At 51.3% G+C, this 70,732-nt stretch overlaps 4 protein-coding genes and 1 non-coding gene across 5 annotated transcripts; 3 read left to right on the forward strand and 2 right to left on the reverse strand.

Annotated features, from left to right (window-relative positions):
- Window positions 1-16,717: 16,717 nt before the first annotated feature.
- LOC124689176 (thiosulfate sulfurtransferase 16, chloroplastic-like) lies at window positions 16,718-17,432 on the reverse strand. The gene is made up of 4 exons (XM_047222743.1): window positions 17,243-17,432; window positions 17,066-17,136; window positions 16,883-16,936; window positions 16,718-16,792 (listed from the first exon to the last, which is right to left on the reverse strand). The coding sequence occupies exons 1-4, from the start codon at window positions 17,430-17,432 to the stop codon at window positions 16,718-16,720; spliced, it is 390 nt and encodes a 129-aa protein (XP_047078699.1).
- Window positions 17,433-18,138: 706 nt separating this feature from the next.
- On the forward strand, window positions 18,139-18,336 carry LOC124693965. Its single transcript, XR_007000403.1, has one exon. It is a non-coding gene; the product is annotated as a U2 spliceosomal RNA (small nuclear RNA).
- Window positions 18,337-20,245: 1,909 nt separating this feature from the next.
- LOC124685929 (pathogenesis-related thaumatin-like protein 3.5) lies at window positions 20,246-21,509 on the reverse strand. Its single transcript, XM_047219953.1, has 3 exons — window positions 21,449-21,509; window positions 20,688-21,357; window positions 20,246-20,586 (listed from the first exon to the last, which is right to left on the reverse strand). The coding sequence occupies exons 1-3, from the start codon at window positions 21,507-21,509 to the stop codon at window positions 20,454-20,456; spliced, it is 864 nt and encodes a 287-aa protein (XP_047075909.1). The 3' UTR covers window positions 20,246-20,453.
- Window positions 21,510-36,429: 14,920 nt separating this feature from the next.
- LOC124689177 lies at window positions 36,430-38,586 on the forward strand. Its single transcript, XM_047222744.1, has 2 exons — window positions 36,430-37,490; window positions 37,602-38,586. The coding sequence occupies exons 1-2, from the start codon at window positions 36,430-36,432 to the stop codon at window positions 38,584-38,586; spliced, it is 2,046 nt and encodes a 681-aa protein (XP_047078700.1).
- Window positions 38,587-66,109: 27,523 nt separating this feature from the next.
- Window positions 66,110-68,218, forward strand: LOC124689178 (receptor-like protein 2). The gene has a single exon (XM_047222745.1). The coding sequence runs from the start codon at window positions 66,110-66,112 to the stop codon at window positions 68,216-68,218; it is 2,109 nt and encodes a 702-aa protein (XP_047078701.1).
- The last annotated feature ends 2,514 nt before the right edge of the window (window positions 68,219-70,732 follow it).

Genomic DNA, 70,732 nt, shown 5'->3' on the forward strand with positions numbered 1-70,732 from the left:
AAAAAAAATGTCTCACAAAAGGGTAAAGCTTCTGTTTGATAGGTTTGTGTGGACGCGTTTGCTAGCCTAACACTATACATCGGTACGATATCGGAATGACTAAATTGGTCGTACCAGACCTCCATATCACACACCGCGAAACTCTAAGCAACGCTAAGGTAGGCCCGACAAAAACACGCGAATCAATCATTGAGTCATGCCAAGGCAATACAAATGCGGCCACGCGCGTGACCATGTCAGCTACGGCCGGGGAGGCAGGAAAGTACCGTCGCCTTCCCTCTTTGTGTCACCTCTCTGCTTGGGACCTGTTGTTGCCTAATCGATAATATCTCGGAGGAGGGATCCTCACGAGGGGGAGAAAAAGTAGGGGCCATAGGGCGGAATGCACACGGGACGATGGTACGCGAGTTACCCAGCTTCGGAACACCTGCACGATGACAGGGCCTACTGCTGCTTGTCTGAAATTATCTGGGCGCTTGCGCGTTGTTACAATGGTTGTGGTTGTGCCTCTAGGGCTCCCAGGATCCGGCTTATAAAGGCGCACGGATCTAGGGTTTACATGGAGAGTCCTAGCCGAAATACAAGTTGCCTAACTACGGTACAATATCTTGCCGTGTACGTCAAGGATCCGCCTTCCTCATGATCGTGCTGGATCCGGATACTTTATGGGCCTCCACGGATCCGGCCTCCTTCGTAGGTCGGTTGGGATCCGGCTCCATGTTCTCGAGGTCGGACTTCATCCTTCATGATCAACGGCAATCGGGCCGCCCGGATGGGCCCCATGCCACCATCACCGTCACGTGGGCCACCGGGCTTGCCGGATCCGAGCCATGTCGTTGATATACCCATAAAGTATACCCACAACAGTAGCCCCCGAAGTTCTCCGAGATTCATCATTCTTCAGTCTTCAAATAACTCGGAACCGAAGAGAATCTTGAAGAGCTTCCAAACTTTCTTATTTCCGACATCATCTTCTCGGAAATCATATGTCCTTCAATAATGATAATGTAACGGAGTTTCCATCTTTCCCGCGCACAACCTCCTAATTTCCCGCAACAAATTTTCGGATGTGAATCTTCGACTAGGAAATTTCGGGAGCGCACGGTTAAGTTACCTCCACGTCATTTTACCGCTTTTAACCTAAGACACGCGTCATTTATCCAACGGTGAGACCGTTCAGTTTCCGCCGTCGGATGCGAAACGCGAATCTCCGCGCGAGGTCTATAAATACCCCCACGCGCGGTAACTTCCCATTCTTTTCACCTCCTCACCACTTCATCTTCTTCTCGCGCCGCGCCGCCCATCAGATCTCAACTCCGGCGAGCTCCGCCACAGAGAACTTCGCGCACCGTCGCCTCAAGCTTCCCCTCGCGCCAAGATCGTTTCGGTTGATCGGGAAATTTCTCCCGCCGCCGTTTCGTGGTCGCGCGGGTCACTTCGTAGCAAGTTCGGCGACCTTCGTCCTCACCGGAGCATCGCCGGTCCGCCGCGCCATCGACGGTACGTGCACCGGACTTGTAGAAGAAGAAGTAGACTAGAGTAGTTTCCGGTTACTCAAATACTTTGCATGGGTGCAGCGGAAGCATGCCAATCGATTCACACTTGTCTTGGTAGTTCTCCGAATAGCCCGGATCCCAGTTCACTAGAGCCAATCTGTCCGGATCCCATAGCATATCTACCACCATATGTTTCCGACATTAGACTTGCTCAACCATTCTCCGCCTCTTCCAGTACCAAACTAGGCCGGATTTCAACCGCTCAAGAACTCGAAGAAGAACTCCAAGGTCAAGCTAGAATGGCAGCCAAGGTCCAGGAGACGGAAAACAAGAAGGCATCCAAGGCTCGGATCCGCGTAGGAGAGCGGGGTCAATGGTGGCCATGCGAAACTACTGACACGGAGCTTAGAGAGCTTCAAAACGAGGGTATGATCTCCGCTCACTGGAGCTTCATACGCGACACCGTCGTCCCCAAGCCCGGAGCCGGAGAAGTTGTCATGACCAAAGCTTGGGTGGAACGCGGATTATCGCTCCCCTGTTCGGAATTCTTCCTCTCCATCCTCAACACGTACGGGCTTCAACCCCACTAACTTCTTTTGGGCTTCTGCTTATGCATAAGCCGGCTTATAGAAAACGGTGGGGAAAAACTGTGGTGGGAAGAAGCTCTTAGAAACTAGTTACTCCTATTCTTTTAGGCTTATGCAAACTTGGCTTATTTGATGTGTTGAGTGAGAAATGTCTGTAACACCCCTAAATTAGATATGTGTCCTAATTATGCTAGTTTTTGGGCTTAGCAAAAAATTTAACATCAAAATTTTGCATATGTTATCTTGTAAAACTCAGCAATATTTTTTGTTCCAGATGTGACAGGCCCTGAAACAGTTGTACGTACAAAAAAAATTCAGCAAGCACAAGAGCAATTGCTTGGAGCAGCGGGTGGTGTCAAGCATAGCGGACGAGCTAGGTAGATCCGGCAAGCGCGACCACGCAAGCGGGCAGGCATACGCGAGCTATAGCCTGGTGAATTGGATCGGACGCATTCGTGTTCCGGCTGTGCCAGGAGAGTTTCTAGGCGCGTCAGGCGGAGGCAGAGCAGGTCAGATCGGTCTTCAGCAGCGTGCCCGACGGCCGGCTTGGGTCGGAGGCTGCGGGCGGCACGAATGAATGGATGGAGAAGGATGCGGGGAACTTGTGGACGGGCGGGCGCCGGAGTATTCGGCCGGCATCGGGGAGGATTTGGCTGGCAACATGAACCCTAGCCGCCACATTTGTTTCTCGCGGGGGGAAGTGGACGGGGCGAACGTGATGTCGATCGGGTTGGGCTGGCTCGGGTTGACTTGGTGGACTGCGGTGGCAGTTTGGTGTAATTAACGGGAACAATGGTGGTAGGAAGTTGTACCGATTCGGTTATTCACGGAGAAGCTCGGGAAGCTGTGGAGAAACTGGTCGAGAGCAGTTTCTGACTATACACACGATTTGGGTTCTGCGGTGGAAATAAGCCAGCCCGAAACTAGACACTTCTTTTGGGCTTCAGCGGTCCACAACCTGGAAGCTGGCCTAGAAGCTGAAAAGAAGTGACCTCTGCCCCAACTCATAGCTTCCGCTCTCCAACTTCGCGACACTTTGCGAAGGGCATCTCGGAATTCGACCAGATGTCAAGTTATGGCAGTTTTTCTTCCGAGTGAAGAAGGAAACGAAGGACAAAGCCATGCTGAACTGCGGGAGCATGACGTTCATGCTCCGACCTGGCCGCATGTATCCACCTCACGACTCGCACGAATCCGTCCGGTACTGGAACGCCGGATGGTTCTACGAGAAGAACGTTTCAGTTCCGGAGATCCATGACGGTCTGCCCAAATTCAACAACGAGCCTCCGGAAGAACTTGCGAGCTGGAGCTTCGTCCCTTCGCTCGCCCTAACTCCTAACTTGGAGAAGGCAGCGCGGAGAATCTCCTGGCTAGTCCATGACGGGCTAACCGGAACTCAGCTGACACTCAGCTGGTTCACCCGACGGATCCGGCCATTACGGTACAATGCACGGTTAATCTGCGCATATACCGGGGCGGACGACCAGCTCCGAGCTACCCGCCACGACCTTCCGGCTGATTCTCTCAAGAGGAGATTCAAGACGCTCGTGAAGATAGGCCGGGGTCAACCGATCCCGGAATTGATCAAGGATATTTATACAAACAACCAATGTCCTCCGGTAAGCTCTCATCCCTTCGTTGCTTCAAACTTCACAAGTTTTCGGATGTTGACTAACATATAATAGCTTTCCCTCCAGCTCGATACTTTGGCGGAGGAAAACTTTCGCACCATACTTCGTGTCCCCGTCAGTGGCGACACGGCGGAGGAGGTTCCGGATGACGAAGAGGAGGAAGAGGAGCAGGCACCCCGCAAGGCAGCCCCCCGACCTTCGAAGCGTCCCCGCGCCAAAGCTTCCGGCTCTGAAGCCGGAGCCAGCGGCGAGGCCTCCGCCAAGAAGCCCAAGACCATCAAGCCCCCTCCGCTAGACTCAAGGAAAGCGGAGCGGGAACGTTTGAAGATGCTTGCCACAGCAGGCAAACGCTCGCGCCCCATCATCCCCGGCGCCCCGTAAGTTTCCGAGTATGGCACGTATCTACTTTGATGCAATTGTTTCTTATGCGATCTTCTTTTATTTGTTCGCAGAATTCCGACTACCGCTGCCACCCGAACCACCAGCCAAGAGCCCATCACAAAATATATGAAAAAGTCTCCGGCTGTTGGTCCTCCGACTCCAGCTCCGCCAAGCACTTCCCACATCTGCTCCACCGCCGTCTCCTCCTCGGGCGGAACAATCTCCCCCTCCGCCGCAAACACTCCACCGGAAGTAATTCCGGTCGGCGGCGAAAAAGTGGGCGGAGAGGATCCTAAGGCCAAAAGCCCTGCCCGAGAAGAAACGAAGTTCAAGGCCAAGGAGAGGTCGAGGTTACTTCCTCCGAGAAGGTCGGAGCCGGCTGCGGCGACATCGTCGTTTTTCCGAAAAACTTTGGAGATCCGGCTGACCTCACTTCCACCCCCAAGGCATATGCTACCAAGTTTTTCAACAAGTCGACCGAGGCGGAGAAGTGGGAACTTGAACAAGACCTGCTCAACGCCATGCTGAACAACGCACAGGGGAAACCGGATGCCGCGACGTCGGAGATCCAAGAGTTTAAGAAGGACGTCGGCCAGTTCTTCGACAAACTTATCTGCAAGCAAAAGGTACTCCCCAGTAGCCCCCAAACATGTAGGCGGAAACTAGATACTAGTTATCGCTTAGATGCTTTAGAGTAAAGCCACTTTTGGAAAGATTTTTAAATTGTCGCAGTAGCCCCCAAGCATGATGTCGGAGGGATTCCGGCAATGATGCTTCAAAGGACCCTACTATAGTAGGCGGAATTTTTACTCCTGCTCTGATCGTTTTTTATAGGAACAGCAGGCGCTGCACTATGAGCTACACAAGAATATTGCCCTTCAGCGCCGCGTTACCTTGGGTCAAGCGGAAAATATCCAGACCCTTAAGAATGAAAACGCAGAACTGAACAAACAACTGGCGGATGCCCAAGGTTGGTTTCCGCCCTCTCTTGTTATGAATTCACATTCCGACTTTGAACTTGTGTTTGACTTGAATCCTTATAGGCGCATCCTCTTCCTTGGCTACGACCTCCTCCGAACTTGAGAACCTGCGCTCCTCGTACCAAGAATTGGAAACGAAACTGATGGAAGCGGAGCAAAAGAAGGAGCAGGCCGAGAAGCAGCTGGCGGAGAGAAACTCCGAATTCATCAAGGAAAAGGGCGAATTCGTGCTAAAGAAAAATGTTGATAGCGAGACCATCAAGCGGCAGCAAAAAGAACTCAATGGACTCCGGAAATACATGGAGACCGCGGAGCGCCATTGGGACTTGCTGACCGAAAACATCCTGGGTACTTGTAACCGGAATTGCTTATCTTGATGTATATTTTTTATTCTCAACTTTTATACTTATTCTTGTATCTTGTGCAGAGCCGCTTGGATACCCGGAAAGACGTCGGAATCAATTTCCCCGGGATGATCTCCTTACTCTCGCTGGCGATGATTGCAAGGATCTCATCTCCGCCTCACGGAAGATATGCCACAATTTGTCGCTGAAGAAGAGCCGCACCTTCGGTCTGCGCAAACTGGTCAAGAAAATGGACATTCTTCGGAGCCGGTGACGGATCCGCAAGCTTCATCGGCCCGAGCGCGGCTGCCATGACTTTGACTATGTGCTTGGCGCATAACCCGGAGATGGATCTTGACCGGGTAACTACGGTGTTCCCCGACGGCGGATGTCGGTGCGCTTCTAGACGCGGTAAGTGGCTATGACACCCGCATCGCGCGGAGGATCCGTCACGAAGAATTCTACGACAAGGTGGTTCTTCCTGCGGACGAGCCCCTTGAGCCGAACTTCAAAAGAGCGCGACGCGGAAGCCCGACTCGCGGAATCCGGAACTCGGTTTACCTGGACCAGCTCCAAGGATGCTCCCCAAGAGGAACCCAAGTCCAGTGCTGCAACTTCCGAAGAAGAAGAAGAGAGTGAGGAAGATGTATCGTCTCCGGTCGAGGACGCCAAGGAGAAAGATCCAGAGGGCGATGCTTCTCCGTCCAAGGCGGAGTGAAAACTTATGTCCTGCGGGAAAAAATAATGCATCATTTTGGCCCCAGCGAGGGTTTGTAATATAACTTAAATTCTTAAGTAGTTAGGGACGAAACAAGTATGCATGCATGGGCGGAAAATACTTATCCTGCTATCCGTTTTAAGATTATTTGCATGTGTTGTTTCTTGAAAGCAAGTGCTGGTTTTTATAATTTCCGGCTTGCCCACTTGACCTTCCACGAGCCGGAAAACCCGTGCCGGAAACGCTCGCCAGCGGCGACGAAGCCCAATGGCAATCCGTCAATGACCGCGGAAACAAGCCCCCAGCCCAAGTGCCAGAAGTCGCTACCAGGAATCCATGGGTTTGCAACAGAAAAAATTTCCGCCAAAAAACTTAAGCTTACGTCCTAAAGGACGATTTTGAAAATCACAACTTTCATACACGCCTAGGCGGAAAGATCCAGCTCTGCGGTTTTAGTCGGAAAAAACGTACACGATCCAGAAATGAAAAATTAAAGGAGGTAAAAGACTCTAAGAGTGAACCAAAAGCTTTATTTCATTGATCATGTATTCATAGATATTACAAGGTATGTAATGCGTAAAGCGCTAAGTGTGGAAAGGACGTAGCTGTGCTATGTTCCAGGGACGATCTGTTTCATCATATATGTCACCCGGATCCTCTCGTTTTCGTTTCGGTGCCGGTTAGCGAGTCTATCCTTCAGTTCCCGGAAATCAACGAGATAATAGGATCCGTTGTGTAGTACTTTGCTGACGACAAAAAGTCCTTCCCATGGAGATTGCAACTTGTGATCTTTCACCTGGCGAAGGCGGAGGACTAAGTCTCCGATCATGAACGAGCGGTTCCGAACTCGACGGCTATGGTAGCGTCGGAGCTTCTGCTGATAAATGGTGGAGCGTTGGTCGGCTAAATTCCGAGCTTCTTCGATCGAGGTCCACGGATAGTCGTCGAGCCTCGTCGGCGGTTTCTTCATTGTAGGCGGAAACTCGCGGTGAATCATGGATGATGTCGGTGGGGAGCACAGCTTCGGATCCATATACCAGGAAGAAAGGAGTAAATCTTGTTGACCTGTTAGGGGTAGTTCGTAAACTCCACAGAACAGAGTCTAGCTCATCAGCCCAAGCTCCGGCTGCGCGACGCAGCGGTTCTTCAAGGCGAGGTTTGATTCCGGCTAGTATAAGGCCATTGGCTCGTTCGACTCGACCGTTAGATTGTGGATGGGCCACGGATGCAAGGTCAAGCCGGATCCCAACTTCATCGCGAGTAATCCTTGAGTTCCCCTTGCGCAAAGTTTGTGCCATTGTACGTGATTATGCTTGTGTGGGATGCCGAATCTCGTCACGAGGTCTGCAAACAAATTTTAGTGCCGTAGCACCATCGGCTTTTCTCACCGGCTTTGCCTCGATCCACTTACTTGAACTTGTCAATAGCGACCGGGAGGTATTCATGACCACCGGGAGATGATTTCTTTAACTTACCAACCATATCGAGCCCCCGGACCGCGAACGGCCGGGTGATAGGGATGGTCCTCGGCTCTTGGGCTGGAGCGTTTGGTTGAGTAGCGTAGTACCGACAACCCCGGCAAGTTTTTACCGAGCTTCTCGAGCATCTTCTTTAGTCGTTAACCAGGTAAAATCCTAACCGAAAAGCTTTTGCAACGAGGGACTCGGGGCGGCATGGTGCCCGCAATCCCCTGCATGGATCTCTCCGAGGATTTCAATGCCATCTTGACTAGAGACGCATTTGAGAAATACCCCGTTTGCACTTCGTTTGTAGAGTCTGTCCATCAACAATTGTTTAGGATCTTGCTCGTCGATGATCCGTCGTGCGTGGACCTCGTCCTCCGGCAACTTTCGATCAATGAGATAATCCGAAACGGCCGAGTCCAGGCCGGAATGATTGCCATCACTTCCTTAGCCGGAGAAACCGCCGGATCGGGATTTTCGGGTTTGCGCCCTTTACGGAGGGTACCCGAAGATGCTCCGAGGAAAATGCCGGGCGGAATTGGTTTCTGCCGGATCCGAGCTTGGACGGCATGTCTGCTCGCCGTGTTATCGTCTCTTCCGACGTACTTGACTTCGTATCCGAGGAAGCACTTGGCGATCTCGTCAACTTCGTCTCTGTAAGCCGCCATGACGGAGTTTCGGCGTTCCGGGTTCCGGCTACTTGTTGTGCCACCGGGTCGGAATCTCCGCGGCATATGATGTGCTTGATCCCAATTTCTTTAGCGATGCGCGGACCGTGTAGTAGAGCCTCGTATTCCGCCATATTGTTGGTAGCTTCGAAGTGAATGCACGAACGTACTTGCAGTTCTTCTCCGGTAGGTGACTTCGGGGTAACTCCGGCCCCCGAGCCTTGATGTTGCTTGGATCCGTCAAAGTGCATGACCCGGGCTTCGGGTTCCGGCACGGGTGTGCCCTCCGGTGCTTCAGTCCAATCTGCGATGAAATCCGCTAGAACTTGAGACTTGATTGCGGTTCGGGCTTCGTAGTTGATGTCAAAGGCGAGATAATTCAATGCCCCATTTTGCTACGCGCCCTGTTGCGTCGGAGTTGTTGATGATCGTTGCCAGGGGAGCCTTGCTCACCACTGTCACTGGGTGCTCCTGGAAGTAGTGTCTCAGCTTCCGGCTGCCTAGGAAAACTCCGTATGCCAGCTTTTGAAAGTGAGGGTACCTCTGCTTGGATTCCGTCAAGACTTCGCTAATGTAATAGACGGGCCTTTGGACTCCGTGCTCATATCCTTCTTCCTTTCGCACCACCACGATTACGAGGCTGATAACTTTGTTGGTAGCCGCCATGTAGAGGAGCATAGGCTCTGACTCAGCTGGAGCTGCCAGTATCGGTGGGGAGGAGAGTATGTTCTTCAACTCTCGAAGTGCTTCGTCTGCTCGCCTCATCCCGGACAAATTTGTCCGTTTTCTTCAGCAGCTTGTATAGAGGTAAGGCTTTCTCGCCAAGACGGCTAACAAATCTACGATTGCCGCAACGCAACCGGTTAATCGTTGCACATCTTTGAGACAAGTTGGTCTTTTGATGTTCGGGATAGCCTTGATTTTTTCCGGGTTAACTTCGATGCCCCTGTGAGAAACAATGAAGCCAAGGAGTTTTCCTCGCTGGTACGCCAAAGACGCACTTCAGTCGGATTTAACATCATCTTGTACCGTCGGAGATTATCAAAGGTTTCCTTAAGGTCGCTCGAGCAGGTCGGATCCCTTTCGGGTCATGACCGCGATGTCGTCGACGTAGGCGTGCACGTTTCGGCCAATCTGGTCCTTCGAGCACCGCCGCATCGTACGTTGGTATGTGGCACCTGCGTTTTTCAAGCCAAAAGGCATGGTAACATAGCGAGTATGTGCCAAAGGGTGTGATGAAAGAGGTCGCCTTTTGGTCGGACTCCTTCATCGGGATCCGATGATACCCGGAATATGCGTCAAGAAAACACGAAGTTCCGCCCCTGCCGCCGAATCAATGACTTGGTCAATGCGCGGCAAGGGGAACGGATCCTTCGGACAATGGTTATTCAAGCCGGAGTAATCGATGCATATTCTTAGTATTTCGGAATTCTTTGTGGGTACAAGGACGGGCTTTGCGACCCAATCAGTGTGAATAACTTCTACTACAAAACCTGCCTCTAGTAACTTTGCTAATTCCATTCCTATGGCGCGACGCTTCTTGTCTCCAAAGCGTCGCATAGCTTGCTTCACCGGTTTTGCTCCCGGATTTATATTGAGGTAGTGCTCGGCGAGTTCCCTTGGTACTCCGGACATGTCAGAAGGTTGCCATCCGAAGATATCCATGTTAGCTCTGAGGAACTCGACGAGCGCGCTTTCCTATTTGGGGTCCATGTTGGCTCCGATCGAAACCTGCTTGGAGTTGTCACCTTCAACAAGGTCATGCTTCTTGGTTTCTATCGCGGCCTTGAACGAGGTCTTCGTTCGGAGATGCTGCTTCTTGGTGGTCCGCATCTCGGTCGGATCCACCGCGGCTCTATAGCCTTGCGGCTCCTCTCCGGATATGACGGATTCTGCAAAGGCGGCCTCGCCTTCCTCGCAGTCCCTAGCTTTCTTGTAGTCTCCGGACACGGTGATCATACCGTTAGGGCCCGGCATCTTGAGCTTGTTGTAGATGTAGCATGCCCTGGCGTGGAAATTGTGGTAGGTGGGCCTGCCGAAGATCACGTGGTAGGAGCTTTTGAAGGGCACTACTTCAAACGTGATCATCTCTTCGCAGTAGTTGTTCACATTGCCGAAGGCTACGGGAAGTTTGATGCTGCCCGGAGAGTTTGCCTTCTTACCGGAACCACACCATGAAATTCGGTGGTGCTCGTGTTTGAGCTGTTCCTTGGTGAGGTTCATCTTCTCCGGGGTCTCCGGGTACATGATGTTCGGGCTAGCTCCTCCATCCATAAGGCACTTGGAGAAGTCATACCCGTCTATGCGGGGACTTACAACCGGAGCGTAGCACTCTTTGGGGATGACGGCCGGGTGATCCGACACTGTCAAAAGTACGAGCTTTCTCCGACCACTTGACATACTGCGGCACAGCCGGAACTGTGGCGTTCAAGATCCGGAGCGCCGATTTTTTCGCGCGGACAGTTGGGGTTCCGAGGAAGGTGTGGTAAGTTCCGACACTCTTCTTACCAAAGGGGTTGGACTTGTTGGCTGCGGTACCCTCCTTGGGTTCCGGCGAAGCGTCATCCTCATCCATGGCCTCGGAACTGTCCTCCTCTTTGTCCTTGTTCTTGCCCTTGCCTCCTTTGCCGCGCGGGCGGTGCTTCCGGGCTCGCTTGTATCCTCGCCTCCGGGTCGTTCTTCGGATCGTTGACCCACTTGCGGTTGCGATTGGTATGGGTGGATTTGCCCGTAGCCGGATCCGGATGGGCCGGGCATGGCATATCCCCGTATTCTTCGTACGTTTGGGGGGCGCGGGATCCGGCTGCGGTGACCTCGTCAGCGCGCTTCTGGCCCCTGCCTGCTCCGCCTCCACGTCCGCGGCCTCTTCCACCTCCTGAACCTCCGCGTTGGAACGTCATGGCGACCATGTCGGATCCTCCGCCCTTCTGGTCTTCAGGGGGTTCTTCCGCTTATTGCTGTTGCTGACGCCGTTATCACGGTTTTCTTTTGTTGGTGCAGGGGTATGGCTGTAGCTGCGAGATCTCCGCCTGCGTCGTCATCGGCGGCAGTGTGATCACTGGCGATGTTTATCATCTCGTCAAGAGTGAGCTTGTTTGCGTTCACCAGACAGGTAAGCTTGTGGCGCAGCAGCCCCCCGCGCTGCAAACCACCAATGAAGGCGTGCATCGCTGTGCGGTTATCTACGTTTTCGCACTCGTTTCTGGTTGCCAACCATCGGGTGAGGAAGCTCCTGGATGTTTCACCCTTCTTCTGAATGCAAGCTTGGAGGTCGCTGGTGGTGGCCGGTCTCTTGTAGGTGCCCCTGAAGTGGTTCTCGAAAGCCTTTTTCGGGTCCAACCGACAAAAGATAGTGTTTTCCTCAAGGTCACCGAGCCAAACACGAGCTCGGACCAATAAGGTACAAGCTGGAGCATGCGGCGAGCTATATTCGGGGTTCCTCCGGCGAAGGTTACTTGCATTGTAGTAATCCTCAATCCGAGTATCCGGCCTCTCGCTGCCATCATAATGCTTCGGGTTCCTGGTAGCTTAAGGTTCAAGCTTCTTGGCTTTGGTTCCTCTCGGATCATCTGGCCAAAGCACCTTGGACCAATGTAGTCGGATCTGTACTCGTTGAGGCGCTCCCGGGCATCGCGGGGACCGCCGCCGGGTGATTTTGAGCGGGAACGGGATCTCCGGCCTCTGCCTCCGCCTCCACCTCCGCCTCCACTGGGTGGTGGCGAGGGAGATCTTCGAGGGGGCCTGTAAGATGATCTTCCGCCTTCGGACTCTCGGCGTGGTTCCCGCGGCTGGCTCCGGCTTCGGTGGCTCCTTTCCTCTTGGTGGTGGTCGCCTCCGTCGTTCCGGCTCCTGCGTGGCTCAGGTGCGCGCTCTTCGTTCCGGCTCCTCCTTGGTTCCGGCTCGCGTCCTTGGCTTCTGCGAGGCTCAGGCTCGCGGTCTTGATTCCGACGAGGCTCAGGCTCGCGAGTCTTGGTTCCGGCTTCTGCGTGGTTCCGGCGTACGCTCCTCGCTCCTCGTCCCTAGGAGGCGGCATGTTGTCGCGGATGTTGATTCCACCTGGCCCATGGGGCCTGGTGTTTCCGGCAGGACTGCGACGTCGAGGAGGTAGCGGAGGACGCGAAGCTCGGGGTGGCGGTGACGGAACACGATACTTGTCTCTGCCAGTATACATCGGGTCCTTTCCTTTTGCCGGGTTTCTCGGGGTCGAATCCGAGGTCACCGGGATTGGATTCGCATGTTCTCTGACCTTCCTTCTGCGCTCAGTGGATCCGGTGCACGATGCTCCATCACGGTTCTGACTTGCTATGGCGTCCTTCTGCGCGGTGGATATGCAATGTTCCGGATTGGATTCTAACCTGCGCGAAGTGTCTGCCTTGCTCTGTCGTCGCATTGCCGAGGCAACGAGCTTCCGGACGTAGTTGATGTCAATCTCCTCGTCCTTCTTTTCGAGAGCTCCGCAGCCTTCTTCATGTTATCCTTTGGAGTTGCGAGCGGCTGTTGTTCTGTGGGTGTTGCAAAGGTAATCTTGCGGGGAGGGATGGCTTCTCGAGCGATCCTATCAGCCTCCGCCTGCGCAGAGGCTACCCTTTCCTCCCACTCCTTTCGGAGTCTCTTGACTGTCGCCAGCATTTCGTCGACTTCGCGATCCTTTTTTAGGGAGTGGTCCACAAAGTTTGCAGCTAAGGTTCTTTCTTCCAGCATTGCGGCTGCGGTCCTGGCGAACTTCTGAGCTGTTGCCAGCATCTCCTGCCGTTTGGCTTCTAAGGCCTTCGGGTCTGCAGCCTCCTCGGGAGTTATTGGTTTGTTGAGAATATCAGACTGCGCGACTAAATCCATGCGCGCTTGCTCGACCATCTCTTCTGGTGACAGGACATCCTTTTGTGGTCGTGCCCGATCTAAGGGAGACCTTAAATTGGATGGTCCTGGGTCGGAAGTGGAGTCTTCATCTTCCGTTTCCTGCTGATCCAGCGGTGCCACGGTTGCTAGAACCTGCATCGGCTGGGCGGATTCTACGTCAGCTTGCTCACCGCCTCCGAGTTCCTCGAGCTTGCGGTTGAATTCTTCTGTATTCATGGATGAGACGCCGTCAGCTTCTTCCCCGATCTCGAGCTCCTTCGTCAAGCGATTATATTCTTCCGTGCCTATTGAGGAGGCATCGTCGGAAGTTGGGCTCAAGTTACCGAGGATTGATTCCTCGGGGTTTCCGGCTTCCTCTTGCCCCGGAGCGTCGCTGTCTCCGACTGCTTCTTGCAGATCCGGAGCGACGTTGTTTCCGGGTGCCTCAACCTGCAAAGGATCGGCCTCGTCCTGGTGGAGGGCGTCTCTCGCGGTATGGGCCAAGAAGTGCACAAAGTGACACCTTTGCTTCTCTAACACTCGGGAGACCCGGGCGGATCCGCATTGGTCTTCCACCGTTTTCTCCTGCTCAGGGGCGGATTGGGTGGGCTTTGATTTTTCCTGATCTAAGGCGGAACTTTCCTTAAGAAGCTCCTGCGACTCAGATCGGATCTTCGCGACGACGTCCAACTCAGCGGTGGACGCGTCGGCGTTACTTACCAGTGTGTTTCCGTCGGAATCGACGGTCTCGCCGATGAAGATGTGGATGCCGCCGATTGGGACGATGGAGAGCTTGACGGGGTTTGTCCTAGCCGGAATCCGGACTCGTCCGGAGGGACGATCGGAAAATTCCCGGCGTAGAGTACGTGCCCCACGGCCGATCGAGTCGTCGTAGCTTCCCATGGCGGAGCCCTCCCGGTTCCGGCCTCCGGACGCCTCGAGGCCCCACGGTGGGCGCCAGCCGCCGTTGCCTAATCGACAATACCTCGGAGGAGGGATCCTCACGAGGGGAGAAGAAGTAGGGGCCATAGGGCGGAATGCACACGGGACGGTGGTACGCGAGTTACCCAGCCTTCGAACACCTACACGATGACGGGGCCTACTCGCCGCTTGTCCGGAATTATCCGGGCGCTTGCGCGTTGTTACAATGGTTGTGGTTGTGCCTCTAGGGCTCCCGAGGATCCGGCTTATAAAGGCGCACGGATCTAGGGTTTACATGGAGAGTCCTAGCCGGAATACAAGTTGCCTAACTACGGTACAATATCTTGCCGTGTACGTCAAGGATCCGCCTTCCTCATGATCGTGCTGGATCCGGATACTTTATGGGCCTCCACGGATCCGGCCTCCTTCGTAGGTCGGTTGGGATCCGGCTCCATGTTCCTGGGCTGGACTTCATCCTTCATGATCAACAGCAACTGGGCCGCCCGATGGGCCCCATGCCACCATCACCGTCTGTGGGCCACCCGGGCTTGCCGGATCCAGGCCATGTCGTTGATATACCCATAAAGTATACCCACAACAGGACCCTTACCCAAAATTCCCTTTTTCTCTCATTCGGCACCTGTGGTGGCGGTAGGCGCTGAGACGCGGATCTACGTTCCCCGATGATTTGTCCAATCCGACAACGTACTTGGACAGCGGCAGGTAGCTTGGATGCGGGCAGGCGGCTCAGACGCGGATCACACTCACTCATCACCTCGGCTTGTACTCCCTCCTAAACTATGACAAGGGTAAACGAGTCTCCTCGCTGCCCCCTTCTTCATCCCGTCTCGATGTAGATGGTTTCTGATGCTAGAACCGGTTGATTAGGTTTGTGATTGGATTAGTCCAATCCACATCCATGCCATGTGCCTACAATGGAATACTCAAACATGGTAGGAAGACGATGACATGATGATGGAAGATGGCTTGGCGATGATGGTGGTGCAAACGAGGAAGAAGTATGCCCTTGAAAAGGAAGATCGTTGTGGAGATGGCTCTCTACTTCACCGGTAGTCCCCATCCAAGATGAAGGATTTTTCATCAATATGCATGCATACATTGAAGAGAGGAGGCAAAAGGAGATCCGAGGTGACCTCATCCTCCACTAGCGCCCTAGGAGGCCACAACGTGTGGGTCCACCTCTAGGTCCCCTAGATGGGCCTATGGGACTTCCCTTTATCATGTTGGTCATCCGCTTCTAGAAAGTTCATGGCATATTTTAATTTTATTTTATTTCCCTCGCTATCTGCACAAAAAAGATATAAACAATATTTGTGCTAATAACAATGTAGTTTCGATAGTCTTATTTCATTTTCGTTAAGAATCTAGACAAAAAGAAACCTAAGAAAAGCGATTGAAAAAAGTGGATACGTTTGAGACGCATCACACGCCGCCAACAAGAAGAACACCGTTGTCGAAGTTGAGGAGCTGCACATCATTGTCGTGGTGAGCAACTGTCTTGAAGCAAAAGATGGTCACGTCTCCTCAACTTCACTGTAATGCCACCTCCGATGACGCGGATCCACCCATCATTATTGTAGGGAGATGCTATCTCCATGCCAAAGATGGACGAATAGTCCCAAAGCATCAACAACATCGCCCCTCGTTCTAGGCCATCTCTATAGACACGTTTGCGTCATGCCGCACCTTTGCGCTGCCTTTGACGCTTCCTGCACTTGTGCACAATTGACGTATGTGTCAGCTAGGGAAATGGAATAGGAGGATGCACTGTGATGACAAAGTGGATCTAACGACTAGGGTTGGCGGCAGAGGCATCAAAATAAGTCTGCGAGAGATATTTGTGTGCCACTTTTAAGAAGTGCCCTTTTCTGTTCTCTATAGGTCATTGCATCAACTTAGTGTCTTTTTGGCCCAAATGATTTCCGTATCAACTTTGGAGGATTGTTATGATTTGGGTTTTTCCTACTAGGTCATTTGATTTTGATTCATAGTATAGATTCGTACTGGATTTCTTTTCCCTAAGGACTCATTTGTACTACATTTCATAGAAATTTTATCATCCACTTAAACCTCTTTAAAAACTTTATCATCCATTTCATAGAAACTTTGTTTTTCATGTGGTGCAATCAAAAAATCAAAATCATTTAGGATTTAAATGGACATGATGTTGTAATCATGTATTTGCCTCTTCCACTGTTTTTCGAATCTGGTAAAACAAAGAGGCCTTACCCTTGGAACTAGATATGTAGTCCCAACAAGCACCATGTAGGAATTCCATGAATGTGCAACATATTACTTGAATGAGATTACTTTAGGGTGTTGACAAATTAAACAGTCAACGAATGCACCCTCTTGAAACAAATGTATTAAGTACGTCTAGCTAGCGAGGGATCCTTGAATCCAAGGAGGTGAGGAGTACAAGGTCCAGATCCCGCTCAATTAAGCAAAACAGGGCCAAAGGTACAATGCGTGAAACATCTTCGGTCCATCCCCATTAACACCCGGACGACTGTAACTCCACAATCTTCAGTTACATCAAGACGAACAGGAATTACACACTTAAATATAAGGTAAATTTCTCATCGATCCCAAGTTTAACTTATTCCTCTTGACCACCATGCATGAATATCATTCCAAGCTCACTTAAAATGTAGTGATGCCATTGGCGATTTTACTGCTGATCTGGTGATGCGCTCTGGAGATATGCAACGTAGCCACCTTGCAGGCTCCTCGCGTTCTCGTACCCCTGCACATACGGACGCCCAAATCATAAGCAAGCTCGTCGTGATGATCAACAATTGACGGGGAAAAGAAGGATGGGCAGGCCTTGAATTACCGCGTTTACGAGGTCCACAGTCGCGAGCTTGGATCGCACTCCCGTTTGGCAACCCTAAGAGAGCACAAGCACACAAAAACCAATCACATCTGCCGACGCTACATCAGTTGAGCTTTCGCAGAAACAGAATATCATGTCCCTCGTTTCAAAGATGAGAGTTAACTAACTATAGTACGTACTTACCACGATCAAGTGCTGTTCCTTCCCGTAGAGCGCGGCTACTTCCTCCACAAATCGCGGGTTCTTCTCCTTCCCTAGAGATATCCAGATAAAAATCATCAGGAGAAGAGTACTAACTAGAAGATCTTTTGCCGACCAAGGCAAAGGAATTAACTAGGAGAGCTATGCTGAATTGCTGACCCTGGGTAGTGACGGCGAGGTAGTAAGGGACGTTGCGGGCGCCATCGGCGTGCTCCTTGTCGAATTCCTCCGGCAACCTCACATCGACGTAGGCGTGGCCGCCGCTCTCAGAGCTCAGGAGCGCGTGCGCCAGGCCGGCGTCGATGGTGGGCGTAGCGCTGACCTGATCCACCTTGCCGGCAGACGCCATTGACGATCGATTATATTGATTGATTGATCGATGTCTGACTTGCCTCAGCTTGCTGATGCAGTTGATTGCCTGAACTTGTTCCTCAGCATCCGTGTTACTGTATTATATAGCACGTTGGGAGGGCATGAGCCGATCCAGCTTCCAAAAGTCTTCGGCCGGCTTGCTTAATTACCACCCTACTCCACTTTATATATGGTTATGTGTCGTCATGCATTGCGTATTATCTATCGAACGACGATAGATTATTGGTAGATGGTACATACAGAAACGGAACAATGTCAATGTCGAAACAACCTACTGGCATTCTGGCAAAGGCACCAGCAATGTTAATGCGTGTAGGCAGGTTGGATCCATGGTTCTCACTACCTTTGAACGAGATCTCAATCCAAGTTCACTGAATGTCAGTCGTTCTCATAAACAACGAAATAGACAACTGGAGGTTTTTTCTAGTAGTACAAGCATTTTTTTTATAGAAAGAACAACAGCAAACTCAATGGGAAAATGGAGCAAACCGTTACTGGGCCGTCCAGGCATATGGGCTGCTATCTCCTTGTTAGGCTTCGGAGCGCCCAGACGGCAAAGGAAAGCTCATCGTTCCAGTAGCGCTGCGCTGCTCCTCGTTCGTTTAGTCCCACCTCGCCCGCGGAGAGAAGAGCGTGTTGGTGGATGGAGCTATAAAAGGAGGAGGCGGGCGACAAAACAAAGCATACCTTTCTCGGCCTTTTGGCTAAGATCAAGTGTAGTATCTGTTCTTATCAGTTTAATATATGATATGTGGGCCATGTGTCCACAACGATATTAAATTTATTTTTTGTGGGGGAGGGGCCACCACAGTAGCTTGCTGCTGGGCCTCTCAAGTGTCGCCCGGGCGTTGCACTACTGCCCGGTGCCTGGCACACCCCAACCAAATCAAACTGAAATTTTGGTGCTTGCGATCAGTACTCTGTTAGCATACAGAACCAGTACGGACAAAAAGTGTTGACAAACGTAGGTTGTAAGGGCATATCCAACCGGGCGACCCATCCCGCGTCCGGATGGGTCCAAACGGCCGCGGCGTCCGGAACGACGCAAATCCGGCCCAAATCTTGGCCGGGTTTGCGTGGCCGCGGATGGCACGCGGCGTCCTCGCGTGTCCGCCTGGCTGGCCCACCTGGCGGTGCCCCGGTCCCTATTAAATGTGGACGGGGAAGGGACTGCCCCTATCCGGTCCCCACTTTCCACTCCGGCCGCACGCTTGAGCTCGAAGCTTCCGCGCCGCCATGGCCCCGAGCGCGAGTTCTCGCCATCCGCGAACGACCACGAGGCGGCGCGCGGCCGGCCGGTCGGCCGCCGGCGCCGCGCCGCTCGCCATGGGGCCGCCGGCGACGCCCGGACGCGAGCGGATCTACGTCACCGTAGCGGTGGCGCGGATGTTCCGGGACGCCGGCGTCCCAATGCCGTGGGGACGTGCACCTCCCCACGGCCGGCACCCGAGCCCGGATCGGGTTCCGGTGCCGCCCATCCCGGCTCCGGCCGCGCCGCGTCGCGGAGATCCGGAGGCGCCGCGCGCGGCCGCCGGCGGACCTCCAGCGAGGACCCCGCGTACGGCGACGCAAGTCCCAACTGGGACTTGTGGTTCGAGGTGGAGCACGATGCGCGCCGGCGCACATGCTTCACATCCGCGACGGCGCGGCCGCGCGCGCAGCCGCGCACACCGGCAACGCGGGCAGGCCGCCGCCCCGGCGGCCTCTACATCGGCGAGCAGCCCCAGCCCCAGGCCCCGCACCAGCCCCAGGAGGAGGAGGAGAATGACCCGGAGCTGCAGGCGGCGCTCGCGGCGTCCCGCGAGCAGCAGGACCTCGACGAGCTGGCCAATTGGCCGCACCTCGCCGAGACGCTGCGCACCTCCGTGCTGGAGGAGGCGGCCGGGAAGGCCCGGGAGGACGCCCGGGCGAGGCGTGGGCCTTCCTCGTGCCGGCGCGCCGTCGGGGAGGAGGCAGCGCGTCGGCCGGCGCTCCGGAGGAGGAGGAGCGCCGGGCCGCGCGCCCGGCGGAGGAGGAGCGCCGGCCACGGTCCGGCCGCGCAGCCGCAGCGGAGGAGCGGCTCCGGCAGGAGTCCGCGCGGAGGGCACGACTGCGCGAGCCGGCGAGCCCGCCGAACCCGCACTCCGCCCGGAAAGGGCGCAGTGGGAGCCCTGGCCGGAGTCCCCGGTGCCCTCCGGCGTTTCGAGCCGGAACAGCGCGTCGCCGCCGGGGGCGTCGTCGTCATCGACGCCGACGACGACGAGTACTACTGGGGGTAGTACTGCCGGCGGCCACCATGCTCGCAAACCCTGACTAGGGTTTCTTTTTTTTTAGTTTAAAGCCCATATAGGGCTTTCTTTTGTGTAAAAATTGCCCAAAATAGGGCTAAGTTTAACTAACCAGTACTTTATATTTATTTTGTGCTGTTTTTATTTTTTATTTTCATTTATGTTTTTTTTATTACATATGCGTTGCGTCCGCGCGTTGGGCGCCGCGTGCGACCCAAACGGACACGCGGACGCGGGGCGCTGTCCGGGTGTCCGTTCGGCCACCCAAACGGCCCAAAACGGACGGCCCAGCGCGTCCGTTTGGGTCGCCCGGTTGGAGATGCCCTAAAGGCCTTGACACGGGAATAATTACATAGCAACATCATAGACACTGTCAGTTGAAAGACTTCACAGAAACTTTGTGTACCCCAACCAAAACTAACTGAAGTTTTCGTGCTGCTTATCATCATTAGGTAGCAAGTAGACAGAGGAGTTGTCAATGGTTGAACAGAGAGTGAGATTGGAACTTCTCTTCATGCAGGAACAATCGACATCGTCAGTTTTAAAAGTTTACAGAAACCGTGTGTATGCTGCGGCAATGCCTCTGCTTACACTACAGAACAGGCGTTTGAAATTGCAGTTAAAAAAATATCACATCTCCAAAGAAATTCTGTTGTCGAAATGTCAAAGATACCACAAATCCGTTTGGAACAAGTGTAACTCAGTTTTGTTTCCCTTGGTCCTCTCCTCCATCACGCCGAAAACTGCAGTGCCACAGAGCCGAAGAGGAGCACCAGCGTCAGGGCTGCAGACATGGCCGGCAGCCGTCGGCTGGAGCCATTGCACACGAGCTTGTTGTTGTGGTACGAGCACACCGATTGCTTTCTGAAACACAAAAGAAAAGAAAATGCATTGGTAAAAGAAGCCCACAGTACGAACTATAAAAATCACAGGAAAAAATGGTGCAGACACGAAAATGTTGTCACCTGTTGGAGCAGAATGTGACGACGTAGTCGGCGCCGGAGCACTGGAAGAGGCTGCTGGGATCGTCGTACGCGTAGCTGTAGGCCGTCGGGCACGCCTCCTTGAACTTCTTGGAGTAGGTGGTGGGCGGGCAGGTCGACGGCCCGGCGAACTTGCCGCGGCAGCAGTACTGGTCGGTGTTGAACACGTCGCAGGCGCTGCGGCACGCCACCGTCTTCCCGCCGGCGCCCTTCACGGAGAGCTCGGCCGGGCACGTCTCCCGGAGGTCGCCGTCGCAGCCGGCCGCCGAGCAGTTGCCCGGGCTGCGACCGTTCACGGGGTTCACGGTGATGGGCAGGTTGAAGCCGTCGACGAGGGACACGTCGTAGAAGTCGGGCGTGGCGAGCGTGAACTCGGCAAGGCTCGCCGGTGGGTCGCCAGAGGCCCCGGAGCACTTGAGGTTGGGGCCGCAGGAGCCCGTCCCGCACTTGCCGGTGCCGGACCCGTCGAAGGCGCAGTCGGTGCGGCCCCAGATGCGGCCCGACCACGCAGGGGGCGCCGTGAACACGATGGACTGCCCGGACTTGAGCTCGAACCCGCCGCCCCCGAAGCTGTCGCTCGGCGACGGCGTCACCGCCGGCCAGATCGTCGTCCCGCACTTGTTGATGATCGTGAACTGCCTGGCCCTTGCACCTGCACCACACAAATGTGCGTGCCGCAGCGGCAGTGTGAGGCGACATCCAAGATTGCAGTGACAAATGTACGAGAGAAACAAATTGCATACCTGATAAGAAGCAGACGAGGAGCAGAGAGAGCACCATGGCGGCCCTCGGCGAGCAACCCATCATCATGTTTCACTGCTCCCAGCACAAAATCAAGAATGCACAGGACCTCGAAGCGCAAATGGACGTTTCGCGCGCGGGTATAAATATGGCGGGGAAGCAAGCATCGATGCGGCAGAGGGGTTGCGATGCCCGCCAGTTTGAAATTAATAAACAATGGAGGAGAAGTACAGCGAGAATCAAGAAAGGAACACGAATACGTGCGGGGGAGGAAGATCGAGGTGGCGGAGGACGAAGACCCTCTCTTGCTTCGCCGGCGGGGATGGGATCCATGGAGGCCCTAGCTAGCCATATAGCTGGCAGAGTACAGCACTGTAGCAGGTACAGACTAATACCTTGCTCTGTTCTTCAGAGGTAAAAGTTTCAGAAGTTCTAGGAAAAAAGTGGCAGGCACTGTAATCCTTCATTCCTTTCTTCTGCTTCTTGCTCTCCTTTTTATCTGCTCTGCTGGCCTCCTCCTCCTGCTGCTGCTGTATTCCTTGCTCAGATTCCTTGGTTAGCTCATCTCTTGATGCTACACGCATGCAATCTGGGAAACCTGGTCTGTGGTCTGTAAAGTCAATGAGCTTCGCCGACGCGTGTCCAAATCTTTTTCTATAGGAGTGTCCAAAAAGATGAAAAGGAGTCAGACCCAGCTTTGGGCCGTATGGTATTGTTTGGGCCTGAAGCCTACAGTTTTGGGGCCCTCTTTTCACAAAAGTCAAACAGACAACACGAGTTCTCCTAAAAGGAACAGCAACAACAACATGAGTAACGATTTTTTTCTAAATATTGATTTGGATGGAGTGCATCCCCATTCGGCTCATAATGCTCATGACAAAAGCTAAGCTCCTGGAAAGATCTTGGGTGCCTGATTTCATAAAAAATTATTGCATATTGACACCGCGTCTTGTTCTTTAGAGAAATAACATCATTGCAATCCAAGACGACTTGGATACTAGGAAGGAATATACGGAATCGCCAGAATAGGGACACGGTTGAATCCGACTCGGCAGTCAATGCGGTGAGAGAGGAGGCCCCCCACCCCCAATGAAGAGTAACAAAATACTGTACGATTTTTTTCACAACGTAAGAAACTTGTGTACCCAAGTACCAAAAAATTCCAAAAAGAATTCCGCACATAGACAATTGATGCACGTATGCGTGTTCAAATTTTGAAACTTGCATCTATTCTTTGGTGATCTGTAAAAAGATCACAAAAATAGGTAGGTTCCATACTAACTTTCATAAACAATACTTCCTACATACCGGTCTATTGGGCTTCTAGTAAAATCAGGAAAATACCATAAATTTTGGCTCAATTAGAATTTAATGGCGCGTTTAATTAGGCATTTCCCTCAAAACACTCCCATCTGCACCTTCTCCCTTTTAATAACGCACGTACTCCCATCCGTTTTCCATGCCATTCATTTTCCCTAGTGTGAAATGCTTGTGCATGCAGAGTGAATTTGGTCAAGCATGCCGATGTGATTGGGAAGGGGATTCCGTGCTCCTGGGCATCAGTGCTCTCACCAGGTGGCTATGCGTGATTTGTTGCTTTGGACCTTGAAATCTGTGCCAGAATGTATTTCTATAGAATACAAGCAGCTGGAATATAGAAATATACAAGGGAATACGTAGGCTAGCCTAGAGACACTAGAACTGCAGCAGGTAGGTGGGACGCTGGGACCATCGTGCCAGCTCTTATGGCACATTTCTAGTTGATATGCGGGTGGGCCACACTTAGAGCATGTCTAACAGGCCCCGTATAATCCGTCCACCCCGTAAAATTCCGGCGAGATACGGGGCAGGCGCGGTTTGGGCCGTCTAGCAGGCCCCGTATTCGGGCCGGCCCGTATCGGCGGAATACGGGGCCCAGGAAATCCGCCCCGCCGCCCCCTACTTATACCGGGCGAAGGTGCGAGTGAGGGGTTAACCCCTCACTCGCAACCCTAGCTCCGCCGTGCGCCGCCGCCGCCTCCATCCTGCTCCGGCGAGCAATTCCTCCCTCCCCCGCGCCGCATTCCACCCCAGCCCCGGCATGGACGCCCGCCGCCGCACTAGCGCCTCGCCGCCGAGCGGATCGAAGCGATCCCGCTCGCCGGACAACGTGGAGGATGCGTGGCGCTTGCAATGCAAGCGCTCCACCGCGGGGAGCCGCCGTGCGGCTCTCAAGTACCGCCGTGCCCCCTCGTTCGTCCCGCCGAAGCTCCGCGAGTTCGCGCGGGGCGGCCGCTGGTACAACGAGGACCCGCCGCTCAATCCGATGAGCGGCGCCAAGTTCGACGAGTGGCGCGCCGAGTGGGAGCGCAAACGGTGGGCGAAGGAGGCATGGAACGCGAGCGTCGGGAGCACCAGCGGAGGATGACCTCCGCTCGCCGGCGAGGAGGAGGACGAGGACGAGGACCCCGCCTTCAAAAAGGCGATTGAAGAGTCCCTGAAGGACGCCGCCGTGAAGGAGGCGGAGTTGCGGGCGGCGGAGGCGGAGGCCGACGGCTACATCATCGACCTCTCCGAGTAGAAGTCGCGATCCATGATCGCGCATTTTGTATGTAGATACGTCGATCCGTATGTATGATCGACGAACTATGAATGAACAAGTTTCGCGGGTTTTTAAAAATTTGCGAATTTACGGGGTGAGATACGAATTCTGCTAGACGGAACGGTGTTTCTAGCCGCATTTTTTTTACGAGGCGAAATACGGGGCAGAAAAGTAAGGGGCATGCTAGACATGCTCTTATTAGTGTGTAAACGTGATGAGCCATCCAGCTTATTCGAACGCACGTATGCGCCGCCGCATGACGAAACTCAAGCACACCTCTTCTTGCTCATCCATAGGCTATTGGAGCGGTTCAAGCCGAGATGATGCAGCGCGGTAACACGTAAATTCCTGTTAGAGCAACTCTAGGAGAACACTTAAATCGGGCCAAACCTATATCTTTTTGGTTGATTTACAGTTTCGCTAGGTTTGCGTGGGAGATTAGCTCCCTATTCGCGGCCTGGCCCGTAAACATTTTACTGGGTCCGTGAAATCGTTGGCTCAGCCAGTATAAATAGAGGTCGCTGCAGCGGGTATGAGTTAGAAAAATATTACTTCTCCTCCGCCGCACCACTACACCGCCGCAGCCGCATGCACACTCCGGCGAGGAATTCCGTCGCATCCGCCGCACCTATGCACCCACTCCGTATCGGCGGCACGCTCTCCACCACCATCCGACAACGAGGCGACCTCGGACGAGGAGGAGGCACCCGCGAAGGGGTTTGACGACGGCGACTACTGGCATGGGCGCCGAACAGTCGGGATTGTCTCGGTGTCTTCCAGCCTGAACAAGAGACGAAGATCACTCGTTTCTCTAGCGCCGACACCGGGCTGTTCCACCGCATCGGCTGGCGAGTGTGATGGCATGGGTGAGACGTCGATCAGATGCTCGTCCCGCATGGCTACCATCTTCCTTGCGACGATGTTTGCCGGGGAGAGTTCTTCTCCGCGCAGTACTGGTCAGGCTCGGGCTCATCCGGAAGAGGGGCACACCAACGTTCCTCACCGCATCCGCGACCACGACGCGCCGACAAACATCGTCATCCGCGACGCGCCGCGTGGGTCTTCTTCGGTGCTGGCACCCCTTTGCCTGAAGGAAGGGGGAGCACTCGCTGCCGCGTGGGCGCATGTACCTCCGGCTTTATTCCACCGCCACCGAAGGAGAATCGATGGTGGGAGATCAAGCTTGAGATCCAGGCATCGCATTGCGCGCCGAATGACCCGAAAGACACGTCGGGCCAGGCGGTGCTGTTGAACCGTGTGTTCAACACGGTACCGCATGACCGACAATCGGTTTGCGGAGTGGTGGTCGGCGACGAACAATGGCAATGTCGTCGACCTCATGGATGAAACCGACACCATCTCCGGCTCCAAAGGAGGAGTACTACGACAGCCTCAACGAGGCATTTGTCTCCTCCGACGACGACCACGGCGGCGGTGGTGCGGAGAGCAAGGCCTACTGCACTTTGAATAATTTAGTTTTTAAATAATGTTTAGTTTAAATTTTGCAAGCTTTTGTTTTAATTTCAATTAATTTCGGTGTCTAGTTAATTTCATGAAGTTTTCAACAAAAAAAAGTGGGCGGCCATATGGGGGCGCCGGTCCTAGCCGGGCTAACCATGTCTAGGTATAGTTTTGTGCGAAACATTAAACTTCTCCTTAAATAATAAAAAATGAGGATATTTTGCCATAATTCAATTAAAAAATTGTTAATGTATATATGTGCATTTGGAAATTGCAAAGATTTGGATGTAGAACTCTGTTAGGTAAATTTTATTCCCAGACTTGATGGATTTTAAGAAAAATCGGTTATACTAAGTACGGAACAATTATTTATTTTCAGTAATAGCAAACAGTGAGAAAACTGAAAATGTACCACAGTTTGCGGGGAAGCAATGATTAAAAATCAACGTCTCATTTTCTTTTGTAAAACGCCAGGAGTTGCGGTGTTCACACTACAAGCCGGTTTGGAATTTCCAACCACAAGGAAGCTGAGCCAGAGCAAAGGCAAACCTGCTGCTGCGGTTAGCTCGTCCAGCACAGAAGTCAGCACACATCACAGTGTCAGGCTGTCAGCATAGTTGCAGCGTACAATGTTCCCGCATTAAATGAACCGCCCAGTGAAATACAGAGTGGCTGCTGCTATACAGACGCATACTATCTTCATACCGATAACCATACAGACAGATGGATGGACCGATTGAAAAAACCAACGGCACAGGAGATCTCCACGTGGCATGAGCACTGGTGCTCATGTTCTAAAAGGACTTTCCGATGTGATTGGGCATATTTGTTGGTAAGGCCATGTGAAAGGGTCATTCAGCTCCTCCTAATTAATCTCCCTAACACTACCTCACGTCTCTTGTTCTTTCTCTCGCCCAATCGGTGAGTTCCTTGGTCGCAGTGCTTGACATATCAAGCCCAATAAACCGGTATAGAGGGAGTAACTTAAGAAATAAACTTAATTTCCACAGATCTCAAACCAAGAATGAGTGGTTGGGCTTATTCAAGCTCTAAAAGAGAAGACCTCATTGCATGCAAGAGCTTCCAGGCTTGTCGGGGGCCGTGAGTCCCGCGTACACTACAACTGATCCTCAAATGTACTTATATTTTCATCCTCCAGGGACAGTAATCTTTGCTGCCATGGCTCCATGATCACCCTAGCACCTCCAGGAACATTAATCTTTGCTTGTCATAATTGGGTGGTACTAATTGATTCTTCTCCTTCGTCGAACTAGCTCTTTCTATTCATCCCACTGGGTGCCACCCCCTTCGGGCCGATATCCAACTCTTCAAGATATTGTTTACAAAATATACCACCGACATTGGACTTGAACACGTGATCCTAAGTGGCTCTACGACGTGCCTACCAGATGGACCATAGTGCATAAATACTGCCGTTAAGTAATTAAGGTGGCATAGTCATCAAAGAGAAGGAAATAATGAAATAATTAATTAGTTATTGCTGGTGTTCGGCAGTTCATCCGAGAATTCATATCTTAGCCTGGAAGTCAAGTATTCATAACAAAAAATGTTTGCAGAGAATTGTGTGCAATGTTCATGCCAGTTTAGTGTGCCGTATTCACATTTCACAAGGTCACGAGCTTACATAGTGCCATCCACTTGTTGTTTTTCTCAATCAGAGCTTTACTGTATTAGCCATAAGTACATTGATTTTTAACCATCGATCTATAAGCGATGAGCAAATCAATGTGATAATGTAAAATTAGAACAAATCTATATCGTAAAAGGAATACTACTCCCTCCGTTCCATAATAAGTGCCCTGAGTACACTAATAAAACAACAACACTTTTTATGGATCAGTTGATGCGGGGTGGCCTTCGGACACCTCCCCACCAAGACCAACAAGTCCCCCAAGCGGACCAATGACAAGGGCTCGAGTTAAAGCTCTACACGACAAGGTGAACTCGCTCCTCACTTCCCTCGACCTAGATACCCCATTGGATGGAATGCTACCTCATGCCGAAACCCTTTGTGTCATTAGGTACGTGGAGCATCAAGACCACGGAGAGGACAGTACGTCATGGTCAAGGGAAGGAGAGGAGCAGCTGATCGAGAAGATGTACACGGAGCTGGACCCGAAGTCGCCCCAAGAACGCAAGGAAGAGACGAAGAGCGGCCGGTCCAGAATCCGGTCTGACCGGCCTCCTGACCGGGCCACCCGGCCCAGAATCCGGTCGACCGGCCGCCTGACCGGGCCACCCGGTCCACAACCGGGCCACCAACCGGTGCCATCCGGACGCCATCCAGGGACCCTGGAACCTCGCCCGGTCACCGCCCGGTCCAGGATCCGGTCACCGACCGGACTGCCCGGTCCCAGGTCCGGTCCGACCGGCCTCCTCGACCGGACCGCGCGACTGAAGACTACTTTCGGCCCGAAACGTTTTCCCTTGTACCTTTTCGGCCCGTGTCGCCTTGTACCGCTATATAAGCACCCTGGACGCCCCTTTTTCCCCTTAGACTTGTTTAGAACTCAAACCTAACTTTGAGCTTAGTCTCCCTTGGGTATCATCCTCTCGTAATCAAGGCCACCCTTGTGGATGTATGAATTTGGTAGTGAGAGATTCTAGTGGATTCACTCTCTCTCCCACTCCTTGATTCGTCCTCCTCACCGGTCTCTCCTCTCGGAATTCTACCTCGAGTCTCTTCCGGGCGGATTCTATTGGCACGGTCCATCGAGCCGTGAGGGTAAGCATCGATTGTATCGGGTTGGTGTGCGTGGATCTTCGTGTGTTCTTCGCGTTCTTCGTGTTCTTCCGCCTCTCCCCCTCTTTCCCCCTTGATTCCTTGGGTCATTCGCGAGATCGGGCCACAATCGGGGTCTTAGACCACATCATATGGTATCAGCAGCCTTTGGTTTCCGCGGATTTGACCCTCCACCCACCCAATTTCGTTTCTAGAAAATTTTCCAAAAAATAGCCCTAAATTGCCTTTGGACGGATCTGTGATTTGGTTGAGTTTTGAGTGGTTTTGCTCCGTGGATCTGGTGTTGTTGTGCTTGATCTACTAGTTCCCCAACTTTTAGCCTCCATTTCCACCGTTTCCCTTCGTTTTGGTCGATTTGGTTTTGGTTTGGGGAAGAACAGGAGAGAGAAAGCTCCAAATCGTGCAGCCCGGTTGAGAACCCGGTCAACCGGCCCCCAGACCGGACCGTCCGGCGCAGAACCCGGCCAACCGGCCGCAAACCGGACAGCCGGCCCAGAGACCGGTCCGACCGGCCGCCAGACCGGACACGCCGGCGCCAACTCCGGTCCAACCGGACCAGCGACCGGGCTCCTCGTCTTCGACATCGACTAACACCACCGCCGACCACCACCACCACCATCATCTCCACCATCGCAGGTATAACTTGCAGTAACCCTTGTAGCCCTCTTCTTTTTGCGATCTATCCCACGAGCGAAGCTTTTCGAGTGTTGCGAAACATCGCATGAGGTCCCGACCGTGAGGGTGTGCGTTGAGTGAGTAAAGCTCGTAAGTAGAGCTCGTGAGTGGCCAGCAAAAGAGTAAGAGCATAGTGTGCTAGTGAAAAAAAAAAAAAGAGAAAAGCAAAGTGCAAAGTGCCACCGATACAAAAAGAGTGAAAAGCTTTTAAGCAAGCAAGAGAGATAGAGAAGAGAGACCTCGTGCGAATCTTGGTGTTTCTACTCTATGCAACCTAGCTTCGATCTCTTCTTGCGTTAGTGTGACATTGAGCACCCTTGTTTTGGGTTTTTCCTTTTTCCGCTCGTTCCTTGGTTGCACTAACCCCGCTCATCCCGTGTGTGAGTTCCACATTTTTCCGTGTTTATAGTGATCTCCACTTTGACACTTGATTTTTGGACCTTACCCACTCTTAACAACATACTCGATTTTGGATTTCGTCTTTTGGCTTTCCACCATCCACTCCTAACACCATATTTGCTAGCTTTTGCGTGTGCCTTTGTGTGTGTCCCGATACAATTGGTCTTACTTTCGGCTTGGTTGATTGCCTCAATACTATCTTACCACGGTAAGAGTGCGAGGTAGTCTCCTTCCACTAACATCCACAACATAGTTCTTGTCTTGTGATCATGGATAGGCACGGAGACCAAGCAAAGGAGGATGAGGTCCTACACCCCTCCGAGAGGTTGGCCACCCAACACAACCTATGGGTGCAACGCCAAGAGTTCAAGGACCAACTCCACTTGTTCGAGACACGCATCGATGAACAATATGAAGAAGTGGCTCACAACTTCGGCCAAGTGAACCAAGATATGATTCTTCTTCGCGAAGCTACGGACAACTTGCATGACCAAGTGACGGCCAATGATGCAAACATGGAGCGGCGCATGGATAGCCTCGAGCGCGCCATCAACAACTTGGGACGCCGACATCGACATCGCTCTACTTCCTCATCGTCATCGACCTCCTCACATGATGACTACTCCCATGATCACCATTCGTCATCAAGCTCTGACTCAAGGCATGGAGATCATCATCGCTCTCGTCGACCGCACGCTCGTCATGATGATTCTCGCTCAAACTCAAGGCGCGGAGAGTTCCATCGCCATGCTCGTCCTCATGAGCGTCCTCAACAAGACCAACCTCTTCACCAAGATCGTCATCAAGCGGCTCGCCATGCCCACCATGGGCATGACGACCAACCCCAAGACAACGTCCTCCACAACATGGACCCGGTACCTCATCGTCAAGCCCATGTGGGATGCTCAAGACCAAGGTCATCAAGATCCACCAAGGCGTGACCTCCGGAACCATCCTCGCCATGACCAAAGGGGCCGAGGACAACCTCAACATGATCAAGATGAGAGAGCCAACATTGGACAACGTCAACAACCTCGTCAAGATCCGCAACAACATCCTCAACATGAGCCAAGTGAAGCTAGTGTTCACCTCCAACGCCAACCCAATGCTATGGTTGGTCGTGGAAGACCTCCTCTACCACCTCAAGCCGCAAGAGATGAAGGCATCCGTCCTCGCCGCCGCAACTTGGAAGATGAAGAGAACATGTATGGGAAACTCAAGTTCAACATGCCCAAGTTCAAGGGTGAAGACAATGCCGAGGCCTACCTCTCATGGGCACTCAAGGTTGACAAGATCTTCCGCATCCACAACTACTCCGGTGCCAAGAAAGTAGCCATGGCCTCCCTCGAGTTTGAAGATTATGCCAACACTTGGTGGGAACAAGTTGTCACTCTTAGGGAAGAAAAGGGTGATCCTCCAATTGATACTTGGGAAGACATGAAGGAGGAAATGCAAGCCCGCTTTGTCCCTACACACTACAAGACCGATCTCTTCAACAAGCTACAAAAGTTGAATCAAGGCACCAAGACCGTTGAGGAATTCTTCAAGGAGATGGAGTTGACTATGATGCGAGCAAACATCCAAGAGTCCGAGAACCAAACCATTGTGAGGTTCTTCAATGGCCTCAACTACCCCATCAAGAGGATTGTGGAGTTCCAACAATACTCCAACATGGTTGAGTTGGTTCACCAAGCTTCCAAGGCCGAGCGTCAAGTGAATGAGGACATCAAGTACTCGAAGTCCAAGCAATACTTCGCCTCCAAGCTTGCTACATCAACTCCTACAACAAGTGCCAAGCCAACAACATCCTCTACACCTTCCAAGCAACCTTCCATACAAAGTCGCATGAAGCAAACGGTGTCTTCCACTGCCTCCTCCAAGGCCTCTACGGGACCCTCCAATGTCACTTGCTTCAAGTGTGGTACTCAAGGCCACAAATCCTTTGAGTGCAAGAACACCAAGGTCATGATCACTATGGAAAATGGTGACATAGAGACGCTAAGTGAAGGTGAATATGAAGCCCTAGTGCAAGCCGCCGTTGCTAATGAGGAAGACTATGATGAAGAAAGTGGAGAAGACCCTCTCTTATGCACACATGATCCAAGCCCCTCTCTTGTGGTCACTCGAGTGCTCACCACTCAACCCCAAGCTATGGAAGACCAAAGATGCAACATCTTCCAAACGCGTGCCGGCATTAGTGGCAAGTCAATCAAGGTCATCATCGATGGTGGGAGTTGCCACAACTTGGCAAGCACCGAGCTATGTGAGAAGCTCAACCTCACGCTTCGCAAACATCCTCATCCATACCATGTCCAATGGTTGAGTGACAAGGGCAATGTCAAGATTCAACACACCGTCACCGTCAACTTCAAGATAGGACCCTATGAAGACACCGTCGAGTGTGACGTGGTGCCTATGACCGTGTGCCACATGTTGCTTGGCCGCCCATGGCAATTTGACAAGAAGGCCATACATGATGGTTACTCCAATGCATACACCTTCAAGGTCAAGGAGAAGAAGTTCGAGCTTCGCCCAATGACTCCTACCCAAATCATCGCCGACAATGCGAAGGCTTTAGCGAGGGCACAACACAACACCCACCATAGTGAGTTGAGAGGAGAGGGAGCTACCCACCAAAAAGAGAGTGAGCGCCACCACCCACATATGAGTGAGAGAAAGAGTGTCCTCCTAGCCACCAAAAGCGAGTGGAGAGAAGTGAAAGACAACCCATCCACCACCATACACTATGTGCTCATTTGCAAGGGCCTCTCGTCGGAGACTAATGACTTAACCAACATTCCTTCGTCTTTGTTGTCTCTTTTGAAGGAGTTCCAAGACGTCTTCCCCGACGAGCTACCTCATGGACTACCACCGCTTCGGGGCATCGAGCATCGCATCGACCTCATACCCGGCGCTCCCCTACCAAACCGCGCCGCCTACGGCACCAACCCCGAAGATACCAAGGAGATACAACGACAAATACAAGACCTCCTCGCTAAAGGGTATGTCCGAGAAAGCCTTAGCCCTTGTGCCGTTCCCGTCATTCTTGTGCCTAAACCGGATGAGACGCAACGGATGTGTATGGATTGCCGACCTATCAATGCCATTACCGTCCGTTATCGCCATCCCATTCCGCGTTTAGATGACATGCTTGATGAATTGAGTGGTGCCACAATTTTCTCTAAGATTGATTTGCGTAGTGGCTACCACCAAATTCGCATGGCAATTGGTGATGAATGGAAGACGGCATTCAAGACCAAGCTTGGTCTCTATGAATGGCTCGTCATGCCTTTTGGTCTTTCCAATGCTCCTTCGACTTTCATGCGTCTTATGAATCACATTTTGCGACCTCTCATTGGCAAGAGCGTGGTTGTTTACTTTGATGATATCCTCATCTATAGCAAAAATCTCGAGGACCATGTTCAACATGTGAGAGAAGTCTTATGCATCTTGCGCCACGAGAAGCTCTTTGCCAACCTACCAAAGTGCCATTTCGCTCAAAACAAATTGGTTTTTCTTGGTTTTGTGGTTTCCGCCAACGGGATTGAAGTTGATTCTTCCAAAGTTGAGGCCATCCAAAATTGGCCCACTCACACAAATGTTGGCCAAGTTAGAAGCTTCCATGGACTTGCCGGATTTTACCGCCGCTTTGTGAAAGATTTCAGCACCATTGCTTGCCCTTTAAACGAGCTTACAAAAAAGAATGTTCCGTTTGTTTGGGGCAAAGCACAACAAAAAGCTTTTGATGAATTGAAAAAGAGACTCACCGAGGCACCACTACTTGCTCTTCCCGATTTTGCTAAAACATTTGAGATAGAATGCGACGCAAGTGGCCTTGGAATCGGTGGTGTTCTCATGCAAAATGGAAAACCCGTGGCATACTATAGCGAGAAGTTGGATGGCGCACGCCTCAACTATCCTATATATGACAAGGAGCTTTATGCTTTGGTTCGTGTTCTTGAAGTTTGGCAACATTACCTTTGGCCAAAAGAGTTTGTTATCCATTCGGATCATGAGTCCTTGAAGTATTTGAAAAGTCAACACAATTTGAACAAGAGACATGCTAGGTGGGTTGAGTTCATCGAGTCCTTCCCTTATGTAATCAAATACAAAAAGGGCAAGGAAAATGTGGTTGCGGATGCACTTTCCCGCAAGATTACTCTTCTACTCACCCGCTTGGAGTTTCACATTTTGGGTCTTGAGGAGATCAAAGAACTTTACCCTTCCGACGCTTTCTTTGGTCCAATCTTTGCCAAGTGTTCCGTTGACCGCGGATTTGATGATTTCTATTTGCATGATGGCTACTTGTTTAAAGCTAACAAGATTTGCATTCCCGAGTCTTCTCTTCGTAAGTTGCTTTTGCAAGAGTCACATGGAGGTGGTCTCATGGGTCACTTTGGACGAGAGAAGACATATGCCATGCTCTCAACCCACTACTATTGGCCAAGAATGTACCGCGACGTGGAACGCCTTTGCCGCCGGTGTACAACATGCTTACAAGCTAAGTCTACCTCCAATCCCTATGGTCTTTACATGCCTTTACCCATTCCATATGCACCTTGGTCGGACATAAGCATGGACTTTGTACTTGGCTTACCACGCACAAAACATGGTCATGACTCAATATTTGTGGTAGTGGATAGGTTCTCTAAAATGGCTCATTTCATACCATGTCATAAGAGCGATGATGCTTCACACATTGCTTCGTTGTTTTTCAGGGAAGTGGTTCGCCTACATGGAATACCGGCAAGCATCGTGTCGGATCGAGACGTCAAGTTTATGAGTTACCTATGGAAGTCGCTCATGGCGAAGTTTGGAGTGAAGCTCTTGTTCTCATCGTCCTCGCACCCGCAAACCGATGGGCAAACCGAAGTGGTCAATCGAAGCCTCTCCACACTCCTCCGCACACTTGTGAAGACAAATTTGAAGTCATGGGAAGATTGCCTACCCCACGCGGAGTTCGCCTACAATCGAGCCAAGCACTCCACAACCTCAAGGAGCCCCTTCATGATCGTCTACGGATTCGAACCTCCAACAGCACTCGACATCCTCCCACTACCTCTTCATGAAAGAACGAACATGGACTTCGACGAGCGTACCACCGCCATGAAGAAACTACATGAAGAGACAAGAGCAACCATACAAGAGCATGTTCTTCGCCAAGCTAACCGCCTCAACGCCAAGAAAAAGGAACGCGTGTTTGAAGAAGGAGACCTCGTTTGGATCCACCTAAGGAAAGAAAGGTTTCCGCAAGAACGCAACTCCAAGCTCAAGCCAAGAGGAGATGGTCCTTTCAAGGTCCTCAAGCGCATCAACAACAACGCCTACGTCATCGACATACCAACATCCAAGTACTTGGTGAGCAACACTTTCAACATCTCGGATCTCTCACCCTATCATGGAGATGAGGAGGAACAAGAGTCGAGGACGACTCTCTCCCAAGGGGGAGATGATGCGGGGTGGCCTTCGGACACCTCCCCACCAAGACCAACAAGTCCCCCAAGCGGACCAATGACAAGGGCTCGAGTTAAAGCTCTACACGACAAGGTGAACTCGCTCCTCACTTCCCTCGACCTAGATACCCCATTGGATGGAATGCTACCTCATGCCGAAACCCTTTGTGTCATTAGGTACGTGGAGCATCAAGACCACGGAGAGGACAGTACGTCATGGTCAAGGGAAGGAGAGGAGCAGCTGATCGAGAAGATGAACACAGAGCTGGACCCGAAGTCGCCCCAAGAACGCAAGGAAGAGACGATGAGCGGCCAGCCCAGAACCCGGTCTGACCGGCCTCCTGACCGGGCCACCCGGCTCAGAATCCGGTCGACCGGCCGCCTGACCGGGCCACCCGGTCCCCAACCGGGCCTCCAACCGGTGCCATCCGGACGACTTCCCGGGGCTCCAGAACCTCGCCCGGTTACTGCCCGGTCCAGGATCCGGTCACCGACCGGACGACCCGGTCCCAGGTCCGGTCCAACCGGCCTCCTGACCGGACTGCGCGACTGAAGACTACTTTCGGCCCGAAACGTTTTCCTTTGTGCCTTTTCGGCCCGTGTCGCCTTGTACCGCTATATAAGCACCCTGGACGCCCCTTTTTCCCCTTAGACTTGTTTAGAACTCAAACCTAACTTTGAGCTTAGTCTCCCTTGGGTATCATCCCTCTGTAATCAAGGCCACCCTTGTGGATGTATGAATTTGGTAGTGAGAGATTCTAGTGGATTCACTCTCTCTCCCACTCCTTGATTCGTCCTCCTCACCGGTCTCTCCTCTCGGAATTCTACCTCGAGTCTCTTCCGGGCGGATTCTATTGGCACGGTCCATCGAGCTGTGAGGGTAAGCATCGATTGTATCGGGTTGGTGTGCGTGGATCTTCGTGTGTTCTTCGCGTTCTTCGTGTTCTTCCGCCTCTCCCCCTCTTTCCCCCTTGATTCCTTGGGTCATTCGCGAGATCGGGCCACAATCGGGGTCTTAGACCACATCATCAGTGGAAGTACTATTCTTTACACTAAGGAAAATTTTCCTACATAACATCGTTATTTTCCCGCAAACACACCACCCGATTACATTTTTGACGGATATCATGACAAATTTGTGATATATTTAACAGAATACACCGCATGGTCAACTGAGCTAACGAACCGATGAACTAGCTCGGTTCCGTTGCTGTCAGAATCATCTTGGCACTGCTCCATCCATCAACCTGCACAGTGCACAATTTCAAGTCGCCATGCCATGCTGGATACCACGCAAGTACAGTCACAGGTGCATCAGGAGATAAAGAAAAACAACTTGGGAATACTACGTTATAGACATAGTGCAGAACAACTATCATTAATTTTGCAAATATTTTGAATGTCAATTCGAACTGTCTAACCGTTTAGAAAACCTGATGTAGACTTACAGTTTGACGATACTCAGTATATATACGGGAGAAATTAAACCTCATATATAATATCCGCTCTTTCCGTACGTACAGGAGTCTACCATTCTTGGAAAGTCTTAGGGTAGAGTCCAATCAAATCAATATACGGTGTGCGTGCGTTAATTTCTCCCGAGCGGTTCTTGTGCTACATTCTCATCGACCGATCTACAACCAGCCAGCAATGGCATCCGCGCTGCAGAGGACGGCGTCGACGCACAGGTCGGCGGTTATCCGAGGCGCGCACGAGTTCCAGATCGTCGGCTACAGAGCCCGTAAGTCACTCGCCCGCGTCACAGACTCCTCCTCCAAGGACGCTGCCGCACCTTTTTACGCCGGCGGCGTTCCTTGCACCATCAAGTCTAAACCCTTCCAGGTCGGCGGCTACACCTGGCATCTCGTCTGCACCTTCTACGACAAAGGTGACCGTCACCTTAAATCCGTCACCCTCGAGATGCTCAGCGCCTTCATCGTCGCCTCAGACGTCATCGCTACGGCAAGCCTCCGCATTGACGACCCCCTTGGCCGGTGGCCGCCCGCCGTGTGGAAAAGTGACACCGCCAACACCTTCTCCTGGAAAGCTCAGGGCAGGAGCTGGAAGCTATCGCTCCCAGATGCGTTCTGCGGGCACGAGGACCGCTACGTGAGCACCGACGACCGCCTCACCATCCTCTGCACCGTTGAGGTCTTCAAGGAGAACGCCGCCACCGCCGCCGAACCCACCAAGTGCTTCGTCTCCCCGGTGCCCCCGCCGACCATCGCCGGCGAATTTCGCAAGCTTCTGCTTCTTTTGGAGACGAGGTGCCTGGAGACATCAGACGTGACGTTTATCATCGAGGGCACTCAGATCATGGCCCACCGGCTCGTGCTCGCCATGCGGTCTCCCGTCTTTGCGGCGGAACTCTTGGGGCACATGAGGGAGAGCACCACTCGCCATGTCACGATCCATGACATGAGCGCCCCCACTTTCAGGGCCATGCTCCGCTTTATCTACACCGACGAGTTTCCCATAAACAGCAGTGATTCCATGGTGCGTGACCTTCTGGTCGCTGCAGATCGGTATGATCTTGGGAGGCTTAGGCTCATGTGCGAGAACATACTGGTAGAGAGAATCAACATCATGACTGTCATATCGATTTTGCTGCTAGTGCGAGGTCGCGGAAGCTGCCATCAGCTTGAGGATTCCTGCATCGAGTACATCGCGTCTGATCCTGATGTTTACGCTGCGGTGAGGGCGACGGAGGGGTACAAAGAGCTGAAGGAAACATGCAGCTCCTTCATAATTGAGGTCACTGAGAGAATTGCCACTCACAACATGGCCCGCCGCACTAGCTCCCCTTCTTCCTCCAAAGGTAGCCGCCCCCCACCAGAGAAGAGCATGTCCATCTTTAACTCGTCCGTGGTGGTCCGCGGCACACATGAGTTCAGGATCCCTAATTTTAGCTCTGTTCAGAGGAGCCATGGTACTGACCAAGCAATCCCTTCCGACACATTCAAGGTAGGAGGTTACGACTGGACGATGCATGTTTATCCATCGGGGTTTTCCACGGTGGGTGGTGGGAACTCAGGAAAGTACATATCTGTCTTCCTCAGTTTAGGGACTGACCCTGGAACCGCCAGTGTCAAGTTGTACAGGAGGTTCAGGATTGATGACCCTACTGGCAAAGCAACGTCGACAATACTTGCCTCAGAGGTAATTTATACCAAGGCGTCTAGAAGTTGGGGGACTCAAAACTTTATCACCGTGAAATCTGCAAAGTCACGGTACATGGGACATGATGGCTCTCTTACCATTCACTGCGACATTGACCTGACCAAGGAGGCATGGACTACTAGTACTAAAGCTACCGCCATTGCAGCACCCAGAATCATTGTGCCGCCATCCAACATTGCCTCACACCTCGAGCAACTATTCGTTAGCGGGCAATGGTCCGATGTGACGTTCCACGTCGAGGGGAGCCAGATCCACGCGCATTGGCTCATCATCGCCGTGCGGTCGCCTGACCTGTTTTTCGCGGTGGTGCCATCGACGACCAAGAGGGGGATGGTGCCAAAGAGGGTCATACGGATTATCAACATGAAGGCCGCTGTGCTCAGGGCCGTGATCCACTTCGTCTACACCGAAGAACTGCCTCCTGTGAATGACGCAGTGGTGGCTGGAGAAATGCTCGCAGCTGCTCGCCGGTTCCACCTGGAGAGGATGACGGCCATGTGCGAGAACTTGGTCTCTCGGCTCGTCACAAAAGACAACGCTCTGAGCATGCTGGAGCTGGCGTGGCGTCACCGCTGCAAGGAGCTCAAGCTATATTGCACCGAGTTCATCTCGCATGCAATGAAGTGATGGGAACTTCTTCTTCTTTTTCCATCTTGGACTTAATTTTTAGATTAAAGAAATGTTTCATCTTGAACTCGCTAGCTTATTCCCTGGTTTATAGATTGTAATTTTACCAACAGCTTCTTTGTGAACCCGCCATCAGATTTTTTTCTTCTTTCCATCTTATAATTTTTACCGCTCAGTCCCTGTTTTTTTCTTTGCGATCAGATTGCAATTTTATCAACAACTTCGTTTCTAGATTAGTCCATGTTTCTATGCTTAACAACATTTTCACACACAAACAAAAAAGGCAGGAAAATTTACTGTAGTTGTCTTGAAATGCTGTTTTGTAGCTAATCTTTGCTTCGTAGCTCTATCCACTGTCAATTCAGTATTTTCTTTTCAGGACCATTTGTTCGGTAAAACATAATTCCAGGACACCGGTTCAGCATTCAGACATATATATATATATATATATATATATGGCTTTGTTCATACATTCTTCTTCTCCCAATGGGTTTGATAGGTTGAACACCTATATAAGGAGCTCCTAGAAACAACCATCACATTCATATTACTTGTCATATATTGATATGGATGTATCTGGACACATTTTAGTTCTAGTTATATTTATATTAAGTAATATTGATCGGAGGAACTATTTATCATGAACTGTATGGCAAGAGTGTTTTTGGTGCAGAGTCTCCATTTTGTTGTAAAATAAACAAGCAAGGCTTATGGTGAAGCTGTCTGACGGACGCAAAAAAACAAGAAGGATGGACAGACGCACAAAAAATAAAAAGAAGAAGGATGTTGCGATTTTTTTTTTAATGACAGCAGGAGAGCTGCTGTTTCATTGCATTAGTGGAAAAGTTTTACATGGGAAAGAGGAAGATCACAAAGCATGACCAACCTGTAAAACAAGGTTACAAGAAAATCAACCCAGGCCGAATAGGGCCCCACCGTACTGGTCAACTAGTGGAATAGGCACCCCGGCCAACTTCCATGCATCCACTTCATCCTTCAAGCGAGCTATCATTGCCACCATGGGTAGCTTTTTCTTCTCGAAAATGCGTCTATTTCCCTCCTTTCAAATCTCCCAACAAACAAGATTGGAAACTGGGAAAATTATTTTTGTTTGGGCCTTGGGATGTCGGCTCACCATGTCCCTGTACCATTCTTGTATGGAAAGATCCTTTCCAATCCATCTCACAGGCTTGAAAGGCTCCAACCCAAAATGCACCGCCATGTGCTCCCAAATCTTGACAGTAAAAGGACACTCCGTGAAAAGATGGGCAGCTGTTTCCAAATGTCTTCGACATAGAGGGCAAAAGTACTCATTCTCCAATTGTCTTTGGAGTAACTTATCAGCCGTGAGCACGCGGTCAAGCATCAACGTCCAAATGAAGAACTTGCACCTCGCAGGCGTCCACCCTTTCCAAATTAGCCTCTTCAAGTCAATACCAACTGCCCCAAAAAATTGCAGCAATGCTGATCGAGCAGTGTAAACTTGCATGCCTCCAAATTTCCAAACACCATCAGGTTGATGTTGCGAATTATTGATGTGAGGAATTTACCATATAGTGAGATAAGGATTAAATCTCGATCAATAGAAAATAAAAAAGTCATATTGTCATGTGGGGCCAGATTTATAGGCGCAAGGGCCCTGCGCCGCGCCACAGTAGTTCTATCCTAGTTTAATTATAGAATCCTTCTAGATTTAGATTTAGGTAAGAGTCTGAGTCTTAAGTTGGAAAGGTTTAGTCCCGAAGAAGGTTACTGTAACATCCCAAGAATCCAATAAAGAGATAAAGAGAGAGTTTCCAAAACCCCAAATTTGAGAACCAACAAAAACTTTTTCACAACACAAGTGCTATGCATATAGATCACCTTGTTAATTATTTGAGTGTGCATTTTGCCATGATGCTTGCTGGTGTGATTACATTTACATTCAAACCCTAACCATGATCTCTTGATCATCCAACTACAAGGAAAAAGAAAGAAGAAAAGAAAATATTAAATTCACCTCAACACCCACATATGGCTTATGTCATTTTTGCAAATTATTAACCAAGATCACTTTGGCTTGCACCATTGTTTGGGATATGGTTACTAAACACTTTTAAACACCTTTGAACTCAAAGAAACTCAAATCAAATGAAAATAAAATGCAAATTCCAAGTTACATGCAATATGGTCACATGTGACATTTATAACCAGATGCCCACTTTGAGCCCTGTTATTTCAAGATTTCTAAACTAAACTTTGCCCAACCTTTGCACCTCATCCAAGAAAACATAAAAGTGAACAACTTTGCTCAAGCAACCCTATGCAAACTCCTTCTGGATTCAAAGATATCATCAAGCAAAGTTGGAACCAGATTACAAAATGAAGATCATATGCAATTTGAGATTTTGCATATCAACACCATTTTGACCACCACCACCTCCATTCTACTTCTCATGCTATATCTTTACACTCCACCAAAACTCACTTCAAAATTTGAAAGTATTTCTCTTGCGGCCATTTCAACAAACAGGTTGTGAGCACAAATCTGATTTGCACATACATTGCAAAACCCAGCAGGTTTTACCATGAACCATCAAGCCTATGTCTGTCCTCACCAAGCATTGCCAAGCAGAGAAGACAAGGTTTGGTTGCAAGCAATCATCAAATTCTTGACCAATGTCACCATGCCGTGGCATGGCATGAGCTCACCATGCCAACTCTCCCTCTGGCCTTCCCCAGCGTGCACCACCTTGCCATCTAGCCTCTACACATCTCCCTGAGCCTGCTCGACACAGCCCTCGACAAAATCGTGCACCATAGCGGCCAGGAACGTGACGCCCAGACGCGCCCAGTGACGTGCACGCGCGCGCCAGAGCGTGCACGGCGAACGCCACGGGCACGCCAGAACGCGACGACGCGAGGACGCGCCCGTTGACCCCTGCCTCTCCTCTCTGCGCCAAACGCTCCACGACGACACCGTGAGCCGCCCAGACACGGCCATTTGCCCGCGGGAACGCCGTGCACCTCGCCCACGCCGACGACGTCCGCCACGGACCTGCAAGCTCCCGTCACCCTCTCGTCCTCGTCTCGCCCTCGTTTTCACCGCAATCAGGCCCAGCATGACCGCACTGACGTCGGCCACACACGAGCGTCATCACCAGGCCACCAGCTCGCCTGTAGCAACGTCGTCGACGACGACTTCGTCCCCGCACCACGGCCACCTCCCGCAACTATAAAAGGAGACCTCCCCGTGCCCAACTCTCCACACAAATCTTGCTCCCCTCTCCCTTCTCAAGCTCCTCGTCCACTCCCCTTGCTCGATTCACCACCGTAGACAAGCAATTTGACCGCCGGAGCCCGCGGAGGTGCTGAGAAGGGCGCCGCCGTTGCAGAGCACCTCAGGCGACGCCAGTGCTACCAGGCGCCTCGCCGTCATCGACAACCTCCCCACGCTTACTGCCCACCCTCGCTGGAGCCTCGGTGAGCCCGTCGACCCCCTACCTGAGCTGCCGGTGCCTTCCCCTCTCGCCGGAGACGACGACGCTCGTCGTCCGTTCGATCGCCGTCTAATCGTGCGGCTTAGATCTCGCGTACCGTTTCGCTCTGTTAAACACACTGACGCGTGGACCCCACGCTGTCAGGCGGCCCGCTGCGCCAGACGCAGTACTGGGCCGGCCCATTTCCTTCCTCCTCTGCTTAGCCCGTTAGCGTTTCCCGCCTAAGCCCACCATTCAAATATGAATTTTCGAAAATTGGTTAATTATTCTCAGATGCTGTTTTCAAAATTAAATAGGAGAAAATTTACCAAACCAAATTTGACAAATTTTATATATTTGGAAACCTTGTTAAATTATCTACAAAACTACACAGGCCCCAACTCTAGATTAGTTGTAGAATAAATGTGACAAAAATAACAAGGCAGGGCCTTTTTCAACTTCAAATAATTATTAAAAATTATATAAAAATGCTTTTAAGATAATTCGAACTCTCAAAAATCATATGTCACATTATCTACCAGAATATATAAAAATATGACATAGTTATTTGAATGATCATGGTCTAGTTTAAAGATTGGCTCTATGGCTATTTCTAGATCATTTAAATTGGGCAAGATAATTTATTAAAATGTATGAGGGTTTCCCTCTCATTTAAATCTTGTCTCAACTAATTCAACATGAGGTAGATACCATGGTTAGTTAAATCTCATATTGAATTAGTTGATGATATTAAATCATTACTATGGGTTATTAAAATGCATGAGGTGCATCACCTCATTTAAATTATTTTCCCAAGTAATACTTATGAAGAATTATTTGAGGAGATTAAATCTTAACAAGATTCAATGAGAGGAAATTATTTCTCTCAAGAATTAAATAGAAACACTAAGTAATATTTGTAATGAGAGGAAATTATTTTTCTTAAGAATACAACAAAGCCAACTCATATAATAAGCATGTTGTGATGTTAGCTTAGCTTGTGTGACTCATGGGTGTGCATAGCCTAGTGCTTAAGCTTGTGTGGTGATGGTGTGTATCGTATTCGTTTTTAGACGCTAGTACCGAAGAATACCCAGAAGAGGAGGAGGTCTACTTCCAAGGAGAAGAAGACCACTTTGATCAGTACGCCAACCAAGGCAAGCTAATACCCTTGCTATAGTGCAAAGCTCTTCAAGAGCAAGGCACCACCACATTTTACTTCATGCTTAATGCTTTCATCCCAAGTTTTACTTTACCAAGCTTTACTGGTTTTGTTTTACCAAAGTTTACTTTTTGATTCATGGTTCACTTGGTTTAGAATAGAACAAGAGCATCAAAATTAGCCTAGAGCAATGAAAGCTAGATAGCACCCCTCATGACTAGATGCTAGTGCTAATACTGTTGCCTGCCAAAACCCACCGGCGAGCAGTGGTTAAGCAACACGAAGAGCCGGGAAGCTTCCAAGGCGGCAGCGGGCCTTGGTCCCTCGACGTCGTCCCGCAAATGCTCCGGCACACGACCTGGCGGCTGCAAGGGCGTGCCACCCGACCTATACCCGGCCGGGAAGGTGTTGGATTGCTTCGATTAGTTCCACGCATGGCGGACACGTAAACATTAAATACGAGCCCTATCGGCTCTCGGGTTGCCTCAGCGGATCGGCTCAAAGAGCCGATCGCCCCATGGTTCGTGTTGGATTTTCAATGACATGGGGATCCTGCTTGATCATAGCAAAGCTAAGCCAATCTACGACAGTCTAGGGTTTTCACCGTATGATCGGAACATCCTACGCGTAGTTGAGCCTAATAGACACGAAAGATAATGGAAAACTAACCCTAAAAGAGGCCTAAAAACCAACATTAAGTTAATTCCCGGAACATCCCTCTTAGGACTAACAAACCATACCTAACGCACTACCGGATCGTTCAACCCGTTTGCAAGGCCTAACCATACGGATATTAAACTAATCCTTGAAGAACAAGGAGCAACTATAACAGATCGGATCTACTAAGTAACGAACAAGCAAGATGCTGCCCTTACACCTAGATAGGTGTAAGGGCAGCAAGATATTGAGAGACGGCACAGCTAAGCAGATATGCGCAAGAAAAGCATCTATGCGAGCCCCAAAACATCTACGATAAACAGTGCTACTCGCCATCAACAACGCTTCAGCACGAGCAACACAAGGTAAACGAATAAACGTTGTGCTGCCTAGATCGCAAGATGCGATCTAGGCAGCATGATGCTTACCCGGGAGAAACCCTTGAAAGAAGGGGTGGCGATGCGCCTGATTTGTGTTTGTTGCGAACGTGATTGTCCTCCTTTTCTGATAACCCTAGATACATATTTATAGTCCAAGGGACTTTCTAATCTGGACGTGCACCTAACCGTGCACGAGTTAAACTCTATCTTTTAATCGAAACTAAGATACAATCTACTATATTACAGATACACGGGCAATTAAGCCCAAATTCCTCGCGCAAGGCCGCTTCAAAGATGCTCCACGTGTGTATCTTTCAAGCCCATCTTCACTTACGGCCCATCTCCTGATTTGGCCAAAATCTGGTGATAACACATGCCCCCTGGTTTTGGTAATGATAATTTCAAAACCATTCATTTTTCCTTCGAGGGGTCATGTCGTGGCGAGACGAGAACCGTCGCAGTATTCTTCATCATGACGCCTTGCCTTCTCAATTTATCTGCACGATTTGACAGTTTTGGCAATTCCTAATCAATCGGCTCTTCCTTTGTTCTTTCTCTTCTGAGAAACAGCTTCGAGTTAACTTGGCCGATAGTCAAAGTTAAACAACCCGGCCCCCAAAAGAGCCGACGGTATCGCATCGGCCCCAAAAGAGCAAGGCCAACCCAATTGCCCCTCCAAACGGTAACCTGCGACCTCCGTCTGAGAAGCAAACTCAGATCCCCAAAATTACCGCCCCAGCAACTCCACGAACCTCAGATCTCAACCGCGCCGTCCCAACTCCGCAGCACCTCAAATGGCGGAATCATCCAACGCCAACGCCATGGTCTCCGGGTCCGAAGGTAATACCCCACCGCTTCTTCGCCATTTGGATCAATATCGAGATTGAATAGAAGAACACCTGAATTAATGTTCTATTCCATTATTAATTTTAGGTCTCCGACATCTGCTGCCGCATCCTTCTCTCCCAAATTCCATGTGTCTTGGCCCTCGTTCTTCCGAGAGTCCCGCTCACTTAATCTCATGCGAGGCCAATAGAATCCCCTTTGTGAACCAGGATTTAGATCTGACTTCTTGGGCCGACTGCCTGCGAGCCTGGCCTAATCCTCCTGAAGGTTGGGTGGCATGGTACAATCGAGTGTCCAGAACCCATTATGCCACCTGGGAAACGATAGGGATAGCCGATGCCCTGTTATTATCATTGTCTCCTCTTGAAAAGAATGAGAACATTCTGAAAACCATCGGCTACTTTTGGTCTGATGCACTGAACTGCTTCATGTTCGGTCATGGTCCCATGACGCCAACTCTACTGGATGTAGTCATGATTACAGGCCTGGACATTGCATCCCCAAGCCCCTCTGCCTTCAAGTTGCCAAAGGTCCCCTTCACCCTCTCCTCCAAAACAGAGTGTACAAGGTCAGGGCGCCTACCTCAAGCGTTATATGAAAACCAAAGGCCACCGTAACCGAGAGAGAACACACGGCCTTCTTGAACTTCGGGCCGGAGCACTTCATATTCGTGGCCCCTCACTCGCCCCAATCAAGAATTACCTTTCCCCGGCCTACGAACTCGCTAAAGGCACCCAACTTGGCCTTGGCAAGCCGTTCCTTGGGGAGGTCTATCGATCTCTCCAATCGATGTCGATCAAACTGTTCTCTCAAAAGACAAGTAAAACAGGAGGTCCCCGGTTGTTTATTCAATTATGGGCTCGACTGTACTTTCGAGCCAAATCCCAAACTTCCCACCTTTGGCCACCTGCACCTTCCCAGATGCTAATGGGAGGGAGATCCGATGCACTAGTTATGGTCAAGCTCTGTATGGCCTCCCAGGCAGCAGGCTAATCCCTAAGGAAGCAGCAGAGTGGTTCAAGGTTTTCTTCCAAGGCTTGAGCAACCCCCTGTTCTTTCCCTACACCGAATCAGAAAACTTTGAGAATCCAGTCTCCTTCCGGTTGGATAGCTTTGCCGATGACACTAGCACCCGACACTTGTTTTCTATCATGATCCGCCCTTGTTTTCTCCCAGTGGGCATGAGTACCTCTAACCGGATCATCAAGCCCGGCTACGAGTCTTACCAACCGGTGGTAGTAGCTCGGCAACTTGGTCTCGGGCAAGTGCCCCCTCACTTCTTTCTTCATCACCTGACAGCAAGCAGAGCTGAACTGCCTGACATCCTTACTGGCCAAAGGTGCTACACCTTCTTTGACGCTCTGGCAATCCCAATCCCCCACAACCTCTGCTTCACCACCACTACCGATGGTTTCGAGATTTGGTGGTCCATGTGGAAGACCCATGCCTTCAGAAGAGCTCTAGGACCGTCGCTGAAGCAGCTTGATGCCGAATATGACATTCCTATTCATCAGGTACCATTGCATATATATTTCTTGCGACCGTTCATAATGGTTGTCTGAAACCCTGGCTCTATCTCTTGGCAGGAACAAGATGGCCCAGAGCCCACGCAAACCGACGGTTCTCCCTTCACATTTCTTCCACCAGCCCCGGTGGTGCTCTTCTGCCGAAGCTCGCTACCCCTGAAGCAAGTCATAATGCAGGGCCAGCCGATTTCACCAAAATCGGCTTCCAAGAGTAAAGCATCCTCAGGGCCAATTGCCCCCCGAGCCTCCACCCAAGCGAGGAAGGCGGTGAGGAAAGTAGCTGCCAGGAAGACCCTGAAGCGCAAAGCTCCTGTCCAAGAAAACTTGCACGTAAGCTAACCCATGCCTTGATTACATTTATCCATCCTCCCAGTCCTTCACAACATGCTTATACTTCTTTTCACAGACTTCCACCGAAGAGAACTCCAGCGAAGATGCACAGTCTAGACAAAGAGACACGAACCCGGGCAATCCCGAGCGATCCACCACACAGAGCCAGACGGACTCGCCTACGTCGGTTTCTAGGCAAAGGTCGACTCCCGAACCTGCTGCTACCCCAGCTCCGACCAAAACAGGGTCACGCGTGAAACGTCGCTGTGTCAAAAGGGCTCGCAAAGACTCACAAGTTTCCTCGCCAAGCCAGGAGGTTTCAAATGTAATTACCTCACCAGTCCATGCCTCATGTCACCCCATTGCTACTTGGGTCAACTCACCATCTCCTTTACAGACTAATGAAACTTCTAGCGGGGACGTTGAAGAGGTCTTGATGCCATCTGCCACACTAGATCTGGCTGCCTCGACGGGAGTAGCTGACCAAGTGGCTAACCTAGCCAAGCCTCCGGAAAAGCCGATTGTCACAACATCGGCCGCTCCTCTTACTTTGGGAGAGGTACACTCCACTCCCTTGGCTCTACCTTTTCCTCGTGTCTGTATACTCATACCGCTCTTGTTCGTCTGTCAGGGATGTGATCTTTCAAGCTTGCTGACGTTCGATCCTGAATCCATCGAGCCAGCTACTTCCAAGGCAGGTGAAGAGACAAGCCCTGGCACAGTCCATGGTCCGCTCCAGCGTCTCAAGACTTTGCTATCCTCCTCAGTTGAGACCCTGGTTGAAAACCCCGAGGCAGTCACGGGCATCCTTGAGGAAATCCAGCCTCATCTCCCAGTGACACTACAGGTGAAGCTCTGGCCAGCCGTGACCCTGTCGGCTTTCAGGTCAAGAGTGCAGTCGACGCGTCAAAGAATTATCCTTCGTCATGCCCATCTCCCAATGAGAGCCGATATTGCAGAGAAGTGTCGACGGCTCAATGAGAAAAAGGCTGCTCTAGACGCCAAGACTGACACTTCTGCCAATAGCGCTGAACTCGAGACTCTGCGAAAGGAACTGGAGAAGCTTGAAGAGAGAGTTAGGATGACCAAGCAGCTTATCCAAGAGCAGGAAACCCTCATTGCCCGCTCTCGAGAGGAAGCGCAAGGCCTCACAGCCGATCTGAAAACCGATCTAGCCGAAATTCGTGCCCCGAGCGATCGGCTGGTGACGAGCAAAGACGAGGACGACGAGGCTGAGATTGCCGAAGTGGATCGTATCCGTGCTGACGCCCTTCACGCTCTCGACGAATTTCTTCAGAAGAACCTCTCTGTGTAGACTAATGTTGTACTGAACTTGCACCTTTGCTTGCAACAGTTTGTACTTCTTGAGTCGATGGCTTGCAACAGTTTGTACGCTCTCGACGAATTTTTGCATTTTCGTTTTTTTTTCTATATTATTAGCCGATCGATTCATGAATCGGCTTCCCCTGGGTACATACTTAATGGTCTTGTACCTTCTCTGTGTGTATGCCCCCCGAGCCGAATCCTTCAAGTGATTGAAGATATCGGCTTTCCAGCCAATTCAAGCTTGTCTCACCACTCATGTGTTGAGATTCCGAAAATCTATGGCGACGCGCCACCGGCCATCCTTTTTCTCCACAGGTACGACATTGGAAATCCATTCGAGCGTACTCGCATGGCTCCGATGAACCCGGCGTCTAACATCTTCTGGGTCTCTTTCTCGACTTCCACCAAGATTTCGGCCTTCATTTGTCGGGCGCGCTGCTGGAACGGCCGAGATCCTTTCTTCAGAGGGAGCCGATGCTCGATAATGCTCCTGTCTAACCCAGGCATTTCTGTGTTATCCCATGCGAAACAATCTGGGTATTCCTTCAACAAGGCTATCAACTGGCTCTTCAGCTGCGGATCCAACTTTTTGCTGACAAATGTTGGTCGTGGCTTATCCCCAGGGCCAATGTCAATCTCTTCCAATTCATCAGCCGATGTAAACCCATATCCCAGTTTTCCGTCGCCTGCTAAATCCATGTCGCGCACCGGCAGAAGGCATGTTGAGGTTGGCTTTAGCCGATCGCTAGAATCGGCCTCCTTTTCCATCGTAATGCTTACTGAGGATTCACCACTTTTCATTGTTTGGGCCCGATCGTGTGGATCGGCCTCCTCTTCACCTTTGCCGCGGGAGCGACTGCTCTCGGGCTTATCCTCGTCATGGCGATCTGCAAGCCCCTGCCATATTGATGTCAAACGAGAAACCCGGCTCGCGTCCTATGCGGTGGATCGAGATCGACCATGTTGACCTCCGGAAACGGCTGCGTGTCAACCCTCATGGCAAACTGACCGAAAAGTAATCGGCCTTGTTCTATCGCCATTTGAATCTGTCCGCGTAATACTTTGCAGTCGTTGGTGGTATGGGTGAACGTGTGATGCCATTTGCAGTATGGCCTGCCGTTCATCTCTTGTGGCGTGGGGATTTTGTGGCCTTCGGGTAACTTCAGCTGTTTCTCCTTCGAAGACAAATCAAAAATTCGCTCCGTTTTGCTCAAATCGAAGTCGAGCCCCTTCACCGGCCCTGGTTGCTTCACCCACTTGCAGGACACGGGTTTTGCCCCCGAGTCCACTCGGCTACGAGCGACCTCCCGATCTCCCGCAGAATCTTCATCTTCGTCCGTCTCGATCGGGGCGACGCGCTTGTATTTGTCCCGGTACAATTCTGGATGTCGTTGTTCATATGCTCGTCAACTTCGCACCATGTGCGCCGGTGAATTGTACTACGCTTGGAAGGTCACATCTCCGAGCGGCGTTGATAATCCTGCTACCGCCGGCTCGATCGCTTCCTTCTCGGATAGGCGAACCGAATAACATCGGTTCTCGACGGTCTCGAATCTCTGGATGTACTCGGATACCGTCTCTCCTCGTCTCCGCCGAACTTGGGTCGGATCGGCAAGGCTAGCTTCCGTAGTTTCCGAATGGTATTGTACATGGAACCGCTCTTCCAGCTGCTTCCACGTCCTAACCGAGTACGGTAGCAACGAGGTGTACCACCCAAAGGCTGGACCCGTGAGAGACCGTGAGAAGAACCTCACACGTAGCTCGTCCGAAGCCGAGACCATGCCCAATCGTGCCAAGTATCGGCTCACGTGCTCGATCGAGCTGGTTCCTTCTGATCCACTAAATTTTGTGAAGTCAGGGAGCCGATACTTAGGTGGCAGCGGGATCAGGTCGTAGTCGTTGGTATACGGCTTGGAATAGCCGATCATTCTCTTCTTCGGCAGGATGCCGAACTGGTCTCTCATGATGGCGGTGATCTCATCCACCGTAGGAGGCTGCGTAGTTGATCGTTCATGACTTGTACCGGTGGCATATTTAGTTAGCCACGCTCGTTTCTTAGCATCCGCTCCCGAACCGCTTCTGCTCCACGACTCCTCCTGCCGTGGCGATCCTTCCTCGTCGTAACTCTGGGTCATCCGAGTTGTTGCGATGCGGCACGTATGTGCACACGTATCCATGTGGAATTTCCTTGGGCGGATCATACATGAATTGGTAGTCGCCTGGATCACCTCCAACCTTGTAGACGACGTACGCCGGTGAACCTTGTTGTCGTGGAGCCGCAAACGTGTGTTGCGGTGGTGGCCTTGTATAGAGCGGTATCTCTCCTTGATGAGTTCCTAGAGCAGGACTCGACGGAGAGTACTTGTGCTTCGTGACTTCTTGCACCACATTGAGCGCGATACGCTCCAGAGTATTCACCAAGCTCTCAGCATGCCGATGAAGAGAGTGAGCAACGGCATAGTTGACTTCCTGTCGCAGGGTTCTGGTACGTTCGTCCGAAGGGAGAGATAGATCTAGTCCATCTAGCGCGCCTTCGGGTTGGAACCCTTTGAACTTGATCCCGTGCGAACGGGTTTTCTCAAAAGCGCCGATGAGATCGGCTTCCAAGATGGCCTTGAGCTCATCATATCTCTTCTTATGCTCAGGAGGCAGATCTTCATACTTGACTGGTTCCGCCATCTGAGACGCAGATGTCGACGTGGTTGCTGCGGAAGATTGTCCCGATGTCCCACCGGGCGTGCCAGAATGTGTTGCCTGCCAAAACCCACCGGCGAGCAGTGGTTAAGCAACACGAAGAGCCGGGAGGCTTCCAAGGCGGCAGCGGGCCCCGGTCCCTCGACGTCGTCCCGCAAATGCTCCGGCACACGACCCGGCGGCCGCAAGGGCGTGCCACCGACCTATACCTGGCCGGGAAGGTGTTGGATTGCTTCGATTAGTTCCCTGCATGGCAGACACGTAAACATTAAATACGAGCCCTATCGGCTCTCAGGTTGCCATGCAGATCGGCTCAAAGAGCCGATCGCCCCATGGTTCGTGTTGGATTTTCAATGACATGGGGATCCTGCTTGATCATAGCAAAGCTAAGCCAATCTACGACAGTCTAGGGTTTTCACCGTATGATCGGAACATCCTACGCGTAGTTGAGCCTAATAGACACGAAAGATAATGGAAAACTAACCCTAAAAGAGGCCTAAAAACCAACATTAAGTTAATTCCCGGAACATCCCTCTTAGGACTAACAAACCATATCTAACGCACTACCGGATCGTTCAACCCGTTTGCAAGGCCTAACCATACGGATATTAAACTAATCCTTGAAGAACAAGGAGCAACTATAACAGATCGGATCTACTAAGTAACGAACAAGCAAGATGCTGCCCTTACACCTAGATAGGTGTAAGGGCAGCTAGATATTGAGGGACGGCACAACTAAGCAGATATGCGCAAGAAAAACATCTATGCGAGCCCCAAAACATCTACGATAAACAGTGCTACTCGCCATCAACAACGCTTCAGCACGAGCAACACAAGGTAAACGAATAAACGTTGTGCTTCCTAGATCGCAAGATGCGATCTAGGCAGCATGATGCTTACCCGGGAGAAACCCTTGAAAGAAGGGGTGGCGATGCGCCTGATTTGTGTTTGTTGTGAACGTGATTGTCCTCCTTTTTTGATAACCCTAGATACATATTTATAGTCCAAGGAACTTTCTAATCTGGACGTGCACCTAACCGTGCACGAGTTAAACTCTATCTTTTAATCTAAACTAAGATACAATCTACTATATTACAGATACACGGGCAATTAAGCCCAAATTCCTCGCGCAAGGCCGCTTCAAAGATGCTCCACGTGTGTATCTTTCAAGCCCATCTTCACTTACGGCCCATCTCCTGATTTGGCCAAAATCTGGTGATAACAAATACATAAAAGTGACTACTCTAGATGGGAACATTGTGAAGTGGAATGACATTGAATGATTTTGAAGGTGAATATGACATGAATGATTTGATGAACTTGATGAAAACTGATGGTTGCGTTCGGATGCGATACCATTCCAATATACAAGTACCCCCATAATACCTGATTATGGGTAGGGTCTAACTAGAAGTTTATATATTTTAGTATGGGTTCCCTCTAAACAAGCATCATAGGGGTTATGCCGAGGCTGCCTCCGTACTGGTGAAATGATGTGAAATGATGTGAATGAGGTGAACTGTCCGGCCCAAGCCTCGTGCGGTTCCTGAGTCGACGGTTTGTCTTCACTGGGAGGCCAAGCTCATGGGGAGAGGTGCCTATACTAGGATATGTAAGTGAAAGGTTAGGATTGATGATCCGCGTACTGAGTTACGATTATTCAGGGTTATCCCTGACGGATGTAATCAAATGTTGTGGCACAAGTGTGCAACCTCTGCAGAGTGTAAATCTATTCGAATAGCCGTGTCCACGGTTACGGACAATTGGAAAGGCCATATTGTTTCGTCATCAGATTTTGTCTTGAAATGACAGTTGAATTTGAAATGTGACTTGAATTTGAATCACAACAGAGTGGTGGGAACGACACTAATGTTCCCCCTTGAGTTAGTTAGTATATGACTAGTCTTTTATGAAATGTTTATGAACTAAAACTGGCTTTATGCAAATAACCCTAGAGCTTAGTCTTCACTTAATAAAATGGATAGTAACTACAATAGTATTAGTTTGCGAGTACTTTACAAAGTACTCACGGCTGTGTCCCTGGCTATTCAAATGGCCAGACTATGAAGAGGAGCAGCAGTATGAGGATGACGGTCAGCAGGACGTCTACAACAACTAGGAGTTCTTCTAACGTCAAACGTTGGCCTGTGGAATTAGATAGTCCACTATTACTACTACGCTTCCGCTTTGTAATATTTGTGATGTTCGTTGATCTCTAGATCAACTATGGTTGTAATATTGGATCATGTGATCTACTTTTGTAAGACAATTATGGTTTGTAATGAATGATGACTTATGATATCAACTGTTATGTCTCGCAACAACAATATTCCTGGGATTGCGATGAATGACATAATAGGCACCTAGACTTAAAAATCCGGGTGTTGACAGTTACCCTGCCAACACCCAATTAGAATTAGAGTTGGAGTCTGTTACCTTAATTGTAATTGGCTTTTTATAGCCACCCCTATGCGATCAACAAGGAGAAGCAGAAAATAATCTATCTTCTCACCTCGTATTCTTGCGCCTCAGCGCCCCTCCTCACCTCCTTCTTCAACCATAGGTCAACAAGAGGTTCTCCCTCGTCCTCCAACCTCCCACGAATATAACCTCCGGTCCAATCCACCCCCCAGCCTGTGACAACTTGGTATCAGATTCATCTTCGATCCTGGCGGCTGCCATGTCCACTCCGCCCCTTCCACAAACCCTAGAAGAACTCGCCACCAAACAACAGGAGGACCATGACGCCGTGGTCGCGACTCTCACCAGCTTCTCCGATGAAAATCAAACCGCGAGGGCTGAACGAGCCAAGGACCGCGCCACCCTCAAGACCCTCGCTGAGATGCCCCAAAAGCTCCAGGCCAGCTCGCTGATACGTCCCAGCAACAGCGCGCACAGAATCTGGCCCTCCTCCAGCTTGAAGGGAAGGGCACACCTCAACTTGGTGGCCTCGGGCTCATGCCGCCACCTGCGGCGCATCCGGAGCCGGGGACTTGGCCGCCGTGTCCGATCCATCCGATCGTGCACCGCGACTCTACAAAATCGACTTTCCTCTCTTTGACGGGGCAAGCGACCCACGTCCATGGTTGACACGCTGCAACCTGTTCTTCGTTGGTCAGCGGACGCAGGATTCCAATAAGACGTGGCTCGCCTCCTACCACCTCACCGACATCGCCGCCTTATGGTACAACCATCTCGAGGCAAAGATGGGACAGCGGCCTTCCTGGAGAGAGTTTCAAACACTCATCTCTAACCACTTCGGACCACCGACACGCGCCAACCCCTTTGGCGAGCTGATCTCGACACGCCGCTCCGGCACCATGGAGGAGTACTCCAAGCGTTTCCTCCAGAATCTCTCTCGTGTGCACCCAATTGCCGACGCCGAGGAGCGGGATATCTTCACGAACAATCTGGGCGAGCCCATGAAAACTCAGGTCGAGATGCTTAAACCTGCGACTTTAGACGCAGCTATGGACTTGGCAATTTCATTTGAGCACCTCAACACCGTCACGACAGCCACAGCCGCCGCCGCTCGGCCGAGCCACCAAAGCCGGCCCATGGCCAGCCCTGGTGCGGCATTGCCGGAATACTCTAGCTCAACGCCACCGCTCGTATTCAAAAAACTCACACCGGCCGAGATGGACGATCGGCGCGCCAAAGGCCTTTGTTTCAACTGCGACGAGAAGTTCGTTCGCGGCCATCGCTGCAAACGTCTTCTCTATATCCAGTCAGCAGACGATGAAGAAGAGCCATTAGCAGATTTCCAGGAAGCCAAAATCTCACTTCTAGCTGTCACGGGGATTCCCACTAGCGACACCATGCAGGTTGCTCTTCTCGTTGGGGATCGTGACCTTGTTGCCTTGCTTGATTCCGGTAGCACTCATAACTTCATCCACGAGGAGTTGGCCACCGTCGTGGGGATGCCCTTCTCCTCCGACCGCCGCCTCGGGGTCACGGTTGCTAATGGTGATAAGGTTACATGTTGTGGACTCCTCAAGCATGCTGCTATCACGATTGACAAGGAGCGCTTCATTGTCGACCTGCACGCCATACCGTTGGGCGGATTTGACATCATCCTCGGCACGCGCTTCCTCAAAACCCTAGGGCCAATTCTGTGGGATTTCAATACCCAGTGGATGTCGTTTTGGCACACATATCACCGCGTGGAGTGGACAGGGCTAGACTCACCAGGAAGGCCTGCCCAATTACATGTGTGCGACAGCAGGGACATCCTCGATAGCCTCCTGGCCGCATTCGTGGACGTCTTCGCTGAGCCCCAGGGACTGCCGCCACCGTGTGTCCATGACCATCATATTCACCTTATTCCCGGGACGCAGCCTGTTGCCGTACGGCCTTACCGCTACCCGGCTATTCAAAAGGATGAACTGGAGAGACAGTGTGCTGAGATGCTGGTTCGTGGCCTTATCCGCCGTAGTTCATCGGCGTTTTCGTCACCCGTCCTACTCGTCAAGAAGCATGATAGTACTTGGCGTTTCTGTATCGACTACCGTGGACTCAACCTCGTCACCATCAAGGACAAGTTTCCTATTCCAGTCGTCGATGAGCTGCTGGATGAGCTGAACGACACTCGCTTTTTCACAAAACTGGACCTCCGATCTGGCTACCACCAAGTTCGAATGGCCCCTGATTATATCCACAAGACGGCGTTCCGCACCCATGAGGGTCTCTTCGAGTTTGTGGTGATGGCCTTTGGTCTGACCAATGCTCCAGCGACATTCCAAGCGCTGATGAACGAAGTACTCCGTCCCTTTCTTCGTCGCTTTGTGCTTGTTTTCTTTGATGATATTTTCATATATAGCTCCTATTGGTCGGATCACCTTCGTCATGTCAAGCTCGTCTTGGAGGCTATGCGCACACATCAGCTTTTCCTCAAGCGCTCCAAGTGCTCATTTGGGGAGGAATCCATGGCTTACCTTGGTCACGTCATCTCTGCAGCAGGAGTTTCCATGGACAGCGATAAGGTCCTCGCCGTGGTTGAGTGGCCAGTTTCGCGCATTGTTCGTGCTGTGCGTGGTTTCTTGGGTCTTGCAGGCTACTACTGCAAGTTCATCCGGGGTTTCGACACCATTGCAGCACCCCTCACGATGCTACTTAAGAAAGATGGGTTTCTCTGGACCTCTGAGGTGGCCAATGCGTTCGACTCTCTCAAGACTGCACTCACCACCGCACCGGTGCTCCAGTTACCTGACTTTGCAGTTCCGTTCATTGTGCGATGGATCTGGTCTGGTTTCGGTGCGGTACTACATCAAGGTGGCGGGCCAATTGCCTATTTCAGCAAAACTATAGGTCCTCGACATGCCTCTCTAGCCGCTTACGAGCGGGAGCTCATTTGTCTGGTTCAAGCCGTGCGCCACTGGCGGCCTTACCTCTGGGGGCGCGCCTTTGTCGTCAAAACTGACCACTACAGCCTCAAGTTTCTGCTGGACCAACGCCTTGCCACCATACCGCAACATCATTGGGTGGGCAAGCTCTTGGGCTTTGACTTCACTGTGGAATACAAACTAGGCCGCCAAAACATTGTCACCGACGCGCTCTCTCGCCGTGATGTTCCTACAGGCCACACATACGCCATCACGAGGACTTCTTTTGATCTATTTGAAGCCCTCCGTCAGGCTGCACACTCAGACCCGATGCTTGTCACATTCAGGGAACAGCTGGAGTCTGGCGAATTGGGGCAGCCTTGGGCGCTAGTCGATGGCATTGTTACCTTTCAGCAGCGGTCTTATGTGCCACCCTCGTCACCGCTGGTAGCGGAGGTCCTGGCTGTGGCCCACGATGACGGACATGAAGGCATACAAAAGTCATTGCATCATCTCCGTAGGGATTTTCATCTGCCTCAAGCACGGTCAGCACTTCAGCAGTATATTCGTGCTTGTACGGTTTGTCAGCGCAACAAGACGGAGCAGCTCCATCCGGCTGGTCTGTTACAACCTTTGATGGTACCATCTCGTGTATGGGAAGACATCTCCATGGATTTCATTTAGGCATTACCAAAGGTGGGCGGTAAAAGTGTTATCCTTACAGTGGTGGATCGTTTCTCCAAGTATGCACATTTTGTTCCTTTAGCGCATCCGTACACCGCTGAGTCTGTTGCTAAGGCTTTCTTCTCCAACATCGTCCGTCTTATGGTTTTCCAACATCCATCATTTCAGACAGAGATGTGGTGTTCACTTCGGGATTTTGGAAGGCTTTGTTTGCAGCTGCGGGCACACGCTTGCACATGAGTTCTGCCTTCCATCTCCAGTCAGATGGCCAATCGGAGGCAGTAAATCGCGTCATCAATATGTACCTTCGTTGCATTACTGGGGATCGCCCACGCCAGTGGCTCCAATGGTTGTCGTGGGCAGAGTTTTGCTACAACACTTCATATCATTCAACGTTGAAGGACACTCCTTTCAGGGTGGTTTATGGACGTGATCCCCCGTCTCTCCGGGACTATACTCCAGGTGAAATTCGCAATCAGGCGGTAGAACGGCAGATCATTGATCGCGACCAGTCCTTACTAGGCGTCCGTGGCCGTCTCCTTCAGCGCAGCAGTACAAGGATTACTATGATGACAAGCATCGGGCCCTTTCCTTTGATGCTGGGGAGTGGGCTTGGCTCCATCTACAGCACCTCCCAGCGGCATTCCTCGGAGCTGGCGCAAAAGGCAAATTGGCACCCAAATACTATGGGCCTTTCAAGGTCCTTGCTAAAATTGATATGGTTGCTTACCGTTTGGAGTTACCCCCTCGCGCACGCATTCATAATGTCTTCCATGTCGGGGTACTGAAGAAATACCATGGTCCACCTCCTGAAGGTCCGTCGATGCTTCCTGCGTTGTTTCAAGGTCGAGTACATCCAACTCCCGTCAAGGCATTGCGTTCTCGTATTGCTCGTGGTATACAGCAGGTGCTCATTCAATGGGAGGGACAGCCTGCGTCTGCTGCTTCTTGGGAAGATGTCACAGCTTTCTGCGACCGCTATCCAAGTTTCCAGCTCGAGGACGAGCTATTTTAGAATGGAGGGGGAGATGTCATGTGGGGCTAGATTTATAGGCGCAAGGGCCCTGCGCCACAGTAGTTTTACCCTAGTTTAATTATAGAATCCTTCTAGATTTAGGTAAGAGTCTGGGTCTTAAGTTGGAAAGGTTTAGTCCCGTAGAAGGTTACCCTGCCAACACCCAATTAGAATTAGAGTTGGAGTCTGTTACCTTAATTGTAATTGGCTTTTTATAGCCACCCCTATGCGATCAACAAGGAGAAGCAGAAAATAATCTATCTTCTCACCTCGTGCTCTTGCGCCTCAGCGCCCCTCCTCACCTCCTTCTTCAACCATAGGTCGACGAGAGGTTCGCCCTCGCCCTCCAACCTCCCACGAATATAACCTCCGGTCCAATCCACCCCCATTCCGTGACACATATAGTGCACAAATGACCCCAACACACAATTAAGTGCCCAAAATATCCCATAACAGCCCATGTTTCAAACTACCATTGACAGCAAGACCTGATTTATTTGGAAGAGGGTAGATTTTTCTTAACCCACAAAGCTATGGGGAAGAAAAATAGTCAGGAGAGGGTCTGTCTTTGGAGCCGCGTCAAGATGGTGTAACTAGGCTCACACTAGCGAGAACTAAGTTAGTTTTTAGTAGGCTGACATCATCGTCTTCTTTATCTCCGGCTGCTCCCCCCGCTGCCAAGGTTGGCCCAACCGACAATCTTCCTGCCCGCGTCCAACGCGCTGCAACGACGCCTCGCTGCCCTGCCCCATCGAAGCTCCTCCTCTGCCAGTCGATCCCTCTAAGCCATGCTCCCTTCTTCTTCGGCGCCGGCACCCCACACCCACACACCTGACCCTAAGTTTTATCGTCACTATCGTCGTCTCTGATGCGGCCAAGCCGCGCGGCTCCGACCCGGCGATCTCTCCTCCGCCTCCTCCCTCCTCCCGCTCGAGTCCGTGTAAGCAAGGTAGAAGATGAGATGGGGAGTAGCACGAATCTTGGCGGGCTAATCCAAAGATGATGGATTCTACTGAGCCCTAGCTAATTTCTCAGTATACTAACCGCCGGCTCTCCCCATCGTCCACCCGCGGCACAAACCCTAGCCCCGGCGACCCCGTGTCAGCTGGCGTCGGGACGACCGGCAACCCCGAGAGGGAGATGCACCACGCACCTCTCCGCGCAAAGGTTCACCTGCGAAGGAGGAGGGCACCAACAAGATCCCGCTCAACTGGGCACGCACCACGCGTGGGGCACGCTGAGAGAGGGGGGAACTCCAAATCCCCAAGAAATGAAGAACTAGGTGTAAAACAAAGTATTTGGGGGAACTTGCTCAACCCTCTAGGGGTGGTTGTCTCATATATTTATAGGAGGCCAGAGGCCAATACATGTACAATACGTCTAGTTACAATACACGACGCTATACAAAGTCTAACGCCCTCCCTCAATCTCAACTCACTCCTGATGTGTCAAGAAGGTTGAGATTGCGCCTATAGACCTCAAACATAGGCAAAGGTAGTGGCTTGGTTAAGATGTATGTAGGTTGATCCTTTAAAAAGATGAACTTGATTTGTAGTAGCTTCTGCGCGACAGCGTTCCCTCACAAAATGATAGTCAATCTCTATGTGCTTGGTCCGTGCATGGAACACCGGGTTCGACGATAGAAACATGGCACCAATGTTGTCGCACCATAGGACCCATAGGACCGGTGGATGAGGTTGAGAAACACCCAACTCTTGATGAAGGGACTCAACCCATATAAGCTCGGCGGTTGCATCGGCAACGGCCTTGTACTCAGCTTCTGTACTGGCTTGCTTACGTGCGCTCCAGGCGATCAAATTCGGACCCAGAAACACAACATATCCCACCGTAGAGCACCTTTCATCTGGACAACCGACCCAGTCAGCATCAGAGAAGGCCGAAAGAACTCCTGATGAACTGGAACGCAGGTGAAGACCGACGGACGCAGTGAGGCGTACATAACGCAAGATGCGTTTAACAACAGACCAACTCACGTCAGTAGGGGCATGAAGATACTGGCACACCATGTTGACTGCAAAGGACATATCCGGACGCGTGATCGTCAGATACCGCAAGCCACCAAGACGCGCTTTGTAACGCTCAATGGAACCATCAACATGTTTCTTCACCTTGAAGACCCACTTCAAATCAATGATGTTGACACGAGGTGGAGGGGGAACAAGTGTCCAAGTATTGTTTTTCAACAGAGCCCGATACTCTTGTTCCATAGCAGCCCTCCAATGCGGGAAACTCATAGCGGCTTGATAACTGCGTGGTTCAGTGGTCGGATCGGCCACATCATGCGCCATGCAAACAGCCAACCATGCGATGGTACGATCAGTACGCTCCTTGCGCCGGGTGATACCGCTGCGACTGCGCGTGTGAGGATGCGTGGCAACGGGCACAATATGAGGCGCGATCGGAGGAGCAGGAGCTGGTGACGGAGGCAGCGACGGCGAAGGCGCACCGGCCGGGGGGCTCGGTGGCGCGTGCGAGGCCGAGCCAGGCGACCCCGGGCCAGGCGAGGGTGCGGCCGAGCCAGGCGAGCCCGGGCTAGGCAAAGATGGAGCCAAGTCGGGCGAGCCCGGGCTAGGCGGTGGCGGGGCCGAGTCGGTCAGTGGCGGGGCCGACCAAGGTGGCGGCGTGACCGGGCGCTCAACCGCACGAGTGGTCGAGGGCAGCGGGGTCGGGGGCGCGGTGCATGCACCGAGTCCAGGAGCGAGCGTCGACGCAGGGGCGCTGCATGTGGCGAGATTGACGTGGCCGACGTCGAAGCCAACCACTTGGGGGCTGGCAGGGGCTGGTGCAGCGTCAGGGAGAACTTCCAGGCGAGCACCACGACCAATTCCTGCACCATGATTAGGCAACAACAGGGGAGAATATGCAACATCTTCAAATTGGCCAAGCGAAATAGGAGATGAATGCATGGATATATCAGTGGTAGGTGTGTGTGGCATGGCTGAAAAGGGAAATTATTCTCATCGAAGACAACATCACGAGATATGTAAACACGATTAGTTGGCACATGGAGGCAAGGTGACCTTCACAACCACACAGCTGGCACCCTCGAGAGCCGCGGCCACCGGCGCTAGGGGCACCTGACAGCGGGGCAGGGGATGGGGCGCCTGGGGCGCAGGGCCAAAGGAGGCGCCTGGGGGCGTGGGGCGCCAGGGGGCACGGATGGGCGAGGGCCGCCGCGAGCAGCCTACTAGGCCGCGGCGGCGGGGTCGGCGGCGATGGCCTGAGCATGGCGCGCCTAGACGCGTTGCTCGGAGCTCATGAGGCGGGAGTACAACTCGTGGGGGGTCATCGGTGGTTTAGCACCGTGGACAGTCTCAGCCAGCATGTCGTACTCCTGGTCAAGCCCCTGAAGGATGAAGCCGGCGAACTCCTCGTCGCTCAACGGTTTCCCCATATACTGAAGGGTATCCGTGAGCACCTTGATCTTGTTGTAGAAGGTCGAGGCAGAGGAGTCCAGCTTCTTGATATCGCCAAGCTCGCGACGAATAGCCATGGAGCGGGACATAGAGACCGAGGTGAACGCGCGCTCCATGATGTCCCAGACTTGCTTGGAGGTGGAGGCAAAGAGCACGAGACCAGCAACCCCCTCGCCTAGAGACGACTGGAAGGCGGAGAGGATCGCTTGATCATGCTAAATCCACGCGCGGTGCTCGGGATTGATCACCTGTGGAGGACACGGAAGAGAACCGTCAACGTATCCAAGCAGGTAATGGCTACGGAGCAGCGGCATCACCTTGGCACGCCAAAACAAGTAATTATCCGGGGTCAGACGGATGGTGATAAGGTTGCCGAAGTGGAACGGACCCAAAGACGCGGCGACGATGGTGACCAGAGGCGCGGCGGTGGCGAGGGTCCCTGCCCCGTAGGGCATGGTGGCGGAGGTAGCCGCGGACAGGGCCGCGGTGGGCGCCACCCCAGCGTATGTGGGAGCGACGTAGGGGGCGGCGCCGACAGCAGGGGCCGATGGCACCGAGGCCACCGCGAGAGGTAGTGGCGGGGCAGGCGCCAGGGGCTGCGAGGCGGCCGGTTGGGGCGCGCCGAGGGAGACCGTCGAGGGGCCAACGCGGTGGCGACGGAGACCGCAGCGGTGGCGAGGGCGGAGCTAGGCCGCGGGATCGGGACCGAGAACATCGACCCGTAGCTGGTGGTGTCGAAGAATTGGGCACCGAGGGAGCAAGCCTAGCGGGAGGCGCAGAGAGAAGGGCGGCCAGCGACGCCGGGAGGAAGCCGGCGACTGATGAGCCCGAGGCGGAAGCGGTCGGGAAAGCGGTGGTGGGGGGTGGGGTGGCGGCACAGTGGTTGCCGGTGGGAGTGGCGGCGTGTCGCTCATGATGGCAGCAGAGGCGACGGCTATGGCTAGGGTTAGGTCGGGATAAAAAAAATTAGGCTAATACCATGTAAAACAAAGTATTTGAGGAAACTTGCTCAACCCTCTTGGTGGCTGTCTCATATATTTATATAGGAGGCCAGACCCCAATATATGTACAATACATACAGTTACAATATACGATGGTATACAAAGTATAACACTAGGAAATGGGGCAGCCTCCGCCGCCGCCGGAGCGTCCCCCAGCTGCACACGTTGAAGTGGAGGAAGGGACACCGCCGCCCAAGCGCCATCCAGAAAGCTACCCAAGCAAACTGGATCGAGCGACAGCTCCCTGGCGCCTAAGGGCATCTCCAACGGGGCGACCCATCCCGCGTCCGCGCGTCCGGATGGGTCGAAACGGACAAAACCGCGGCCCAGCGCGCGGACCCATCCCTAAAATGGATGGCCGCGGCGTCCGGGACGACCCAAACCCGGCCCAAATCTGGAACGAGTTTGCATGGCCGCGGACGCGAAAGGCTGGTCGCTCGCATCCTCCCCTTGTCCGCCCCTGGCCCGCCTGTCTGTCTCCCAAAACAGAAACACTCCACTCCACTCCCAAAACCTAGAGATGGCCGACGAAGCGACTGCCGCCGCCACCGCCACCACCGCCACCATCGGAGACGAGGCACAGCTCGCGGCCGTTGCCGCTCCTGCCGTGGAGGCGGCTCCTCAACTGGACGCTCCGGTGGTCGTGGAGCCCGGGCCGCCGACGAAGAAGGCGACGCCCGAAATCACCGCGGAGCAGAGGGCGATGGAGACCAAGAAGCGGGGGGACTGGCCCAGGGCGCTCGAGCAACGGAAGAAGGAGGCCGCCGCCGCGGAGGAGTGGCTGCGGGCGGCGGAGCAGCTCCTCGAACTCCAAACGCACGCGAAGAACAGTCTCATTCAAGAGCAGGCGCAGGCCATGCTCTTTTACGGCCACGCAGCGCTCGGCCAGCACATGATCATCCCGGGCACCGGCACGGCCTCGGGAGGGGGGGAGCTCGGCCTCGTCTGTGACCCGGCCCCTTCCTCCAAGGTCAACTGCCCCACCAGTTGCCCCGTTTGCGCACGAAATGGGGGCGCATTCAGGGAGGCACGCTTACCCGTCACGGGATGGGTCACCGGAGGTGGGCGAGTCCATGACGGGGCCGTCACCTTCGTCCATTGACCTCAACCGTGCGCCGGCCAACTCCAAAGGCCCCAAGCACCTGGGAGCAGCTGCGATGGCCGGTGCACGCAACCTATTCGACGATTTGTCGGTCGAGCGCGCGCAGTCACCGTCCACCGTGCAAGCCCCTCCGTCTTTCCCGCAGACAATGCCGACGACCGTGCCATATCCTTCGACACAGCAGGCTCCCCAGCCACCTCCCATTGACACACAAGAGGGCACAACTGCCTGTCCCGGCAGCATAAACATCGAGGAGGAGCCGTTGTTCGGTGAGGACCTCACACAAGCCGCAGCTACACAAGGTAGAGGTCGCCGGGTAAGCAAAAGAACCAGCAACTACACAGAGAAGGAGGACAAGGTGCTCGTCCAAGGATGGTTGACCATCGGGCAAGATGCGTTGACAGGTGCCGAGCAGAAGGGGACCGCATTCTGGCGCCGGACCATGACCATCGCAAATACGGACAGGAGCCATTTGAGAGCGACCGCAGCGAGATATCGCTCCAAAAGAGGTGGGGAGCAATTCAAACGGAATGCGACAAGTTCCAGGCGGCGTATGATCACGTGAAGCGGATCCCCGTTAGTGGCATGGGTGTGAAGGACTTGGTATGATTCTTAACCTCAACTTATTCATCCGATGTTTGCACATATGTTTATCGTTGTTGTCTCGCTTTGCTCTAGGTGTGGCAAGCTTTGGAATGGTACAAATCTAACAATGGAGAAAAGACCTTTGCATTCCCTCATTGTTGGAAGGAACTCCACGGCACCCCCAAGTTCCAGGAGGGGTACGAGGGGTACATGGCAACCTTGACTGGCAACAAGACCGCCAAAGATGCCACGGTCATTGACCTTGATGGTGGGCAGCCTTGCGGTAGCTCCGCTTCTCGTGCAAGTCGTCCACGCGGCCACAAGGCAACCAAAGCCGACATGAAGCGTGATGCTTCGTCCATGCTATTGTTTGGCACTTTGAAGGAGATGCATGCAGACAAAGAGGTGTCCACGGATAAGAGGGATGAGAGGAGGCGCCGGGAGAAAGAAGAGGACATGAAGAAATTCTTTGATGTCCAGCAGAAGAAGCTTGAGATTGAAGAGGTCAAGGCCAAGACCAAAGCTAGAGAAGTTGAGCTCAAAGAGAGAGAACTTGATCTCATAGCAATAGCAAGGGCCAAAGAGGTGGAGGTGAAGGCGAAGGAAGTTGAGCTCAAACGCCAAGCCGAGGACAACCTCATCATGAACGCCGACTTGAGCAACATGAGCGAGGCGAAGAGAGCTTGGTTCGAGAAGAGACAGAAGGAGATCCTGAGCGCCCTAATTGAGTTAGACAATCTCAATTGTAATTTTTATATTTTTCTCAAACTACGGCACATTTTAATTTCTTTATCATGGTACATTTGATATTATTTTATGTTTGTTAGATATTATTCTATGTTTATGAGATATTATTCTATATTTGTTAGACATTGTTTATAAGGATGTGTGGCCAGATGGCCTATTTCGCAAAGAAATATGCCAAATGGCCAAATGGGTGGCCGCTGCGTTGGGCGCAGCGTGCGACCCAAACGGACACGGGGCGCTGTCCGCGTGTCTAGACGGCCACGCAAGCGGCCCAAAACGAACGGCCCAACGCCGTTTGGATCGCTCGGTTGGAGATGCCCTAAGGATCTTACTGGTGCCTCCGTCGACCGACAAAACCTCCTTGAGCGAGCACATCGCTGTTGTGTAGTAAAACTGCATCTATTCAATCAACATAACACGCATACTTCTTCGAAACAAACCCTTCATATACCTACACGTGCTCTTCCAGACCATGTATGTGCATCGAACCTAACATCAACGATGTGATGTAATTATACGCAGTCAAATGATTCTACTTGCCAGGAAAGGGATTCCTCAGAAGGTGTAGTAAAACTGGTAGGAAGCGGTCAGAATAATATAGAGTAATTATTAACACACCAATACGTGCTTGGAAGTCAGACTTACGAATAAACTATGGTACATAAGCAATTGCAGGCTAACAACTAACCCGACCCAAACTATCTTCTCATCACTAGTACTTCCTCCGTTCTGAAACGGTCTATATTCTAGCCCTAAAATTTATTCTAAAATACTCTACATTCTAACTTTTACGTAGTAGTCAACAACAACACTGAAACCGATGTGGTTTTGCTCTTTTTATTGGAGGTTGTTATTTTCAATGTAGTTTGAATTGGTTGTTCACATATCTAAGTAGTACTAATAAATGCAATACTAATTTGTCTCATTTTTTCTAGAATGTAGACTAAATCAGAATAGAGGGAGTATGTCAAATGAAACGGAGAACAAAGTTTTTTTTTTTGCAAAGCCAGATGATTAGAGCACTGGGTTCAACTCTGGTTTTTTGTTTTAATCCACAATAAACAACGGCAAAGACTAATCTAATAAATATTTGATCAATATCATTCGGTTCAACTGAACCAAGTGCTTGTATATCAGCACCGCCCCTTGTTCCTTCCCTATCTTGCTCTTTCTTCGTTAGACAATTTAGCACCTCATCCTCACAGACCAAAGCTTAAGCCTCTGGTTTCCAAGCTAGTTTCTCGAGAAAACCATGGAGACACTAAGTTACTCACACAGGAACGGATTTTCCATACCTTCATTTGGTTTGGCTGTTGTGCTACTGGTCGCCTTGGCGCTCTCGTGGGACGGTGGCCTCACGGCATCATGGCGGAGTGGCATGGACTGCTGCAGGTGGGAAGGGATCACCTGCAGCCCCAATAGGACGGTCACTGATGTTTCGCTGGCTTCTCGAGGTCTCGAGGGGTCCATATCTCCTTTCGTAGGCAACCTCACAGGCTTGCTGCGACTCAACCTGTCCAGCAACTCGCTGTCTGGTGGCTTACCATTGGAATTGCTTTCATCCAGCAGCATCATTGAACTTGACGTCAGTTTCAACCGCCTGACAGGAAGCCTGCATGAGCTGCCATCTTCAACCCGTGTGCGGCCACTACAGGTACTGAACATATCAAGCAACTTGTTTACAGGAAGGTTTCCAACAACGACATGGAAGATGATGAAGAGTCTGGTCATACTCAATGCCAGCACAAACAGTTTTACTGGGCAGATACCAATTACGCCCTGTCTTAGCGCACCATCTTTTGCTGTGCTTGAACTCAGTTTTAACCAATTCAGTGGAAACATCCCTCGGGGGCTCAATAACTGTACCGCGCTGAAATTGCTCAATGCTGGCTACAAAAACCTAAGTGGGACACTTCCAGATGAGCTTTTCAATGTTACCTCGTTAGAGCACCTCTCTTTACCTAGCAATTTTTTAGAAGGAGCTCTCAATGGCATCAGCAAGCTCACAACTCTGATCACCCTAGATCTTGGGGGGAATGAGCTCAGTGGTAATATTCCAGATTCTATAGGTGAGCTGAAGAGATTGGAGGAGCTGCATCTGGATCACAACAACATGTCAGGGAGGTTGCCATCAGCTCTGAGCAACTGCACAAATCTCATAACAATTGACCTCAAGAACAACTACTTCAGTGGGGAACTTACTGAGGTCAACTTCTCAAGCCTTGCCAATCTAAAAAAGTTAGATCTTCTGTACAACAACTTGACTGGCACAATTCCAGAAACCATATACTCCTGCAGCAGGCTGACTGCACTACGGCTATCTCACAACAATTTCCATGTCCAGTTGTCAGAAAGAATAGGCAGTCTGAAGTTCCTCTCGTTCCTATCCCTTGTTGGCTGCTCTCTTACAGATATCACTAGAACACTTCAGATCCTTTGGACTTTGAAGAGCCTCAAAACCCTTCTTATTGGGTTCAACTTCATGCAAGAGACTATGCCAGAGCTCAGCATCGATGGTTTCGAAAATCTTCAGGTTCTTTCTATGAATGATTGTTCATTGTCTGGAACAGTACCTGATTGGTTATCAAAGCTCACAAATTTAGGGATATTATGTTTAAACAACAATCAACTCACTGGACAAATACCTGACTGGATCAGAAGCCTAAACTTCCTCTTCTATCTGGACATCTCAAACAACAACCTTACAGGGGAAATTCCGAGTGCCTTAATGGATATGTCAATGCTTAAATCAGACAAGACTACACCAAAGGTCTTTGAGCTGCCTATTTATCATACGAGTCCATATAGGCAGTACCTCATGCCCAGTGGTTTTCCTAAAGTACTGAATCTGGGTATGAATAACTTCACTGGTATGATACCTGAGACGATTGGCCAGCTGAAAGCAGTCACTTCCCTCAACTTGAGCTCTAACAAATTATCTGGAGAGATCCCAGAACCAATCTGTGACCTCAAGAACCTGCAGACCCTTGACTTGTCCGGTAATTTTCTCACTGGTACAATTCCAGCTGCACTGAATAATCTACACTTTCTTTCAAAATTCAGCATTTCTAATAATGACCTAGAAGGCACTATTCCAACCACGGGCCAGCTCAGCACATTCCCAGGTTCTAGCTTTGATGGAAACCCGAAACTGTGTGGTACTATGCTTGTAAACCATTGTGGTTCAACAGATGCAGGTCCAGTCTCCATTGTCTCCACAAAAGAGATTGGCTCTGAGGTCATCTTCGCCATCGCCTTTGGTGCTTTCTTTGTAGTAGGATTCCTGTATGATCAGATAGCCTTACCCAGATATTTTGGCAACACTTGTAATTGCTATCACCACCCCCAAAGTACTATGTGACCTCAAGTGTTTCTCAGTTCAGCAAGGCCATGTGAGTGGCTCCAGCCCAGCAAGATCAACATCCCTGGTATCTGGACATTCACTTTGTACTCTCTGTAGTGTGTACGCATAATTTATAGTTGCGCATCCTAAATTAACTATTTTTCCCTGTGTACTTCTATGTAACTAATCAATTGTTTGTTCAGTAACACTAGGAAGTTGGGCATGCTAAATTTCCAGGTATTATGAATAGTTAAGATGAAATGTATGATGTAACGAGTAAGCACCACTAGCCATAATCTAGATCATACAACAGCACGTTCAAAAATCCATCACAAACCTTCTCAGGGATAAAAGGAAAGATGGTGGCTGCTCCAGTAACAAACTTTCAAGTAACAATGGATAGTAGTATTAGTAGTAGTAGTAGTAACTAACTACACGGCCCAAAAAAATCAGAAATATTTTTTAATGCAGGATGTACCTCAGGAATGCGCGTCAGGGATACATTATGCACCTCCGGCATCCGTCCGCCGGCAAGCGTTGCGCACGCCGAGATACTGAGCTGCCTCTGCGGCGAGTCACGGCGACCAGAATCCTCAGCCTCGTGGGGAACCGTGGGATCAGAGCACAGATCAAGGAATGCACCCTGGTCCGATCCCCTGCCTGAGCTCCCACCACCGGACGAGGGAGCACCTGTGCACCGCCCGCCGAGCCGCCGCCTGCCGGCGTACGGCGTACCGGGTCGCCGAGTGGGGAGTGGGGAGTGGCTCCGGGAGTCCGGGCTATATGAAATGGACTGAGCATAGGAAATGGGCCAGGCCGCGGGTGTGACAGTATTCAGCATTTCTACGTGCGACGTGAGGACGTGGGCCGAAGGTGAAACTCTTTGGGCTGAGTTCAGGACATGGAGACGACTAACCATATATTCGACTGAAAAAATCTACTTGCCCTAGAAAAAAACAACTCCTCTGTTCATATTCTCGCCCAGTTATATTGATGTACATGATAGAAATCAAGTCAAGATTTTAGAAGTCCGCGTGCCACCGTCTTGAGCTAGCCTGTGCCTTGGAGAACAAGACAATGTAATTTCCATGTTAATATAGGACTCTGCCACCAATCCGGTTTGGACTCTCCTTGTAACCTTAGGACAATGCGACTATCACTAATAGAAAAAGACTTATACTAGCATTGGTACCGCTAGCGTACTAAACTTGTAGAGCACACTAGTGTTATTTACCGTTGGGCGCTGGCGTACCACAATTTTGGTGCACCAGTAGTACCAATATACCGCTAGCATACTGAGAAACGGATACACCAGGGGTAAGGGCAAGCTAGGTAATACATAATCGTGGTAGGCCATCGGTATTGTGAGGCATTGTGCCTTCTGTACTTGTGTGTCATGTGTAACTGCCGCTTGCGTACCGCGCTTCTGGTATGCCAGCGGTACAAATGTACCGTTGACGTACCGAAATGGTGGTACGTCACTGGTAACCTGGAGCATCACCTAACTGCGCCTAGCCACCTACCATCACCAAATTTATCCTCATTCACCCCCTCCCCACTCAAACTCGACCCTCCTACCTTCTCAACTCATTTCCCCTCCCATCCTCAATTTTTAGCTAATTTAACCAACTTTGTTTGATAGATTTAAGCAAATTTCCCTCTCCCAAATACACCCTCCCTATAGCTAGATCTAGATTTACTAAAGTAAGTAGGTAGCTGTTTGTATGAGCCTTTGTGCACATTGTACTTTTATACCAGATCCACGTACCTGTAAGCTGGTCTCATGTATGTCTGTGATTTTAGGGAAAAGAGTACAATTCTACGGATCCCACTTCTTTTGAATTATTGAAGGAGTGTCACGTCAGCCAGAAAAATGGCTTCTCACCGTTGTACATGATGCACTAGTAAGACAACTTTCAACGAGTCCTTTCTAACGAGAATATATCTTCCTGCATATGATAACCTTGTTTTCTCTGTGCAAACCAAGGCTGAAATGAAAGAACAGCTATGTGTACCTATGGTATCTAGAGGACCTAAGAGTGAGGCCAAGGCATTATCCACTACAGCAATAATGAGTGACCTTGCTTCAGATCTGGTGATAGAGAAGAGGGCCAGCGCGGAGCTCCTGGATGTTGTTAACTCACATCACTAAAATCTTGGGTGCACCTGAAATTTATCCCGAAAATCAAGAGAACACCGTAATCCTAGACTTCAACACCATTTTCCACTCCAACATAGCGTATCCCTATGTTGACTTGTATAGTTCTCTAAAATAATCCTCTTTCGTTTATACCAACATGGTTCACTCTCTAAATCTCACACTTTATATTTCACAAATATATATATTATTAATATTTGTTGTAACTACCAAATTGATATAACACAACAGTCTGCACGCACAAAAAAAATATAGGTATTATAATGTATTGACGTGCTACAAGTCTCAATTTATTTTAGTTAGCAAATAACAAAAACTAACACGAAAATGGGCTACAAATGGCAGTAAATGAGCTAAGGAATTCCCCATACATC

This window comes from Lolium rigidum, chromosome 2 (genome assembly GCF_022539505.1).
Source record: "Lolium rigidum isolate FL_2022 chromosome 2, APGP_CSIRO_Lrig_0.1, whole genome shotgun sequence".
In the NCBI taxonomy this organism is placed as follows: Eukaryota; Viridiplantae; Streptophyta; class Magnoliopsida; order Poales; family Poaceae; genus Lolium; species Lolium rigidum.

What these genes read in the sequence shown, in the direction of transcription:
- LOC124689176 (XM_047222743.1), bottom strand. Translation starts at nt 17,432, where the DNA reads ATGGCGTCTGCCGGCAAGGTGGATCAGGTCAGCGCTACGCCCACCATC. An exon ending in CCTCGCCGTCACTACCCAGG is followed by an intron (nt 17,137 to 17,242) that starts GTCAGCAATTCA and finishes GGATATCTCTAG; the next exon opens with GGAAGGAGAAGAACCCGCGA. An exon ending in CTGTGGACCTCGTAAACGCG is followed by an intron (nt 16,793 to 16,882) that starts GTAATTCAAGGC and finishes CCGTATGTGCAG; the next exon opens with GGGTACGAGAACGCGAGGAG.
- LOC124689178 (XM_047222745.1), top strand. Translation starts at nt 66,110, where the DNA reads ATGGAGACACTAAGTTACTCACACAGGAACGGATTTTCCATACCTTCA.
- LOC124685929 (XM_047219953.1), bottom strand. Translation starts at nt 21,509, where the DNA reads ATGGGTTGCTCGCCGAGGGCCGCCATGGTGCTCTCTCTGCTCCTCGTC. An exon ending in CCTCGTCTGCTTCTTATCAG is followed by an intron (nt 21,358 to 21,448) that starts GTATGCAATTTG and finishes TGTGTGGTGCAG; the next exon opens with GTGCAAGGGCCAGGCAGTTC. An exon ending in GTCACATTCTGCTCCAACAG is followed by an intron (nt 20,587 to 20,687) that starts GTGACAACATTT and finishes TTTGTGTTTCAG; the next exon opens with AAAGCAATCGGTGTGCTCGT.
- LOC124689177 (XM_047222744.1), top strand. Translation starts at nt 36,430, where the DNA reads ATGGCATCCGCGCTGCAGAGGACGGCGTCGACGCACAGGTCGGCGGTT. An exon ending in GCGGTGAGGGCGACGGAGGG is followed by an intron (nt 37,491 to 37,601) that starts GTACAAAGAGCT and finishes CTCCAAAGGTAG; the next exon opens with CCGCCCCCCACCAGAGAAGA.